The sequence below is a fragment of the Gopherus flavomarginatus genome, chromosome 11, assembly GCF_025201925.1.
Source record: "Gopherus flavomarginatus isolate rGopFla2 chromosome 11, rGopFla2.mat.asm, whole genome shotgun sequence".
Lineage (NCBI taxonomy): Eukaryota > Metazoa > Chordata > Testudines > Testudinidae > Gopherus > Gopherus flavomarginatus.
In genome coordinates this window covers 15,362,285-15,434,373 of record NC_066627.1, presented here as the reverse complement: position 1 = coordinate 15,434,373, position 72,089 = coordinate 15,362,285, and the positions used below count along the sequence as shown (strand labels likewise).

Genomic DNA, 72,089 nt, shown 5'->3' with positions numbered 1-72,089 from the left:
TGGTCACTGTTCAGTATAGCTGACTTCCTCTCCTTTACTCCAGAGGCTTGTGTTGATTTCTCAGCACAACAGCTTGTTACTGTATTTGTGCCCTTTACTCTCTTCAAGTGAAGTCGTTATCTCAATCTAGCTGCGGCCTTCTCAGTCTTGACACTCTTGTGCCACCTGGTGGCAATTATTGGGTATAACTTCCCATTTCTCATTCCTTAACCTCTGCTACTATCACCAGTCATCTATAGCATAGAGGCCCTTTTCTCTTAGCGCCCTTTCCTCACCACTTACACACTATTACACAGATTCTCCTCTCTTTTCACTTTGCTCTCTTGGTCATTTTGCAGCATGACTCCTCCTTTCTTGTCCTTCCATTTCAGCTGCTATCCATCGGTCTTGCACAGCGCCCCCACACCTGTCCCATTTCTCTGCCCTCTTGTGACACTAGACAGCATAATCACATCTTTCCTCATTTCTTACCTACTTCTAGGTGTGCACTGTGCCTAATTAGAGCCACTGGGAACACCACCACACAACAGCATGACTGCAACAGTAGATACTACAATAGGGGTTTCCCCTCAATCCAGTGCATTGCTGTTAATGTGAGGTCCGTTTCCAATGGAAATGCATAGACTGGACCTCCAGTGACAGAAGCCCAGTGACTATCCAAGCTGAGATTCTCAGAGGAGTCAAGGGGAGTTCAGTGCTGAGCTCCTGTTTCAAAGGGATTTGGGTACCTAACTCCATTAGGCCCCTGGGGAAATCCCTTCTGCAGAGTTGAGCCCTACAATTCTCACTGATCGCCAGCTCCCCTAGCTCCGGCCAAGCCCTGATGTGCTCACAGTGACTGACACAGCACTGCTGTGTTTAGCATCACAGGTGTTCTGCCCATTGCTAGGTGATAGCCACTTCCTCTCACCGTATGTTGCCTCATTCCCTGAGGAGAGGGCCACATGTGGAGCAGAGCTATCAGAGGCACCTGGGGCTGGCTGGACATACGCTGAGAGCTAGCCCTCTCGGGCCTTGCACTTCTTGCAGTCAGTTTTGGAGACAATCCCTGCCTTTAAACTGCTCAAGCAGCAGAGCGGTTTCTCCCCTGCAGTACCATGTGCTGAGTCCCTTTCTGGTGACTGTTTGACTGGCCTGGCCCTAGGAACAGCCTCAGTTCTATGTGTGCGCATCCCCTAGTGCCCTGGCAACCCCCAGCTGGGTCAGGCCTGTCCCCATTCACCTGGGCTCTAAATCTGCTTCTTTTGTCGTTGCCCAACCTGCCTGTACCCATGAGTCCAGTGAGCCTGGTGCTGGTGCTTTGCCAGAGCTGGTCGCAGCCAGGTATAGCGCAGGTACGAGCTATGAAGCTGTTCCTGGTGAAGTGTTCAGAGGTCACTGCTGGGGCCCAGCATTTGGCCTGTTGGAGAGCAGTTGCAGTGGTTCGCTTGCAGGGGGTGGTATGGTGGGGTTGGCATGAGGCCAACCCCACCATATCACCCCCCACATAGAACTGAGGCTGTTCCTAGGGCCAGGCCAGTCAAACAGTCACCAGAAAGGGACTCAGAACATGGCACTGCAGGGGAGAAATTGCTCTGCTGCTTGAGCAGTTCAAAGGCAGGGATTGTCTCCAGAACTGACTGCAAGAAGTGCAAGGCCCGAGAGGGCTAGCTCTCAGCATATGTCCAGCCAGCCCCAGGGGTCACAGATTTCCTAGACTGACATTCCCACATGCTGGACCAAGAGTTCATATTTTCATTCCCCATATGTTTATTTTTTTTAAAATACAAACACAGCTTTTTATGGAGATAAACACTTAGTGACAATTTTGTCTCTACTCTGACCAGGGCCTATTTAAAAACTGCATGATGGGAACATGGGTATGGCCACCTTCCTCCCTGCTCCTTCCACTTAGATGGACAACACTGACCTGAGCTCTGGCTGGATTCTCCATTCTGTCCTTGGGGGTATAACTAGCAAACTTTATGAAACTGTCACCCATGAGTCTTTGGCTGGACTAGGCTGTTGGAATTGGATTATCAGATTTTATTGTCTAACATAGAGAAAGAATGAGTGACAGAGGGTGTACACAGGGATTTGCTTTGATATTTAGTGGCATTTTTGCCTTAGGAAACATGACATTTTTGGGCATTTTCAGATGCTAAACACACTCCTCAGCCAGGGTGAATATTTAGACAAACCAGGGAGAAATACCGTCATCCTGTATGTACCAGTGCTGGACATGTGACATTGCTCCAACTGTCCACAACCTCATGTTCCTATTTGTTGTGTTACATGGACACAATGAGGGACCATAAACCCTCTGCCTCAGTAACTCCGTGCAGATTGTCTCCATTTGTTTTTCACATCAGGGTTAAGATATTTAATGGGAGTTTTTAACTTAATTTCAATGAGGGCTATTTGTCTATTGAGGCAGTGGGGTAGCAGGGGTTTATGGTTCTGGGTGTGCTGAGCAGATCCTCAATGATGGAGAAGTTTCTGTTTGTTTCATGTTCATAGACCCAGAGCAAAATAGCCAAGAGGGGAGGGGAGAATAGAGTGTACCACGGGAAGTGCTGGGGTGGGACCCAGTCAAGTTCGCAGATCTCTTCCAGGTTTGTGGGTGAGACCTAGGGCATGTCTCTGCTGGACAAAGGACAACCCCCTGCTCCTTAAAATAATCTGCATCCATGAGAGAGAAGGGCTGATTCCCTTTGTGAATCTCAGCAATTTCCTAGAAAGGAGCCAATGCTCTTGTCTGAGGACCTTCTCCTGGACCTCACAGGGGTCTGATACTCTCACTTCCAAAGCTGGCCTGGAGCTTGGAGTTAGTGCTCAACAGAACCAGGCAGAGCCCTGTCTTAAAGCATCAGTATTTTCCCTGTGTCCCTGAAGGAGGCAGGGCCCCAACACTGCTCTGCCCTGACTGCTCTGACCATGGGTGGCCCAATGGGCTCTCAGGTACCAGGACACAATGGAAACATGGATCACCCAGTCTCTCAGTTCCAAGCCTCCCCAGAGTTAACGTAAAATTCCTGCGGCCCCTCCCCATTATGATCACCTCCAAGATGTGCTGGAGTTTGTGCTGGGAGTCGCTGTTAGCAGGCTCTTCAGCATGGCATCCGTGTTCTCTGCAAAGGCTTTGTTCATAGCCTGCCAGCAGAGGGAGACCATGGGTCATGGCTGTGGAGCCTGGGGCTACACCTGCCAGGATGACACCTAGCTCTGCAGTCCTTTCCCAGAGCAGTTCTCTGCAGAGGACCTGGTGCACAGCAGGTATGGAACAGCCAGGCTGCTAGGGATGGGAGCTGGGCTTCCTGGCAGAGACCAGGGACCAAAGCACAGCATCTGCAAGGGAGGGAATCCCCACAGAGGGGTAACATAATCTCCCACAGAGTGAGAGTCTCCCCCTGACACTTTATTAAACCTATGGCCTGTTCCCATCTCTGCCCACCCTACACCCGCCTCAGCAGCTCCAGCTATGGAAGAGAGCAAGGACTGGAGCCTTTCCTGCTCCTGGGACAGAGGAGTAGGTTGATCTATCTGGATGCAGGTGTTTGCCTTCCCCATGCCCATGGGCAATACTCCATGCAGCACAGCACACAGGAACTGCAATTCCTGTTCCAGATCCAGGGGAAGCTTCAGTTAGTTGGCAGGAGACAGTGCGTGAGACCTTGCAGTTGGTGGCTGACACAGACACTAACATAGGTATGGAAGTTAGAGGAACAGGGCAAGGCCATTATGGGGCAAGGAAGGCAGGGCTTTGGGAAGCAAGAGCAGAGGATCAAACACTTTCTAAGTATGGGTCAGTTTTATCCCCACTTCAAAGACGGAGAAAGTGAGGCACCAGCGAGGAGAGCACATTACCTGTCAATGTCAGGGATGCAATACAACCCATTCCCTGCTCTCATCACTTGACCCTGCTGTATGACCCCTCCTGCTATCCTCTCCTATAGCCATCCTAACTCTGCTGGATTCAACTCAACCCTCCCAGCCAGGAGAGAGGGACCTGCTTTGCCAAAGAAGGGGATCTGGAAAGGGAAGGGACAGTGACTCCTGTCTCTGGGCCTGAGCAGCACTGGGGTTAGGGGTTTCAGGCAGGAGAGTACTGGAACCTGAGGTTGCATATGGCCACCATGAGTTGTGCTGTCTAAGGGCAGCTCCTCAGATATCTCGTGTCATGCCCAAAGAAAACAGAGGAGACTGAGAGATTCAGGCCACATTGACCCAAGGGCACTTCCCATAGAAGAGGCTACACAGAAATCCAGACACAGCCAGCAGGATCTCACCCACCGGGCCCTGTGTGTAATCTCCTCCCAGTCCCACAGCTTCCTCCTCACCCCAGCCTGAAAGGATGTGGATAAATTGGAGACAGTCCAGAGGAGGGCAATGAAAATGATCAGGGGGCTGGAGCACATGACTTACAAGGAGCGTCTGAGGGAATTGGGTTTGTTTAGTCTGCAGAAGAGAAGGGGGGGATTTGATAGCAGCCTTCAACTACCTGTAGGGGGGTTCCAAAGAAGATGGAACTTGGCTTTTCTCAGTGGTGGCAGCTGCCAGAATAAGGAGAAATGGTCTCAAGTTGCAGTGGGGGAGGTCTAGGTTGGATATTAGGAAACACCATTTTACTAGGAAGATGGTAAAGCACTGGAATGGGTTACCCAGGGAGGTGGTGGAATCTCCATCCTTAGAGGTTTTTAAGGTCAGGCTTGAAAAAGCCCTGGCTAGGATGATTTAGTTGGGGTTGGTCCTGCTTTGAGCAGGGGTTTGGACTAGATGACCTCTTGAGGTCTCTTTCAAACCTAATCTTCTATGATTCTATTAAAGAAAATCCAGGCCCCAAATTTGTTTCAGCAGAAAATGCATTCTCTGTTACAAAAGTAAATACTGGGTGAAATTTCTGAGCAATGTGATTAATTTCATTTAATTGATTTCCTTTGTTCTTGGTATACAACCATATGGATTCCCACTCTGTTGCACTCTTTATCTGTATTTGTCTCTCTCTCCAAAAGGAGAGAAAGCCATTTACAAAGTCTTGCAATTTGCTTTCACTTAGCAAAGACGCAACAGGTCAACTGCTGTTGAATTTTGCCCTCTTGTGAAGGATCTTTGACCGCGTACTGGATCTACCATAATCTCAAGAAAGCGATGTTGGAGTTATTGTGCATAGTTCTCTGAAAACATCCACTCAATGTGCAGCAGTGGTCAAAAAAGGGAATAGAATGTCGAGCATCGTTAAGAAAGGGATGGATAATGAGACAGAAAACATATTACTTCTCTATAAATCCATGGTATGCCCACATCTTGAATACTGCATGCAGATCTGGTTGCCCCATCTCAAAAAAAGACACATTGGAATTGTAAAAAGTACTGAAAAGAACAACACAAATGATTAGAGAGATGGAACGGCATCCATATGAGGAGAGATTTAAAAGACTGGGACTTTTCAGCTTGGAAAAGACACGACTAAGAGGGGATATGATAAAGGTCTATAAAATTATTAGCAGTGTGGAGAAGGTAAATAAGGAAGCATTATTTACTCCTTCTCATAACACAAGAACTAGGCATCATCAAATGACATTGATAAGGCAGCAGGTTTAAAACAAACAAAAAGAAGTATTTCTTCACATAATGCACAGCCAATCTGTGCAACTCCTTGCAAAGGGATGCTGTGAAGGCCAAGACAATAAAAGGGCTAAAAAAGGAACTAGATAAATTCATGGAGGATAAGTCCAACAGTGGTTATTAGCCAGGATGGGCAGGGATAGTGTCCTTACCTTCTGTTTGCCAGTAACTGGGAATGGGCAATAGGGTATAGATCACCTGATAATTACCTGTTCTGTTCATTCCCTCTGAAATATCTGGCATTAGTCACTGTTCGAAGACAGGGCACTGGACTAAGACCTTTGGTCTGTCCCACTATGGTCATTCTTATGTTCTTATCTCCTTATGACTGATAGCACTCTCAAAACCCTCAGTGCATCTGCACTTTCTCCCAGGATTAGCTATATGCCAGAGAAAGAGAGACCTCATTCTAGTGTTTGGTGAAAGGTGTAAATTTGTGGTCAGTTTTTCTCAGGACCTCCTTCACCTCTTTGTTCCTCAGGCTGTATATGAAGGGGTTGACTGTGGTAGTCGAGACCAAGTAGAGTGATACCATTATGCAAGTAGCTTCAAACTCACTTATCCAAAATCCAGTTGTTAGCTGGAGGCAAAATCTACCATTCATAAGGGATCCATAATGCAGCAGTTTACATAGTGCTACATACCAGTCATAAGATATCACAGATAGATAACATTTTGCAGATGCTATGGAACCAATGAAATAAAATTGCATGATGCAGCCACTGACTGAAATGGCTCTGTCCCCAGTCAGGAGACTGGCCAGCATCCTAGGAAGGATGGTGAAGGTGTAGCAGGTCTCCACGCAGACCAAGTTTCCCAGGAAGAAGTACATGAGGGTGTGAAGGTGTTGATAAGCCATAACTAACATAATGATGAGGGTGTTCCCAGCCAGGGTCAAGATGTAGCAAGCACAGCAGGATCTGCAGGTCAGAGAAATCGTTGAATTCCAGGAGGATGAATTGAGCATTAGACACTGATTTCTCCAGTCTGTTTTTGCCAAGTTCTGCAATGCAATAATTATAAAGTGAAATTTGGGGACATGAGTCTAAAAATTGCTTCTCCTCTTCCAGATGGAGAAGTTTAATAGTCTGTACTTTGCAGAAGCTCAGACTAGAAGATCATAATGGTCCATTGTGGCCTTAGAATCTATAAATCTATGAATCTTAAGTCCTGAAATGGATTATGGATATTCTATGATCTCATCACAATTTGGAGATGGTAAACTTAAATTTACTGTAGGTATTCCAATTAAATTCCATCACCTAAATCTACTCTTTAGCAAATGTTCCTATAACTAGATCTTGGAATTTCAATAACAGTTAAGTGTCTAAACCCCTTAAGCCCCATTCAAATCTGAGCCTATTTCATTATCTCATCATCCACGGAAAATATTCATTGATACAGACATCCACCTCCTGTAAAAAGAGAATGGTCATGGTCATTGTTTCATTTATTGAGGTATCCCATAACTTGTGGCAGAAGAACAATCATTCTCGGGACTATTCTCTTTACCCGCTTCAATTTATCAACACCCTTCCTGAATTGTGGACACCAGAATTTGGCAAAACTGCCAAATACAGAGATAAAATAACCTCTCTGCTCCCACTCAAAATTCCACTGTGTATGCATCCCAGGATTAGATTAACCCTTTTGGCCACATCACCGCCACACTTGGAGTTCATGTTCATCTAATTATTCACCATGACCCCCAAATGCATTCAGAGTCACTGCTTCCCAAGATAGTCTCCCAACCTGTAAGTATGACCTACCTTTCTAGGTGTGGGGCCATGACATGGGAGGAGGGTCACAGACAGGGGTCAGACCCCATTGTGGGGTTTGCCTATGGTCCCAGTTTGACTTAATTTTCATCTGTAGAATGTTGCCCTCTACTGGTTAGAATTATGCCTTCCCCATTTTTATTGTATCATCTGTGTCCTTAACAGCTGTTATTTATCTTAATTTAGTTGTTTATTTATTTATTTTCATACAGACGTTTGAAAGCAGTGTGACCTAGTGGAGTGAGCACTGGCCTGCTGAGTGACCTTGAGCAACCCACGTCCCTTGGCTGTGCCTCAGTTTCCCCATCTCTAAAAAGAGGCTAACGACACAGTCTGAGATCTGCTGATGGAATGTAATATAAGAGCTCCGGATTATTATTCTTAAATTAAAATTCTTTCTTCAAATCCCACCTGGATACATTTTATTATGATTATTACTACCGTAGCACTAGGATCCTGTCATGGACAGTCACTCCAGACCTCCCTATCTCAAAAGAGAGCAGTAATGCTGAAAGTGAGCCATGTTGTGGCTTTCAAAGGGCTCAGTACATCCCCAGTAAGTGACTGGGAGCAGCGGTGTGTTGTGACGTATGGGGAATAGTGAGAGGGGGGCTCCAAGGCCAGGTTCAATTCTTCTGCACCCACAGGTCTTATCTTGTCAGGCACTTGCTTGCCTTGCTCTAACACCCTGGACTGGGCATCTCCATGGATTTCCTCACAGCTCTAGGGCCTGTTTATAGCAAATCTCCTTTGCACACATAGATTCTTTCCTTGCCTCATCTGCTTTGCTGAGGTTGGAGGATCTCACTATCCTCTGCACTGGCTTCATCTTCTTCCTCAGCTGAGTTTAAAAGAACAACAACTCAGTCCCTAGCTGGGCAAACTGCCAGCACCACCAGTCTCTTTTCCCAGGAGCACAAGAGAGACATGCTCACATTTTCTCCTCTCTAACCCATACCCCCAGCTGATCACTGCTCTTCTGTCCATGATCCAGCCCAGCCCTGCTCAGCCCAGCCCAGCTGCTTCTCCCAAGTGCCCATGGAGATGCCTCTGGCTGGAGTGATGTGACGCTGACCCAGGCCAGTGCTAAGCTAGGTGAAGTGGCTCACGAATGTGGCTACCAACCTCAGGGCAGACAGACTGTGGCAAATCAGGGTACAAACCCCAAACTAATTGTATGTTCTATAATTAGATTTCACCAACCAAGTGTCAAACACTATAACAGCCTTAGCATGGAGTCACAGACAGTCCCTTTGGGCCCTGCAGTTTCTCTTGCCACCCTGGTCACCCTTACACCAAAAATCACAACAGTGTTCAGGCTACTACCAGTCCCAAAGGTTCAGCCACTTACCCCAGTCGTACCTTAGACCTCACAACAAAGACAACACTTCTAGCCAGTGCTGTAATAAACTAAGTAAAGATTTATTAAGTATGAAAAAGAAATCAGAGAGTTGTTTACAAGGTTAAAGCAGATAACCATACACACACATACACTCGAAGAAAAGCTCTGTGTAAGCTTTTCTCTCACTAACAGCAGTTGGTCCAGCACAAGATGTTACCTCACCCACCTTGTCTTTCTAATATCCTGGGACTGACATGGCTGTAACACTGCAGGACCAGCACTTTACATTCATCCACGCTTCTTTTCTGTTTGGTGAGTTACACCGGTTTACAATGCACACGCTCCATATGACTATACCATGAGATACAGATGTTTTAGGTGAGATTAATGCATGCAGAGCTTTACGATCATTTCATGAAGTCTAAACACTACACACATTGTTATAAACCCAATAGCTATTTAAACAATGCTAACCCACAGGTGAGCTGACTGGTTTCCAGCTCTGTATTTGTCAGTGTTCAGTGAGGCCTAGGGGCGTTGGCATGGGCTAGCACCAAGCTCACAGCACCCACTCCTATAGAGATGGCTGGGCTTGCTCAGGGGCTCCTCATTCTATCAATACTCAGTGTGAATCTCCACATGCTTCTGAGACCCTTTGGAACTTTACAGGAATTGGAAAATAAGCAATTCTCCAATTCATGAACGCTACTACACAGGTCTGTGCTAAATATAGCACAAGTATCTCCTGTATCCTCACTCAGGTGAGTAACCCATATTCAGGAAAGGGGTCCAAGGCATTCATTGGAGGTGCTGGTGTGAGTAAGGACTTCCTGAGTGAAGCAGGCTAGCCTGGATTAAAGGGTGCAGTGTTACATTTCAGTCATTCATAGCAATCAACCTATTTTGTGTTTGTACAACACTGAGCACAATGGGGTCCTGGGCCATGACTGGGGCTCCAATGTGCTACCCTAATTAAAAAAAAACATTATAGTATAAGCAGGAAAACTGGTTAGAGTATTTTTTCCCTCAGTTCAGTTTTGATGGAAATGCTGATTGTTTACCAAAAAACTAAAACCCTATTTTTTTCTGCTGAAAATGGAAAAATATTTTGTCCAGAAAACAAAACAAAAGAAAGAAAGAAAGAAAGAAAGAAAGAAAGAAAGAAAGAAAGAAAGAAAGAACTTCATAACAGTAGTGTTTAATATCCCCAAAATATTAGTGCAAAAACCAATTTTTGGATAATGTTTTTAGCTTTTCCATAGGAAGTTTAACATTTGTTGAGGAAAGCACACAATTTGTCTAATTTTTTTTCTGTGGTCAGAAACCCAATTTTCCTTCCAAAAAGGTTTTGGCAGTAAATGTTTGACTAGCCCCAATGGTGAAGAGTGAGCAGAGAGATCTGATGTGGTTTTAGAAAGGTGGCTGTATCGCGGCTGTGTTTGTGCCATTGACACAAAGGGCCCAGCAGTAACTCCCCTGACTCAGTCATTTAAACGTTCCTCACAGATGCAGTCGGGGAGACACAGCCTTGTCCTGAAAAGCTTCAAATATGAGCAAGCATCTCCACTTCAAACGGACCATGTTCTTCCAAATGAGATTGTGGCATTTGCACATCACTCGGTGGATACCTGGGCTCTTTATGGAGATACTCCTAGTTTTGAAGAAAACTCAGAGAAATTAAACTGAGCTGTGGGACCTTACTACTGGTCACCAAACTGAGAAATAAGAGGCCATTACTTCAAGCTGCAAACATCTAGGAGCTTTAGGTCAGTGTTATCCCCCTACTGCTCCTGCTTAGCGTGAATTTCATGCCTTCCATTCAGGACTCTCAATTGTTATTAGGTTTTTTTATTGATTTAGATTTTTAATTTGTCTCAGCCCCACCTTATTTTTCATTAAACAACATATTGTAGTCTATATACTATTCTATATAGGTTCTTATACCTCACTCATCATTGTTGTATCTATTAGAAGTCAAGGCTTGATTCTCCACTGCTTTCCGATATGTGTAGTCATTTTCATATGTGTAAAGTGACTGTCTCATCTCCCTTCTCCCTTTCATCTCTAAGCTCACTGACTGCAATGCCTCTCTTCCAGTACTCTCCTAGACCATCTCCAATCTGGCTTCCACTCCATTGAACCCCCTCTCTCTAAAGTCTCCAATTGCCTCTTCCTATCCAGATCTCACTATCATCCTCATCCTCTTCGACCTGTCAGTCACTTCCGAAAGCATTGACCATGCTCTTCTTGAAATCTCTTGTTCTCCTTTGTTCTCCCTGTGTACTCTTCTGATTCTCCTCCTATCTCTCAAGTCGCTCTTTCAGCATGTCCTTCAATAGATCTCCCTCATCCCCACTCCAGGTTTTTGTGGGGTTACCACAGGGCTGTCTCCTTCATCCCCTTCTCTCCACCCTCTCACTTTATCTCTGGGTGATCTCATCCACAATCATGAATTTATCTACCATCTCTATGCTGGTAACTCACAAACTGATCTCTCTACTCCATAGTTGTCTCTACTCCATACCTGTCTCCTTCTACACAAACTAAAATCTTGGCCTGCCTCTCTGACATCAGCTCAACATGGTTCTTAAATTTCCCACCCCAAGTCCTCCCCAATACAACTTTTCACAATCACACCACCGTCATTCTGCCTGTCACTCAGGCCCATAATCTGTGTAACCTTGAACTCGGACCTCTCTCAATGGCCTTGCACACAGCCTATGCCTAAATTGTGAAGAGTCTTTCTTGAAAACATCTATAAGAGGTAGCCTTTCCTATCCCTCCACATCCCTAAAACTCTTATCCAAGCTCTCATCATCTCACACCTCAATAGCTGCAACGTCCTTCTCTCTGGCCTGGATAAATGCAGTCTTTTCCCACATATATACATTCAGAATACTGCTGCAAGGATCATTCTTCTAGTCTGTCACATTGACCATGTCAGCCTTCATTTTGTTAGGCTAACCAAGCCAAGCCCCTTAATACTCCTTTTGTAAGGTAGGTTCTCCATTCCTTGGATCATCTTAGTACCTGTGACTGGGACGTGAGCACAAATCTGCCTTTGCAAATTGACTTATAGGCTCCTATGTTTATTAGGATGCATTGAAAATTGCAGCCTCAGGTGATAAAATTATATTACAGTTTAATGCTATGACACTCACATTATATAATACTGTTTGTTTAACTAGGTACATCCTATGGCAGATGGAGAGTGGGAAAATCAAACATCAGTCACAGAATTTATCCTCCTGGTATTCGGTAACAACTCTGAGCTGCAGACCCTCCTCTTCCTGCTGTTTCTCATGTTCTATATTGTGACTATGGCTGGAAACATCTTCATGATTGCTCTAGTTGTGGCTGATCAGCACCTTCACACCCCCAGGTACTTCTTCCTTGGGAACTTGTCCTGCTTGGAGACCAGCTACAGCTCCACGATCCTGCCCCAAATGCTGACGAATCTCCTGACTGAGGACAGAACTATTTCACTTAGGCGGTGTTTCACGCAATTTTATTTCTTTGCTTGCCTCGCTGGTACCGAGTGTTATCTCCTCTGTGTGATGTCTTATGATTGGTATTTAGCAATATGCAAGCCACTGCATTATGCTGCCCTTATGAAAAGCAGATTCTGCCTCCAGCTAGCAGTTGGATCATGGATAAGTGGATTTATGGCTAACTCCGTAACAATATTTTTCAGGTCACAATTAACTTTTTGTGGTCCCAATGAAATTGACCACTTCTTTTGAGATTTCACTCCTATCATAAGACTCTCCTGCAGTGATTCTCATTTAATGGAACTTGTGGCTTTCATTCTGGCTTCCATATATACACTGCCTTCTTTTATATTAACTCTGATGTCCTATGTTTGTATCATGATAACCCTCCTGAGAATCCTTTCCAGCATAAAGAGGCAGAAGGTCTTTTCCACCTACTCCTCTCACCTCATTGTGTTGATAAGTTTCCATAGAACCCTGATCATTGTCTACATGCTGCCAGATGTCACCATGCTGAGAGACCTACACAAACTGTTCTCTGTTTTCTGCACAGTCCTGACTCCCCTGGCCAATCCCCTCATCTACAGCCTGTGAAACAGAAAGGTTAAGGAGACCCTGAGAAAAGCCCTCAGGAAATTTTTGGCCTCACAAGAATCCAGAAATTCCAAGCAATTTTTCTAAGGAACATTAAAACAGTGTGAATCCAAGTTGTTTCAGAACAGCACCTGTTTGCTTCCTGAGGCTCTCCTGCTCTGACTTTTTGTCTAATCTTGGAAGGAAAAGAGCACATTTTGGGTTTATGGGTAGATTATAACTCACACTTGGACTTGGGCTTCCTGCTGCTTCTGTTGGGATGTTTTTCTCATCTCCATCAATGAAACACTCATGATGCACCACATCCTCTTTCCAAGAAATGAAACTGATGTATCATGGCAGACATAGTCTCATTATCTACCCAACCTGCAGCGTGCAGTGGAAGCATGAGCCACCAGAACTTCAGCTGCTATGAGACACCATTTCAGCATTTAAGAGTTGAAATATGTCTTTCTGTTTCAGTATGGTTGGAATTGTTGTTATAGATATTACAGTAATATTGTTATAGTAATACAAAGTACCCCCAGTCACTAATTCAAATTCCTTTATTAAATCCAAAGGCCAAATTATGTTTTTATAATTGCTTTAGACATGTCTAGAAACCTAAATACTAAGTAATTACTATATTCACCTGTCATAAACAGATAGTTAAGGGTTAATGCTTCTTTTACCTGCAAAGGGTTAAGAAGTTCACTTAGCCTAGCTAACACCTGACCAGAGGAACCAATGGGGTAACAAGATGTTTCAAAAGGAAGGAGGGAAATTTACTTTGTTTAGAGTCAGTTACAGTTTCAGTCGGAGTGAAAAAGATCAAGGAACCAGCCTCTTATCAGGATAGTAAGTTTTAGAAAGGAAACCATAGGTTTATGTTTATTTTCTGTTGTAGCTTGTCTTTGTGCAATTAGGGGAGTAATCAAATTTGGGTATTCTTGTGTGTAATAAGGTTTTTGCCCAGGGGAACATCCTGTGTTTTAAATCTGTTGTTTGTGAGAGCAGCTTGTATGCTGTCTTCCAGAGGTTTTTTTTCTTTTTGTTAGCAAAATAAGTGTAAAGAGGCCTTCTCTTCTGAACACGGACTGGTGCATCCAGGGGCAATTGCGGCTTCTTGGCTTCTGTAGGCATCTTGTACTGAACATGTCTTTGTGTCTAGTCTCCCTGTTTTAAAATCCCGCTCACAAAACTACGTGTTTTTATACACAAGGCCAAATGCTCATTGGTAAGTTTTTCAAATAACCCACCACACAATAGCTCATTTCTAAAAGGCTCTTGTTTAAAATTTTGGGACTCTAGGATTGGTTTAACAACTGCATTCTGTGACCTAGCTGTAAAACAACCTCTGATTGGTCCACCAGAAGGAGGGACTAGCTCCCCAGACTCGCCACCCAGAACAGCTATCATTTCACTACCGACAGTCGCTAGGGTAGGATGTCTCACTCTGCATGTGTCCAGTAACACAGACTCTTACTGCTTTATTTTTTCTTCTCTTTCTCTTCTTTCATGCTCTGCCTTTACTATCCTCTTTTCTTCAATAACTTACCTCTCTTCTTTCAAATTTTCTTTTTTCTCTAAACCTTACTCAAACTCTCTTATTTCATCTTTACACTCTCTCACACTCTTCTTTCAACCTTTTTTTCCCCATGTACCCAAGCACAAACATACACAACACTTCCCTTAGTCAAACACATACATATAGACATTTTTTCAAAATGGCCGACAGCAACGGGGTTGGAAGGCAGGATATAAACCTAAAAGGGGCATGGAAACCTGTCAAAAAATGCATGGTGATGAATATTATCAAGAGTTATACTACTCACCTGGTAAGGTTGGGCTCTAATTGGGTGAGCATTACCTGTGTCAATGGAGTGGTATGCCCATTTGGTCTGTCCTGGGGTGGCTGAGAACATGGGTGTGAAGATAGTGCACAGTTCCTTGATCTGCTGTCACTGAATACGTCCGAGGGTCATAGAAAGCTTCACCTCTCCCATGTCACTGTCACTTTTTCCTTCATAGTAGACACTTTCAGGCCACTCAATGTTATCTCCTCCCTGGTCTGAAAACTGAAAAACCTTTAATTCTCTGGAATAAAAGGGCTTTAGAGAATTAATATGATACACTTTAGGCTTTAGGTTTGAGGTGGGGTTTGTTTAGGCTATGCTATAGTTAACAGCTCCCAGGTGCTCTTGGACCATAAATTGCCCTTCCCATGATGCTTCTATCTTATGGGCCAGGGGCACCTTTAAGACCATCACCTAGCCCCCTACTTTGAATGAATCTTCTCTAGCATGTTTATCATACCAGACCTTTTGCTCTTTCTGAGCATCTAGTAGCTTCTTTCTAGTAAGGGCTAAAGAGTCTCAGAGGGTGTTTTGTAGGTTGTTTACAAACAGGGGTGGCTCTAGGCACCAGCAAAGCAAACACATGCTTGGGGCAGCCCATTTGCAGGGGCGGCAGGGATCCCGCATGGGAGTTGAGAACCAGCAGGGGGCCCAGGGAGCTGTAGTTCCTTGATTAGCTCCTTGCCTATAGAGCCTGCCCTGGAGCAGGGAAAGAACTACATTTCCCAGCATTTCCTTGGGCACTACCGACAGGAAAGGAAGGGGGAGGAAGTGAGGTATCTGAGTCCTCATGCTGCAGTCTGCTGTGAATGGAGATCTGCACTGTGAAGAGTAGGGATACAAATTTTAACATTCAATAAATAGGACACTCCACGGGGAGGGAGGGTAGCCCCACCCTGATACCATCCACTCCCTCCAACTGCCACCCACAGAAACCCCAACCGATCTAACCCACTCACTCCCTGATCACACCCTGCCCCTAGCAGTCCTCCAGGATCCCACCCCCTATCTAAGCCTCCCTTCTCCTTGTCCCCAACTCCCCGCTCCTGAGACCCCCCCCAACTTCACCCCAGGACCTCATCTCCTACCTGTCCTCTGACAAACCCCTGGGACTCCCATGCCTATCCAACCACTGCCTGTCCCCTGACTGTCCCCCCAAACCCCTAACCCATCCAATCCCCCTGCTCCCTGTCCCTTGACTGCCCCCCCAGATACATAGTAAGTATTTATAACTTCAGATACAAAAATGATACATGCATACAAATAGGACAATCATATTCTACAAATTATAACTTTTCTAATTACACCTCGCATGACTTATCGTGCATCAAATACATCATAATTATACCACAATCTTGTCTTAATAATATCACTATGAAGAATATGTGGTGCAGTGTCACAGGGTCTACCCCAAGCCCCTTCTTGTGTAGCTCTGAGGCTGGGTCATGCAGCTGCTGGAGGGGTGAGAATTGCTGCTGTCTTCCTCTTGGCAGTTTTAAGATCACTCGGGATAAAGCAAAGAAAAGCAACACATTTTACATTTCTGAAAGGGCAGGTATTTCACTCTTTTATTCTCATAAACCAACCAAGAGATTTGCTTGCAAGTTCTTGGAAAATTCATCCACACTCACAGAATAAGTACTGTAAGTGTGGGGGCCAATTCACTGTATTCTTCACTTGTTAAAGTGGGAGCAGTGGAGGTGGGGAGTGCAAGTCTCAGGTATTTCCCTCCAAAATGTGTCACAGAGCCAGAGGTCAGCCACACCCAGACTCTGCCCTTATTTCAAGAAGTCCAGATCCTGCTAGTCTGGAGTTTAACAGGTACGCTAAGATAAGTTACGGTTCCTCACAGGAGTGCTACTTTGCCAGATCATATCCCAGTGATTGCCCCATTACATATATGTCTGTTATCTTGAAATATCTATATTCTTGTCAAAGACAAAAAATCTTAGGACAGCTGTCCTCAAGGCTTTCTTTACCTCCTTGTTTTTCAGGCTGTATATGAGGGGGTTGACCAATGGGGTTAGGGCTCCGTAAACAACAGAAAGCACTTTATTCAGGTCTCTCAATGCCTCAGAGCCTGATAGCAGATACACAATGACTAGCGTTCCATAGAAAATTGTCACCACAATGAGGTGGGAGGAGCAAGTGGAAAAGGCCTTTTGCTTCCCAGTAGTGGAAGGGATTCTCAGGATGGTAGAGATGATACAAACATAGGATGCCACTGTTAATAGAAATGGAGGCAATGTGAATATGCAGGAATGTATGAAAGCAGTAACTTCCAGCATGTGGGCGTCAGTGCAGGACAGTTTTATTATTGGGCTAAAATCACAAAAGAAATGGTCAACTTCATTGGAGCCACAGAATCTTAATTGTGACATCATAAATATTATGATGGCAACAGAACTAAATCCACTGATCCAAGACCAGGCCACTAGGTGGAGGCAGAACCTGTCATTCAAAAGGACTGCATAATGTAGTGGTTTCAATATTGCCAAATATCGATCATATGCCATCACAGATAACAGAGAACACTCAGTGGTTAACAAAGAACCAAAGAAATATAACTGTGTGATGCAGTCACGAACAGAAATGGTTCTGTCACCAGTCAGGAGACTGGTCAGCATCCTGGGCAGGATGGTGGAGCTGTAGCAGGTCTCTAAGCAGGATAAGTTCCCCAGAAAGAAGTACATGGGGGTGTGAAGTTGATGATCAGCCACAACTAGTGCAAAAATGAGGATGTTCCCAGTCATGGTCACAATGTAGATCACCAGAAACAGCAGGAAGAGAAAGATCTGCAGCTGAGGGACATTCCCGAATCCAAGGAGGATGAATTCTGTGATGGACGTTTCATTTCCCTGTTGTTTTTTTCCCATTAGTTTCATCTAAGGAAAATATACAAAAAAATCCAATTTATAGTGTAACTTCCATTTCAATAAACTCAACTTTTTAATTCTGGTTTCTCACTGCTGGTTGCAATGTCAATGGTTGAGTCAAGACTCCAGATGGCAGAGGCATTCTTGGTAAATTTTTTGAAAGTGCCTATATTAAATCACTTTGGAATAGTTCCTATTGTCTGGTATCTACATGACAGAACACATCTCCTCTTCTGCCTCCTGAACATCCCTGTGTATTACTTTAACCACAATGTCTGAGATTACCACTGGAGATTAAGGGAATTAAATGCCACTCACATGGCTTCAAATCAAAATACCAGTCATCTCCAAAAGCTGGGCTCATACCTCTTTTACCCATATTTACATTGCAGAGTCCAGCAGATTCCAATGGAGTGGACATTAGAATTGGATCCCAGAGACATTGGTTTTATTGCTTTCTCATCCACTCCATGTCCTTGGCTTGTCACTTCCCCCCTCCAGGTCCCTGTGCCCTCATCTATAAAACAGATGATGAGGATGGTACCACTTAGGTTTTCTTAATATGATTTGAGATTTGTGAAACTAGAGCTCTACAAATGCTCAGTTGCTCTTGTGTAAAATGGATTTAATGATACTTAAGACAGTTTACAAAATTCTTTAATAGCTATGACAATTACTGCAATATAACAATGCTATGTTATCATACTGCTATCATATGAGACCAGGCATTTCTTTGAATAAACTCTCAGAAGAGAAATTAAATGAAACTCACAGTCACATCAAACTTTTATATTTTCACCTTAGTTTCTGTAGATATGGCATCAACTCTGTGTTTAACAACACATTATTTTTATACATTTTCTTCTCTGTCACCTCATTTTACTGATATACCTCTGAAATCTCTCCTAAAGGGAATCACACAGTATGTTTATTTCTCTGCAAGGATATTCACCATTCTTTCTGACAGCGGTTCAACACCTAAAATTTACTGGCAACATTTTCAAGAAATGCCTAAGAGACAGATTTTGAAATGTATTCATCCACCTTAACTTGTGGATAGGCACTTTGAACATTTTAAACATGATGCAGAGCATAATCTGTATAGCTTGATTTTGGAGGTCTGCCAATGTCTGTTTGGATACGGTTTGGGGAATATGTCTTTGTCCAGTTGCTGATTCCAGTTGGTTTGATGAATGCCATTTCTATTTGCAACCATCTCTCTGGATGGGATCATCTCTTTTGTAGAAGGAAACCTACAACAGGTTGTAGGGTAAGATATGCCTGGAGAGCAGTGACAACACCATCAAAGGCCATCATCACTGAATGGTTCACCCCTGATGAAACAAGGGAATGTTGAGACGCCCACATCTAGGAACAGTTCACAGTCACTACCTGGATCCAGGCAACTCAGTAGAACATGGGATTCAGAGGTCAGATTCAATCACAATGGTCCAATGTTCATTCTGAGTGGGGAATTGGACCAGGAGGTTACACTTGCATCTAAGTTTTCCCCTTGACTGAAACTCAAAACTGCCCCACTAAAAAAAGCCACAGGAATATTTAGTAATCCAAAGAATGGAACAGATTCTTCTGGTTCTAATGTCACAAGGCTTCTGGTGCCATTAGAGTTTTTCAGCTAACAATCTTGTTTTCACTGTTTTTATTATTTGAACCTAACCTTTTTTTTATAACCCCATTGCTGCTGCCGAAAAACACAGTGAGGATGGGAATTTGGAAATATGGTGTAGTGACCTAACCTAGGCGGAGATATGGAAAGATGTTGTTCATTCATTCAGAATAACTGCAGAGATAGTCTGGCACATAATTAATGCACATGCTAAATAAATAAATAAATAAATGCCTAACTCCTATTAATGTCCCCAGCTCCTACAGTATCAAAACACACAGCTGGAACACAACATTTCAATTGGCAAATAAACTCTTGGGAATAGTTTCACGCACAAATGTATTTAGGTATGTTTGTTGTAGTCAGGATAACCCTGCAATTTTCCATTGGGTGCAGGAGCATAACTCATACACAGTGGGAACATAGAATGCAGGGTATGGGCAGGGGCAGCTCTAAGGATTTTGCCACCCCCAGCATGGCAGGCAGGCTGCCTTTGGTGGCACGCCTGTGGGAGGTCCTCCGAAGCTGTGGGACCAGCGGACCCTCTGCAGGCAAGCCACAGAAGGCAGCCTGCCGGCCGCCCTCGCAGTGACCGGCAAAGCGCCCCCCGCAGCTTGCCGCTCCAAGCACGCATTTGGCATGCTGGGGCCTGGAGCCGCCCCTGGGTATGGGCCCACCCAGAAGGAAATTAAGCCAGCCTGAAATTTTGACTTACTCCAGAATGAAGGGGCTCAGGTTTTGAAACAGTTACAGATGTTTTGATGGGATTTATTCCTCTAATTGCCATTGAAGAAGATGTTCAGTGGCAAAATAAGGCTGTTAGGTTGAAATTCCAAACATAGTCCAGGACTGACTCAGTTGAAATTACAATCTATGTAATAAATTCCATGTGTCAGTCTGAAGTTTCTAAGCCTGAAAATCAAAAAGGAATCCTCCAAAAGGTGGAAACATGGACAAATTTCTATGGAGGAGTACGAAAGTATATCACAGGTGTACAGGGACAGAATCAGTAAGGCTAAGGCACAAAATGAGTTGCAATTAGAAAGGGACATCAAAGGCAATAAAAAGAGGAATTAAACTTACATTAGTAGTAAGAGAAAGACAAAGGAAAGTGTACGTCCTCTACTTAGTGGGAAAGGAAAGCTAATATTTGATGACATCAAGAAGGCTGGAAAATTCACACAACCAGCACACACAAGAACTCCAAACATCTATCCAAAGACTAGAATGTCAGTTGAGTCAGTGTGAAGTGATGGAGGTAGATACAAGAACATTAAGAGCTCTTTTTGTTTAGAATATCACCAGGTTCATTTATCACTGTGCTTCTCTGTAGACTAGTGTCCAGTTTTTAACTTTTCAGCCACTTTTGGACTTTCTAACACACATGACTTTGAGATACACTCATGGACCAGTGCAGGCTTCCAGCTACTAGTGAAGAAGTAAGCAGATTGTCTCCAGATTGCTTGGCACGGTGACTTTGCTGACCTGGCAGCTAAATGGTAGGTAACATTTCAGAGAAGAGGGACCTCAGACAAATTTGATTAAATTAACTCTAACTTTTAAAAAAACCTTTGATTAATCCCTACTGGATGGAATATGAAATGTCACTCTCCTTTCCCCTCTCTACCCATTCTTCCCCTTTCTTTTCCCTCCTCTCTCATTTATTTACCTTTCTGTTCTTCTGCTTTATTTTATTTTTTTGGGGAGGCTTTTGTTCTCCACTTCATTTTGGGGAAAAGAAAAATACAAACAAATAAATAAGAAATGTGCACAGTTAAGAGTACATTACTATTACTGAGTTAACATTTAAATAAAGAACAATTAGACATTTAAAGGAGTTTAAAGGAAACAATTTCCTTGTCACTTACCCCAGTGTAAACTGATGTCAATAGAGATGCGCTGCTGTAAAACTGCAATAAATGAGAGGAGAATGACACCAAAAGAGAGGTGACTTCTTCTTTCTCTTCAATTTTGTAATGCCCCTATAGAAATTCTTGCCTTGCACATTTGTCACATTCACAGCACTGTTTCCCATGGCTGAATTGCAACCACCTATATCTGCTCTGGTGACCACATGGGAATTCTCACCAAAAAGTCTCTGCTGTGATGTTGCCAGGCAACTAGAGCTATTGTTTAGTTACAAATGGTGACAGAGGTCAGCTGTGACTGATGCCAAGTTTCTGCTTGTAGTCGGGTGGTTACCTGGTCCAGCCCTGACAAGGTAGAAGCCAGCCCTGGGAAAGTATAGGGTCTAGGAGAAAAGGCCCAAGCTGACTGGGGAAGGAGCTACACCTGGGCCACGCCCCAATCAGGGCAGCTGGACCTTATAAGAAGGCTAGGGCAGCAGAGCAGAGGCTGTGGAGGGAGACTGGCCTGGCCTGGCCTGGCCTGGCCTGGCCTGGCCTGGCCTGGCCTGGCCTGGCCTGGCCTGTAGGGGAGTAAGAAGGTACCTGGGTGTGAAGCAGTGCTGGGGAAGAGCCAGAGGAGCTCCAGGCTGGTGACTCCCCAGGCTGCAGGGCCTGGTTCCACTCCCATAGAGATACTGGGTGGTAGAAAAAGGCAGCAGGTCAAACTTCCTTGCCTGTGATGAGTGGCTTTTATACTGCAGTCTGTCTAGTGAGCAGGGGCTAGGTAAGGACTGGTAGTAGCCCAGAAATGAGGTGAGGTGAGGTTGGGGTAGTGGATGAGGGCTCTCTGGAGAAGGGAGACTTACGAGATTGTTGGGGTATTGCCAGGGGGCAGCACACGAGAGAAAATGGGCACTGGAGTCTGGGAGGGACATGGGGGGCCAAGATGTGGCAGATCACTGGCCTGCAGAGGGTGCTCTGGGCTGGAAATCAAGCTAATTCCCTGAGAGACCAGTTGGAGGTGCTTCAGGGATAAGTCCACACACTGATACATCTGATATGGGGTGAGTTATAGAATGGGCAGCTTCAATCCATAAGGGCTGGAAAAGCTGAAGAGGAGGGGAAGGTCACTTGGTCATCAGAGAAAGCTGCAAAATGATCATAAATGTTGCTTTGTAGAGACTGCCTGGAGGGACAGGTGTCATGTTGCTGTAGTATCCTGGTGAGATACCATAAGGACAGAGATGTTAACAGTAGCCAGCATGCTGAGCATACCTATAGGTGACCCTCTACTATCTTCATTTCAGAGTTGGGAGCAGATCCATTCCTGCCTTGGAGTTAGACCACTATGTTACTACTCTTCTTTAGCATTTCAAGATCTTCCTCAGTCTTCCTGCATCCTGGAGGGAAGGGAGATGGTTCCTTTCTATTCCCTCCACCTCTCAGCCCTTCCTGGGGTCCAAGTCTCCCCCTATAAAGTGTGACTAGTTCAGTGTTGTACACTATGGCAGGTAGGAAGAACAGAGTCCCCTGGATGGGATCTGAGAGGAGCTGTTCTGTTTCCTCAGCAACCCCTGTCCATTCTCACGTACAGCACTCAATAATGGGAATTGCTTCTCTTTATCAGCCAGGCATTAACCAGCCTCAATTCTGCCATGCCTCTTCAATATGTGCTCCCCATGGCAACCATGCATAGCAATCCCCAAATCCCTGTAAAAGTCAATGCCTAATGCTGGGGGACATAGTGAATTCTTATTCAGGCAAAATTCCACGGGTTAGTGGGCTACTGATGTGAGTCACAATACAGATTTAGGATTCAAAGACAATTGAATTTTGATTCCCTATCCTGAGCCATATCCCCACACGTAATGAAAATAGTTTTTAGCAAAGATTGGTCACCACTCAGCTCTACAAACTTTCCCCATAGCTGAGTACAATTGGAAATGCCATGCATACTGCAACCATGCTGGCTCCCGTCTTTCCTTCTTGGCGTATCCGTAAGATGAATGTTTGGTAAAAGTGATACCCTAATGTAAATACACACCATTTATGTGAACAAGATTCTGTTTCTCTCTAGTATCAGCAGCAAGCAAATATAGCTGCCTGCTTCTAATTCACATGGAAAGATGATATTTCTTTAGATCAAGTGGTAAAGGCCTACTGTGATTCAGGGTTCAATATTTTTGGCAGGGCTAGCTAGTATCTATGTACTCTATATGTACATCTGTCTTATATGTGTAAGGTTATAAAATTTTCAGATGACACTCAATTGGAGGGGGTTGCCAGCACTTGGGAGGACAGGATTAGAATTCCAAACAAATGTGACAAAATTGGAGAATTGATGTGCATTGTACCAGATGAAATTCAGTGATAAGTGCAAAGTATTTCACTTTGGAAGGAAAAATCAAATGAACAGCAATAACAAAATGGGGAGTAACTGACCAGCCAGAGTCCTGCAGTAACTGGGAGTCATAGTGGATCAAAAATCAAATATGAACCAACATTGTGATGTAGTTGAGGAAAAGGATCATATACTTTGGGGGTGTATCAGCAGGAGCGTTGTATGGCTGCTGTACTCAGCACTGGTGAGGATTCAGCTGCAGTACTGTGTCCGGTTCCGAGTGCCACATGTAGGCCTTGCTGGAGCCCTTGGTATAACTAGCAGTGTGAACCAAAGTCTGTGAACCAGAGAAGGCCTGGCCTTGGCAAATAGCAATGCACCAACTATTAGCGAACACCAAGTAAGCACATTGCTGACCTGAGAAGATGGTACAGGAACACCCAGAGTTCAAGTAAATGTGTAAGCACGTTCCTAGGAGATGGTACAGAGACACACTGACCCCTCGTATGATAAAGAAAGAATGACAGGATAGTGGAGGAGGATGTTTCATTGGAGCTAGCAGTTACAAGGTACAGATAGTAACATAGTGTCTGGTGTGTAATACATAACCTATTTGTGTAAAGGGAGAAGTCACAGGAGGGGTCTCTTTGTGCCAGCCTAAGGGACAAGATTCTGGCATCTTTACTGAGCCAGTGCCCATGTCTTGAGCATGCGTGCAGTAATGTACATGTAACCATTGAGCTGGGGATCTAGGACTGTGCCTCATCAAAAATAAACCTGGCTGAGTAACTTCACCAATGAACCCAGCCTGTGGTCTTTGTTTGTGAACAATATCAAGGTCTGATAAGCTGCATTCCCTGTTAGTGTAGCTGATGTCAGAGCTCCAGACACAGCAACACTCAGCAGCTTTAGCACTGCAGCAGCAATACGACATTTTAAGAAGGATGCGGATGAATTTGGCAGGCTGTAGGCTGGAAGGATCATGGAATGGTAAAATGTTAGTTTCCATTCCCAGTGACCTGGTCAGCAGCAAATTACTGCTGCCAGGGAGAAATGGGGAGCATTCTTCCTGAGTCATAAACCCTTCCTTTGGCTGCTCCTGGGGCTGTGTGACCCACCTCTCGCATGCAGCACAGGAGTATGTAACATGTAGCCATGGAACCTTTAATAACACTGATGAAGGCCAAGTAATCAGTGAGAACTCTTGGCACATCCATACGTTTACCTTCTCTCGTGGAATCATTTTAGGATATAGAGCTGCAGCATGCGAATTGGCAGGAAAGGAAGAGTGAGGATTGGTCGACTTATCCGTGATGTCATCATGACTGCACTTAAGAGTGATCTGAGCTGCTGACATAGCCATGTGCATAATTTATTCCTAATCTAATGATTAGACAATTTTTCTTAACAATTTAGCATCATTAAAATCAAATGGTTACAAACGTAGCCTACATAAATATTTTAAATCAGTTTTAACATTATGGAAAGTGTGAACAGTATGGTTTATTTCAGTTGTAAGGTCATTCGGGGGAAAAGGTAGGAGAAGGGACAAATGCTAAATTAATGCTAAAATGCAAAAAACACTTTTTAAAATATTTTATTCTCATGAAGTAATTAAGATATTTCCTTGCAAACTCATCTATGCTCAAATTATAAGTAATCAAAGTTCAGAGATGATACACAGTATTCTTCAGACATTTGAGTGTGAGTGCTGGTGCAGTGTATGTCTCAGAATTTATCTTGATGCGCTAATACCCCCCCTCCCCCAATTTTATCACATGACCACAGGTGCTCAACACACAGACTGCGCCATTAAAATCTGTCCTTGAATTCAAAATATCCTTATCCTGATATTCACTAGTTCAAGAGGCACACTAAGATAATTTAGGGCTACTCACATGAGTCAGACTTTGCAAGTTCATGTCCCAATGATTACCCCATTACACATATGTCTGTTATCTTGAAATATCTATATTCTTGTCAAAGACAAAAAATCTAAGGAGAGCTTTCCTCAAGGCTTCCTTTACCTAAGTTTCTCAGATTGTATATGAGGGGGATGACCAGTGGGGTCAGGACTCCATAGAAGACGGAGAACACTTTGTTTAGGTCCTTTAGTGCATCAAAGCTTGATAGCAAATACACAATGACTAGAGTCCCATAGAAAATTGTCACCACAATAAGGTGGGAGGAGCAAGTGGAAAAGGCTTTTTGCCTCCCAATAGTGGAAGGGATTCTCAGGATGGCAAAGATGATACAAACATAGGATGTCAGTGTTAATAGAAATGGAGGCAATGTGAATATAGAGGACTGTATAAAGCAGTAACTTCCAGCATGTGGGTATTGCTGCATGACAGGTTTATTATTGGGGTTAAATCACAAAAGAAATGGTCAATTTCATTGGGGCTACAGAATGTTAACTGGGACATCATAAATATTAACATGGCAATAGATGTAAATCCACCTGTCCAAGACCCAACCACTAGCTTGATGCAGAATTTGCTGTTCATAAGTGCTGCATAATGCAGGGGTTTGCATATCGCTAAATACCGATCATAAGACATCATAGATAAGAGAGAACATTCAATGGTTGCCAGAGAACCAAAGAAATAAAATTGTATGATGCAGCCTCTAACAGAGATGGTTCTGTCTCCAGTCAGGAGACTGGCCAGCATCCTGGGCAGGAATCTCCATTCTTTTAAGGCCCTGGCTGGTGTTGGTCCTGCTTTGAGCAAGGGGTTGGACTAGATGACCTCCTGAGGACTTTTCCAACCACAATCTTCAATGATTCTAAAAGGAATAACATAGCATGTTCATTTCTCTGCGCCATTCTTTCTGACAGCTGTGTAACACCTAATATTCATTTAATATTTTCAAAAGGGCCTAAAGGTGACATTTTGAAAACTACCTGTGATAAATGAAGCTGGAGGGAGGAGCTCCTTTTATGGACACCCAGCGAGCTAGTTAGCTTTAAAGTCCCTCTTGGTGGCTTCTTGTTTTACTTTAAAGGGTTAAAAAGTCCCCCAGATAAAGAAAAGGAAGTGGGCACCCGACCAAAAGAGCCAATGGGAAGGCTAGAACTTTTTAAAATGAGGAAAAATGCTTTCCCTTTGTCTCTCTGTTTCTGTCTCTGGCCTGAAGAGAAGGGGGCAGCTGGAATGCTGTGTAAAGTTTGGACCAGGTATGAAAATTCATCCTAGAAGGATTAGTTGGGACAAGGAATGTTTAGATAGATGTGATTAGGGTTATTCCTTTTATTTTCTGTAAGCTTGTGGACTCTTCTCTGCTAACCCCAGATGCATTTGTTTCCTTGTAACCTTTAAGCTAAACCCCTAAGAAAGCTATCAGAAGCAGGAAGCCTGCTAAACAACCAGTAGGGCCAATGGATGATTGAGATGATACAGGAGCACTCAAGGATAATAAGGCCATTGCAGAGAAACTAAATGAATTATTTGCATCAGTTTTCATGGTTGAGGATGTGAGGAAGATTCACAAATCTGAGCCATTCTTTTTAGGTGACAAATCTGAGGAACTGTCCCAGATTGAGATATCATTAGAAGAGCTGTCAGGTTCCCCCCCTCCCTCTGAACTCTGGAGTACAGATGTGGGGACCCACTCAAAAGACTCCCTAAACTTATATTCTACCAGTTTAGGTTAAAACTTCCTCAAGGCACAAATTCCTTTCCTTGTCCTTGGACAGTTTTGCTGCCACCACCAAATGGTTTACACAGAAATTCAGGGAAGGGTCATTTGGAATCCCTATTTTCCCAAAATATCCCCCCAAGCCCCTTTACCCCTTTTCCTGAGGAGGCTTGAGAACGAACTACCAACCAGTTGCCTTAGCAATGTGAGCACAGACCAGACCCTTTGTCTTCAGGACACTGAACTCAATCAGGTTCTTAAAAGAAGAGCTTCATAAAGAAAAAAATAACAGAATCACATCTGAATAATCAGGATGGAAGGTAACTTTACAGGGTAATAAAAATATTTAAAACACAGAGGTTTCCATCTGAGCTGAACTTCACAGTTACAAAAATGGGAATAAAACTACCTCTGTAGCATAGGAAAAGTCACAAGCTAAACCAAAAGATAAGCTAACACTTTTCCTTGCCCTTATTTACAATTTCTGTGGATTTAGATGGATTATATTGGGTATATTTTCAGGAAATGTTGTACCTGCTTGGCTTCTCCCTCCATCCGGAGAGGAAACAACGAAAAGAGAACAACAAATAAATCTTCCTCCCCTCATCCCAATTTGAAAGTCTCTTCTTTTCAGATCAGTCCTCAATTTTTAAAAATGGCTGCAGAGGTGACTTCAGTCAGGTAAGCCTGACTTCAGTACTAGGCAATCTGGTTGAAACTATAATAAGGAACAATATTATCAGACACACAGATGAACGTAATTTCTTGGGAAATAGTCAACATGTTTTTTGTAAAGGGAAATCATGCCTCACCAATGTACCAGAATTCTATGACGAGGTCAACAAGTACATAGATGGGAGGATCCAGTGGGTACAGTGTATTTAGATGTTCAGAAAGCCTTTGACAAGGTCACTCTCTGATGGGTTCGGTCACGGAGATCCCCTCGGGACTGTCACCTGGTGTGCTGAAATTATCTCTGAGCCTAATATCCCTGCCAGCTTGGGACTCTAGAACCCTACCTTGTTGAGCCAGACACACTAGCCTGCTGAAACTTAGACCCAGGGTCTGGGCCATGCCCCCAAAGCTGCAGACTTTAACCAAAACAGCTCGGCAGGTTACCTGTCTCCAGCACCCAGACACCCAGCTCCCAATGGGATCCAAACCCCAAATACATCTATTTTACTCCATATAAAGCTCATGCAGAGTAAATATAAATTGTTCCCCCTCTATAACACTGATAGAGAGATATGCACAGCTGTTTGCTCCCTCAGGTATTAGTCACTTACATTGGGTTTATCAATAAACAAAAAGTGATTTTTATTAAGTATAAAACAGGATTTAAGTGGTTTCAAATAATAACAGCCAGAACAAAGTAAGTCACAAAGCAAAATAAAATAAAACACGCAAGTCTAAGCCTAATACATTAAGAAACTGATTACAGGTAATATCTCACCCTCAAAGATGTTCCAATAAGCTTCTTTCACACACTGGACTCCTTCCTAGCTTTGGCACAAGGTGGGAATCTTTTGTCTCCCTGGGTCTCCATCCCTCGTTCTAAATAGAAAAGTACCAGGTTTAAGTTGAATTTTATTATCGGGTGACATGGTCTCCACTCCCCATGGGCTGGCCCACATGTACACAGGCTTTCAAGTAACTAAGGCCATTTACAATTGAGTGTTTCTGGAGCACCCTTAATGGCCTCCCCCTAATACGTTTACATCAGTGATACAAATTTATATCTTATTCTCCAAAGTCCAGATATAGAAATAATACATGCAAACAAATAGGATGAACACGCTTAGTAGATTACAAGCTTTCTAATGACACCATACAAGGGGTATTAGTGTAAAGCATATTCCAGTTACGTTATATTCATAAGCATATTTTCATAAAACATATGGAGTGCAACGTCACACCCTCACCAAAGGTTCTTAAGCAAAGTAAGCAGTCATGGGATAAGAGGGAAGGTCCTCTCATGGATCAGTAACTTGTTAAAAGATAGGAAACAAAGGGTAGGAATAAATGATCAGTTTTCAGAATGGAGAGGGGTAAATAGTGGTGTTCCCCAGCAGTCTGTACTGAACCCAGTCCTATTTAACATATTCATAAATAATCTGGGAAAAGGGGTAAACAGTGAGGTGGCAAAATTTGCAGATGACACAAAACTATTCATAATAGTTAGGTCCCAAACAGACGGTGAAGAGCTACAAAAGGATTTCTCAAAACTAGGTGACTGGGTAACAAAATGGCAGGTGAAGAAAAATGCAAAGTAATGGAAAACGTAATTCCAGCCACACATATAAAGTGATGGATTCTAAATTAGTTGTTACTACATAAGAAAGAGATCTGGGAGGCATGGTGGATAGTTCTCTGAAAACATCCACTCAATGTGCAGCGGCAGTCAAAAAAGTGAACAGAATTTTGGGATTACTTGACCCAGCTGCCACTCGCACAAATGGACACAAATTTCCTAGCTCAAACCCCCTTAGACACAAATCAACAAAATCATCCCCACAGCACAACCAACAAAACCAGTAGCCCCAAACAGACAAAGCTCCTCACAGTAGTACACACTCACACAAATCAACCCCCACACAACGCAACCTGCACAAACACACAAATCAGCACAATCACCCACACAACAACACAACCTCCGCACAAATAACCCCAGGCAACTCTCTGCAGCACTGAATGTTGACTCAGTGTGAAGTGACTCAGAATGGTTGATTTTAATTTAGAATAACACCAGGTTCATTTGTCGCTGGGATTCAGTCTGCTACTGTCTAATTTTTAATTTATCAACCATTTCAAGGCTTTTTAGCACACATGACTTTATGAATTACGTCTGTGCAAAAACTACTAGTGAAGAAGCAAGAGGAATGTCTCCAGGAATAGAAGCTTGACACAGAGACTTGGCTGAAAGAGCAGATAATGTTTCAGCATAGAGGCACCTCAGACAAATCTGAAAATATTAGCACTAATTTTTTTTAAAAAACCTTTGATTACTCCTCAGTGGATGGAAATTGAATTTTTGCTCTCCTTTGCACTCCCTTCCCCACTTTATCCCTTCTTTTTCCTCTCCTCCCCTCTAATTCCTTTCCCTTTATGTTCCTCTGCTTTTTCTTGTTCTCCCCTTAGGGTGTTTTGGGGGGAAAATCAATAAATTACAAGTAAATAAATAAGAGATGTATACACTTAAATTCACATTATAGTAACTGACTTATCATTGAAATGAATGAAGATAAAAAAGAAGTAAATTAGGAAACAATTCTCCTGTCACTTACTGCAGTATAAATCTGGAATAACTGCACTGAAGTCCACAGAGATGCACTGCAAGAAAACTGGGGTGAGAGGAGAATGACATCAAAAGAGAGGTGTCCCTATATAAATCCCTGCCTCATGCTCTTGCACAGACGCAAACAGTCACCTATGCAGCATGATTCCCCAAGTGCTGCATTGCAATCACCTATATCTGCTTTGGTGACCACATGGGAATTCTCTCCACAGAGACTTCGCTGTGATGTTGCCAGGAAATCTGAGCCACTGTTAGTTACAAATGATGACAGAGGTCAGCCTTCCAGAATGATGCAAGGTTTTTTGCTACATCTGATACGAGGGTGAGTTTTAGAATGGACAGGGGGCTGGAACTGCTGAGGAGGGGTTGCTTGGTCATCAGACAAAGCGACCGAGAGGCACCATATGCTCCTGGTTCCCTAGCCATGGCTTTGTAGTGGTTGTGCTGTAGAAAGGTGCCATGTTGCTGGGACTTTGGAAAGAAGCACCACATAGACACAGACATTGATAAAAACAGTAACCAGCATATTGTACCATGGCTATAGGTGACACTTTATTACCTTAATTTCACATTAGGAACCAGATTCATTCCTACTGGGTCTCCAACATCTTTGATGAAGTTGGATCTTCATTACTTATCACTTCTTATTCTTCAACATTTCAGGATCTCCCACAGTCTTCCTGCATGCTGGAGAGAAGGGAGATGTTTCCTCACTCTCTTCCTCCTCCTGAATGCTGAGCATTTTCTCCCCTCCCCCATTCTCTGATCCCTTCTTGGGGTGTGATCCTTCCCCCACAATGCATGAATAGCTCAAAGCGCTTTGTAGTCTGTAGCAGGCATGAAGAACTGGGCCCCTGGGCAGGATCTGGGTGAAGTTATTCTGTGCTTTCTCATATATCACCCTCAATAACAGGTGTCGCTTCTCTTGACAGATAGCTGTTAGTCTCCCTGAATTCCACCATAGCCTGGAAAGAGTCACTCCAATATGTGGTCTCCACAACAGGCACATATGGCCACCCTAAATCCTAGCTTATATCAATACAAAACACTGAGGGACTCATGGAATTTTGATTCAGGCAAACTTCCATAATGGTTTATGGGGCTACTCATACAAGACAGGATGCAGCCCAAAGAATCACAGACAATTGAATTTTGACCTCATGTCCCAACTCATCCACTTCCACCCCCTAGTAGATTTACATCCAGATTTGACTTTGCTCAGCTCCAGAAACTTGTCCCATACCTGAATGCAGATGGAAATGTCATATATGCTGCCACCATGATGGCTTCCATTTCTCTGCTATGGTGGATCGATAAGACCTCTGACTGTTTGGTGGTGAATGTGGCACCATAGCATAAATAAGCACCATTTATTTGCCTAAGATCCTGTTTCCTGGTATCTGGACACAACAACTACAGCAACCCAGTCCTTCAAATAGTATAGCAATTCGCCACTGATTCCCATGCAAAGACGTTATTCCTTTAGATCAAGTGGTAGAGGCTGGGTTTTATTGCCGGTGACATTTGATTCAGTCCCCTTTGTTGATAAGAGAGAAAATGATGTTTGTATCCACACGCAGCCATGTTCCATTACAAAATGTGAGAGCTGTACTCCAGAAGACCTTATAGAGTCAACTAAATTAATTTCTTCTGTCCCTCCATGTCTGAGTGGGTGACCAGTGGACATTGGGCCTTCTTCACTCACCTGAATGAAAAGAGTCTTGAATATTGTCAATTCCCAGTAGTCTTCTACTTTATACTTCACATGCTCTGCCTTCCCTCATTTATACATTTGCATTCTCCAGATGGTGGGCCCTGGAAGCATGTGAGCCCCTATTAAATTCTATCTTGAGTAAATGGAGATGGCCCTCACCATTTTTCATGATTCATGTCAGTCTACTCCAGGGCTGAGTGTACCATTTTTAACACTTGGGTTGGGCCATGTCCTGCTCAAAATACATTGTCAGCCACTGAGTTATTGCTTCCTCACTGTGATGCCTCCTTCCACTCTGATCTCCTTTCTGGACTCCTAGAGGTTGAGCACTGTGAGTGCAGTATGGGGTGCTGTGACTGGTGGGACATGGAACAAAATTAAGTTGCACAGGTGTGACGGGTGGCAGAATCTCTTCTTTGACCTGCTATGGAATCAACTATGGTGCATAAGATGCTCATCACAGACAATCAGGTAGGAAGAATGTTCATTTGGATTAGGACCAGCACATGGGTATCTGAAGACACAGATTACACTCTTTCTTTTGCCACAGACTATGACCATCACCTCAGCACTCAGTGACTCAGTTTCTCTATCAGTCATAAAGGGTAATATATGCAGTATTGTTGTGGCCATGTCAGTCTCAGGATATTAGAGAGACAAGGTGGGTGAGATAATATCTTTTATTAGACCAACTTCTATTGGTGAGAAAGACAACCTTTCAAGCTACACAGAACTCTTCTTCATGTCTGGGAAACTTACTCAGACTTCACTGAGGGACACACAGAATCTCCTATCCATTGAAGGAATATAACTATCTATCCATCAGTCCCATGCATCTTTATCTAATCTATCCATCTATCTATCTAAACATGTGCAGCAGATACACATCCTGGTAATTTTGTATATTGCCTTTCCTAATATCTGATTTGTGTCCATTTATCCTGTTACGTAGCGACTATCCAGTTTGGACGATGTACATAGCAGAGGGGCATTGCTGGCATATGATGATGTATATTACATTGGTGGATGTGCAGGTGAATGAACTGATGATGGTGTGGCTGATCTGGTTAGGTCCTGTGATGGTGTCGCTGGTGTAGATATGTGGGCAGAGTAGGCATCAAGGTTTGTTGAATGGATTGGTTCCTGCATTAGAGTTACTACGGTGTGGTATATAATTGCTGGTGAGAATATGCTTCAGGTTGGCAGGTTGTCGGTGAGCGAGGACTGACCTGCCACCCAAGGCCTGTGAAAGTAGGGGATCATTGTCCAGGATGGATGCCTACCAAAACTTAGATTGATGTATAGATACCGACTGAGATAAGCAGCTAATTACAATTGACTTTCCATAGGAGCTGGATGCCTAACCAGGTTAGATTATTATTATTATTTTTGTCAGTTACTAATGGGGAAGTCTGTATGCCACTATACAGTGCTCTTAGGGCTAGCATTTACTGACTGGGGTTTTGAAATTCTAAGCACAGTCCATAGACTGAAGGCAGCATGAAGGTTGAATTGTCCTCACAGTCCCAGAGGGCTTTTCAGTCATAGAGTCAATGAAAGTTCTGTTGGACCTGAGTTATGGAGAGAGGTCTCCAGGGCTCCCAAGGTTTTACTTGGTGATGTCCTTATGGGGAAGTGCTGTCTTCTTTCTTTTGGCCATGAGATCCCCAGTGCCTAGAAGCAATTTTAAAAGCTCCTCTTCAGTACTTAATTACTCAGAGGCAGAAGCAGACGTAGAGGAAGAGAGACATTCTTTCTTGATGAGGTAGGAGTGGATGGAATTGGTTCCATCTTCTACATAATAAGGGACTGATGGGACAAAGCAAACTGTGTGGTTATCTGAAGTTTTCTGGTCTCTATTACGGAGTGGGTCAGACTAAAACATCTCAATAGCTCCTCATGGATTGAAGGTGAACTCCTGGATCAATTCAAGTCAATGGCAAAACTCACAAGGTTATATGAACAGCTGTACTTTCAAGTGTTTGCTCATCCAACAGATCAACAGAACTGAAAGAAGTAAGAAGACCATAATTTTCCAAAATCATCACTGGCCTACCTCTTCTCCCATTGAATAGTAAAACTCCTGTGGTCTTCAATGGGAACACGGTTAAGCCAATGGCTGGTGTTTTCGAAACTCAGACAATACAACTCTGCAAGGGGAGTGACAGGTAATGGAGGTGCTACATTGATTTCTTTTTACTGATTTTTTCTTGAAAATTCAGCCCAGGTGAGGAAGAATTAAAGGCAGTGGAGATACCCACATGTGTGGTTTGGTGACCTGTGAAATGTGTTAGGAGGGTCAGAGTCTGCAAATCCAACCAAGCAAAATCAACATTGTTATCCCCTGCTTGACAGGCAGCCTGAGGGTGGCATGGACTGAGCAGTACGGACAGCCTCTCTGATCAATAGAATTGTTCCAGCCAGATCCCGAAAGATTTTGATTTGTCTGAGAAGAGAGTACTCCCTGTCTTTGACCCACATGAAGTCAATCTAACAAAGGCTGCCAGTGCAGCTGTTGTAAAATGAACAAAAGAAGGAGAAGAATCCTGGGGTCCTCTCTCATTTATAGTCTGGGCTGACTCCAGTTCAAATCAGGAATATATAAAACCTGATGAGCTACCTCAAGGATCACAGTAAGGCAAACTGGGGTATCTGTTCAGATTTCATCCACTCAGGAAAAAATCCCCTACACTTTGAAAAGAGTAAGGATTGAGTAAAACCTCAGTAAAATCCTCTGGATTATGCTCATGGAAAAGGGAGGTGAGCTCCCAGTTAAAGCAGCATTGGTCATTAAGACATGCCATTAGTCTGGATGTGGCCCTCACAAAGAGATCTGTATCGATGCTCTATTGCAGCTCTATTTAAGAGAAAGCAAAGGAGAAAAACTCAGGTTTAATCATGTTTTATTACACAGTTCTTCTAAATATATATTCACTTGGCTCTCTGTCTCACTCTCTCTCTCACACACACACACACGCTCGCATGCATATAGACGTACATATGAGGAGTATCTATACAGCAAGCATATTTTAAAAGGAATGACTGTTCAGCTTGCTAAATCTCATGGTCCCCTTTTTCTAAAACCCTAGAAATTTCCATTAAGAAGCCCCTGTTTGTGCTATCCAATTTTCAGAATTATCTGATTACTCCTGAGGGTTGCCAAGAAGGGGCAAATTGTTTTTAAATAGAAACATTTTAAGGTCTCCCATAATTACTGTGTCCATTCTGAATCCTGGGACGGAACTCAGTCAGAGAAGCTTCTTCTGAATCATTTACTTTCTGAGGTATACAGACAACCTGTTCTGCTGCATAAATTTGCACGTTGTAGCCCCAGTTTAAACCAGATTTCAAACCCCCAAAATGGGTTCTTCAGATCTTAGGTTCCACTGAAGGTCCATCTCTGGTTATTAAGATTAATTTTTACATGATAAGAATATTGAACTAAAGATGATTGGAAAATGGCATTTCTATCTTCTGGGAAATATGGACATTTTAAAATTTCTTTCCTTCCTGAACGTCAATATTTTGAAATTTTCATGAAATGGATATTGTGAAAAAAAAAAAAAAAGAAACCAGATACACTGAAGTGACATTATTGGAAGGTTTCATTTTGATAATGTTGAAGTATTTCATTTCAATAGTTCTAAACAATTACTGTTATAATGTAATATGAAACATAAAACAAAACATCAAATATAATATTGTATATAATATATAAATTTAATATTGTATTTAATATTCTAAGGTAATATTTTATAAATTAATGTGACAAAAAGTCAAAATAAAACAAATTAAGAAAGATGGAACAAACTGAAATGGGAACATATATAAACAAAATAATGCATTTTGATTCAATTCTTCAATTTTTTTCTGTTGAATGTGTTGTTAAAATTGGCCAATTCCTGCAACATATTTTGATTTCAGCAAAATGGCATTTTACAAAGGAGAACAGTGTGATCATTCCCCTCCCCTCAACTACATATGTATCTAATATCAGTAATTGCATCCCTTTGTTTTCAGGCTCCAAGGTATCTGCTGAAGAGTATTGAGGACATGGGGAAGGACAACCAGACATGTGTGACTGAGATACAGTTACTGGGATTCTCCGATTTCCAATCACTGCAAGTCCTACCCTTTGTGCTGGTGTTCACCTTCTATGTGATGGCCCTGACAGGGAACACTCTGATTGTTATCGTCACGATCACAGACTTTGCCCTTCAGACCACCATGTATTTTTTCCTCAGGAATTTATCCTTCTTAGAGATCTGCTACACCTCGGTCACCCTGCTCAAGATGCTGGTCAACCTGATCTCAGAGACCCAGTCCTTCTCCTTTGTAGGCTGTGGTGCTCAGATGTTTTTCTTTGCTCTCTTTGGTATCACGGGGTGCTGCCTCCTCTCTGTCATGGCGTATGACTGGTACATGGCCATATGCAACCCCCTGCAATACACACTCAGCATGAACCAGATGGTTTGTGCTCAGATGGCAGCCGGTTCCTGGATCATTGGTATCCTGGTAGGTTTTGGACACACCATTTCAATATTTACACTGCCTTTCTGTGGGTCTAATAGAATCAGCCATTTCTTCTGTGATGCTTTCCCTGTGCTGAGACTGGCCTCAACAGACACAAACAAGAATGAAGTTGCTATTACTACCACCACAGTTCTCTTTAGCCTGGTCTCATTCTCTTCTCATACAGCCTCATCATCTTCACCATCCTGAAGATTTCCTCAGCTGAAGGCAGACACAAAGCCTTCTCCACCTGCTCCTCACACCTCATTGTGGTTTCTCTCTTCTGTGGGACTGGAACTTCTATTTATATGCAGCCCAGTTCAGAACAGTCCCAGGGCAGTAATAGGTTCCTTTCCCTGGTATACAAGGTGCTGACTCCAACATTTAACCCCATTATTTACAGCCTGAGGAACAAGGAGATAAGATGTGCTCTCAGGAAGACAATAGGCAGGCAAACGTTCCCTCAGGTAACATCTATGGGATGATGCTGTTGTGTGTTGTGCTTGAGAGACTCTGAGGTGGGGAAATTGTACATCTCCATTCTTGCTAGAAATGCAATATATGCTTGTCTGAAAAGTCTTAAATGTTCTCCTCTCAGCCATGCACAAATCATGAGTAACTCCAGTGAAGGATTAATTCCCCTTACACTCACAGAAGTGTAAATGTATAAAACACTGGGGAGACCAAAGAAAGGGTAGAAGACTGATTAATCGGAGAGAAAACTGCCTCCTGGCAGAGACTGAAGGATATATATTGTTAATGAAAGGATGGTTAAACAATGACTTAATCAAAATGAGTAAGTAACTGGGAGTAAATGATTCTTACATTTAACAGTCAAAGTTATAGCAAGATCCAACGGCTAAAAGTTGATCTAGACAATCGTCAGACTACAAATATGATCCAATATTTTACCAGTAAGACAGTAAAATCAAGAGTGATGAAGACTCCAGAAAAAATGGAAGAGGGCTCAATAATGAGGCGGACAGGTCACATGGATTCAGAGGCTTCTGGATTGCTTGGTAAACTGTGTACAAGCAAGGGGTTTGTATTTTAATGCAGCTAAATATAAATGTATACATCTAGGAAAAAAGAACACGGGCCATAAGTACAAGATGAGACATTCTATCCTGGAAAGCAGTGACTCTGAAAAAATATTTGGGGGCTGTGGTGGATAACCAGCTGAATGTGAGCTCCTAGTGAAACGTTGTAGCCGAAAGGGCTAGTGCAATCCTGGGTTGCATAAACAGGGGAATTTTGAGTAGAAGTAGAAAGGTTATTTCACCTCTGTATTTGACACTACTGGAATACTGTATCCTGTTCTGGAGTCCACAGTTGAAGAAGGGTGTTGATATATTGGAGAGGGTTCAGAGAAGAACCATGAGAATAATTAAAGGCCTCGAAAACATGACTTAAGTGATGAATTTAAGGAGCTTAGTCTATTCATTTTATGAAAGACAATATTAAGAGGTGGACTTGATGACCGTCTATAAGTGCCTACACAAGGAATGAATATTTGATAAAGGGGCTGTTCAATGTAGCAGATACAGCTAAATCAAGATTCAATGGCTGGCAGTTGAAGCTTGACAAATTCAGGCTCCAAATAAAGCATCTTATTTTTTTTTTAACAGTGAGGGTAATGAACCATTGGAACAATCTTTGATGCTGATGCCAGATCTGATCAAAACTGCATGCTCAGCTGAAAACTTGACAAACTCACAGCTGGAAGTTAGGTTGATTCTAATGTGTATTAGCAGAAGATCAAAAGATGCTGTTAAGTGTATGCGAATGTGTTTAGTGTTTCACCTTCATAAATTAATTTGATTTTGCATGCATTGTTTTCACTGATTTGTATCTTGTTAATATTTTGCTTTGTATATACTCCCCAATATCTAAATAATACTCCAAATATGAAAGAAGCCTTGTGTTATGCAAATGAAGGACTCTTATGAGAAAGTTAATGCAGCTCAGGGACTTCAAAGTGATTGTGTAGGGCATTCAGAGTTCAGAAACTCTAAAAGCATCCCTCTCTCACAGCCGTCAAAGAATAAACCATGTGATAGCTGTCCTGTCAGATTATTCTAAGAGAACAAATATAAATATGGATACAAAGGAAAATGATTCATCTCAGGATGGGTTGGATTCTAACAGAGTAGAATAATTGAACCAGAAAAGGACATACCCAAAGCTATTCAGGGTTACCCTGAGAGACTTTTGGGCAACTGGCAGATTACTCTATGTCTGGAATGATAGACTCCATGTTTGGAGTTATAGACTCTATGTTTGGAATTATAGACTCATCTGTGCATACACTTTACCTGCTTTAATCTCTCCATAACTCTCATTTCTTTTTCTTAGCTAATAAACCTTAAGTTAGAATTGGCTAGAAGTGATGTCTTTGGTGTGAGATCTAGTGTACATTTCAACCCAGGTGGCTGAGAGGTCTCTTGGAAAGAGGAGTAATTTAATGTTTTCATGTGAAAGACCATTTATCAAATAGTCCAGCTTGCTTGTGGGTTAAGACTGGAGCGTTTAAGGGGACTGTTCGCTACTCCATAATAAGACTATGTAGTACTTTGGGAGTTCACATTTGATATTGGGTTGGTGAAATCTAATTATAGAACAAAGCATCAGTTTGGGGTGTGTGCCCTTCTTTTGAGAGTCTGCCCTGAAATAGGCACTCACCATCATAAACCACTCCAGACAGCGTAACTCAGTCTGCCAAGGGTTGTGGTAGTTTCTCTATCACTGGAAATTTTTAAATCAAAAACATTTTTTTAAAGTTCTGCTCTAGTTCAAAAGAGATTATTTTGGACAAGCTCTATGGACTGTGTTATACAGACTAAATGCTCACAATCATCCCTTCTGAGATGGACATCTATGAATTATCTCTAGGAACAATTTCCAGAGAGATGTGATGGATTGTCCATCTTTTGGAGACTTTAAATAAAGACTGGCTATCTTTCTGAAAGGTACCGTTGTGTTCAGCTGAGAATTGTGGGATACATTCAGGAATCACCAGCTGAGGTTCTACAGGTGGCTTTGTAGGAACTGGTTACCCTGATGACCTCTTCTGGTGTTAAAATGTTGGAATCTATGAACAGTTCACTAAAGCCAATAGTCCAGATTTTCCTCTAACTTAAACCAGTGTAAAACAGAGTTCATGTAGTTGAGGTAATTAGATTCAAGCCATGTAAACCTCCATCTAGGTAGGAAATGGTGGGCTTTTTATCACATATATATCATATGACTGATGACGTTTTGCTTAATCTTAAAGTGTCATGAATTCGGATTGTAATCTCATTTGTTATGAAATAGTAATTTTGTGTGAAGCTTTTATCATACTTGTGTATGCTATAAAATAATAATGATACCCTGAACAAAATGTTTATGGAAGCTCTTTCAAGTCATTGTGCTTGCTATCTATCTGTATATACTGTCGATAAACATAGCAGAATGTTTAAGAATCAACTTGTCTTGGATTTTAAAGGGACCTATGGGAATAAGAAGCCCAATTCCAGGCGATTATCAATGGCAGTTGGGCACTGTGATGGGGCAAGGCCAGGTGGCTACAGTAAAGTACTGAGGAACAGGTATGTTAGCCCCAGGCTAAACAAATCCCTAGGACCGTGGTAACCAAATGGCAGTTGCTCCAGGTTAATCAAGGCACCTGGGGCCAATTAAGATCTTTCTAGAAGGCAGTGGAGATAGCGACTTTGATTAGAACACCTGCAGCCAATCAAGGCAGGCTAATCAGGGCACCAGGGTTTAAAAAGGAGCTCACTCCAGTCAGGCAGAGAGGAGCCAGAGGAGAAGGAGTGCGTGTGAGGAGCTGGGAGCAAGAGGCACAAGGAGCTGAGACTGAGAGGGTGTGCTGCTGGAGGATTGCTTACATTTCCATATCTGTTTTGCATATAGTCACACTTACCCAGACTAAAGGTATAAAGTAACAAACAAAGTAATGATGGACTTGTCAAACTCCACCCAAAGTCATCAATGTCCCACTTATTGGCTTTACACATAACTCCCAGGTTGTAGGACTGAACTCTCATTGAGTCAGTCAGCTTCTGGTGGGGAGTATAGCAAGGGTGCCCCCTTTTGGGCTAGCTGTACCCTCTGGCACTCAAGCCCTTCCTCTATCTCCTCTGCAGGAGGTTGATGGGTTTGTTGCTTAGAGAGCTGAAGCTGCAACTGGTCCTGTCGGCATATGCCAATGACATCCTCCTCGTGGTCCAGGACCCGGACGCCTTGGCATGGGTGGAGTCTTGCCAGACCGTGTACTCGGTGGCCTCCTCCAACTGGGTCAACTAGATTAAGACCTCTGGCCTGGTGTTCGGATATGGGTGGTAGGTGAGCTCCCTCTCATCCGAGCTTCAGGCCATCTGGTGGAGCACGGGACCGCTGCTCTATCTTGGCGTTTATCTCTCTGCCACGCATCCATCTCCATCGGAGAACTGGCACGGTTTACAGGGCAGGGTGATGGAGCGGCTCCAGAAATGGACAGGACTACTCTGGTGTCTCTCCCTTTGAGGGAGGGCACTGGTACTCAACCAACTAGTCCTGTACATGCTCTGGTACTGGCTCAACAGCCTGGTCCCGAGCCCCGGGCTTCCTGGCTGACCTCCAGAGGGCGATTCTTGAGTTCTTTTGGCCAGGACTGCACTGGGTCTCTGCAGGGGTCCTCCACTTGCCCCTGGAGGAGGGAGGGCAGGGCCTGAAGTGCCTACTCACTCAGGTCCATGTCTTCCACTTCCAGGCCCTGCAGAGGCTCTTTTATGGTGTAGATAGTCCTGCGTGGAGAGTATTGGTGCATGCCTTCCACCGCCGCTTCCGAGGGCTCCAATACAACCTGCAGCTCCTTTGTCTCAATCCAAGAGGTCTTCTGTGAGACCTCTCTGGGCTGCCGTTCTTCTACTAGGACCTCCTCTGGACCTGGAAACTGTTCTCAGTGACCAGATCCGTGGTGGCCACTGAGGGGCAGATCTACTTGCGGAGCCCCTGCTACACAATCCCCAGCTCCATGTACTAGGGGTTACCTCGACCAGGTCCTGCAGGAGGGCACACCTCACCCACCCTCCACTTCAGACCCTCCAGACCTTTTCATTGGGCCCCTGCCCTGTGGACCCAGCCATCTTCCCCGCCCCTTCTCCGTGAACTGGCTGCATGACTTGCAGCCAGTTTGCTTCCAGACCATGCCACAGAAGCTTCTATACATGCTCGTGCTCCACACCATTCACTTCCTCACCCTCATGTCTTACCCTAACACAAAGTGGCAGGACCTCCTGCCACATTTGGAGAGTGAGGAGCCCCAGCGGACCAGCCTATACTCCATCCTGGTCCTGAGGCCTGTCAGGGAGATCAGCTGGCGGGTCCTTCATGGGGCCATGAGCACGGCCATGTATCTGATGTGGTTTACCCATGTCCCGGACACCTGCCCTTTCTGCTGCTTGAGGGAGACCCTGGCACACGTTTATTTGGAGTGTGCCAGGTTGCAGCCCCTATTCCGGCTCCTCACAGATATTCTGTTACGTTTCTGTCTGCATTTTTCCCCTCACCTCCTTCTTTATGCACTCTCTATCCGTGGCCCCACAAAGTCACAGGACCACCTGGTCAACCTCCTCCTGGCCCTGGCTAAAATGACCATCTATAAAACCAGGTAGAGGAGGTTGGCTGACGGAGACTCCTGTGACTCTGGGGCCTATTTCCAATCCTCTGTTCCTCCGGGTAGAGTTCCTCTGGGTGACATCCACTGGCTCCCTTGACACCTTTGAGGAGCAGTGGGCGCTGTCTGGCGTTCTCTGCCCAGTGTCCCCGTCAGGCTCCCTTCTTTTGACCCTCTGATCGCACTCCTGTCCCTGTTATTTCATTAGTTGTCCCTCAAAATCAGTTGGTTTCCAGATCTTGTAGATACTCCCCTTAAGCTGGGGTGGGAGTCCTTCAGTAGTGGATCCGCCCACTTCCCGGAACCCAATAGGTACAGTTGCCTATCCCATGTACTCCCCATTCAAAGCCCTCGATTTCACGGTTTATTTACAAAGGGCTAAGCTGCTCCTACGCCCATGGATATCAATGGAAGTCAGTCACCAGACCTGCTTAGGTGCTTTTGAAAATTTCAGGAGGTGTCTATGTGCATTTTTAGGTGCCTAAATACCTCTAACAATCTGGTTTTAGGCACTTTTGAAAGTTTTTCCTTTAATCTCTTGGTGTCTCAGTTTCCCATCTGTGAAATGGGGTTAATAGCACTTCCCTAGCTCACAGAATGAGGATGAATTTGTGCAAGGACTTGTCTTCACTGCAACAGCTGGCTAGAGTTAGTGCACTCAGGTTACTCCACTCAAGCAAAACTAGCTGGCCTTGGAGTGCATGTACACATATCCTCACTGAAGCTAGTCTCATGTGAGTGAGGGTATGTCTCCACTGCAGTGTGAGGTGTGACTGAGCACGGGTTGACACACCTGCAATAGCACAGCCAAAAACAGCAACGTAGACATGGAAGCATGGGCTTCAGTGCAGGCTTGGGACCCTGGGAAGTATGTGTGCTGATAGCCTGAGCTGCTGCAGCCACATTGCTATTTATTTATGTTTGAAACTTTTATTAAGGCAAAGTTACAATGAAATGGTAACATACTATATTGCACATTACATGTTATTCATTCAGGATCAAGCTAATCTCCAGAGAACTTGGCTAAAGATACTGGCTATCTGGTGGAGGCATCCTCCTCCTCTGCGTATGCGAAAAAGGGTGACCAAAAATCTTAATACCTATCCTCTTACTGCTACGTCTCTTGTGTATGTACTTGGTATGAAAGTTTTTCCATTAAAAGGCCCGTCCATCTTTTTTTTTGGTTGGGGGGAAGGGGACACGAGGGTAAGTGATAACATTTCTTCATGTCCTGACTGAGGCCAATATAGAGTGCTAAAAAGGGGTTTCCTCTCCCTTGGACTTCAGATGAGGCCAAGTCCCAACCTACACCTGAGCTTTGCATCAATTCAAAGAGAATTATTAACTTTCACTTGAACAAAACTGCAACCATCACTGGAGCTGGGTGGATATTTTCCATTTAAGACCTGGTCTACACTTAAAATTTAGGTCAACCTAGGTACGGTGCTCAGGCATGTGAACAAGCCACACACTTGAGTGCTGTAGCTATGCCAATCGAACCCTTGGTGTAGGTGCAGCTAAATCAGTGGAAAAAATGCTGCCATCAGACTAGCTAATATCACTTGGGGAAGTGGTGTTGCTACTGGTACCGGCCATTTTTAGGAACCAGCCATGTGCTAAAGCCACTGCCAACTTTTAGGATGGACTATCAATTATTTTGCTTATTGCCAAGGGTAGCACCTGTAAGGCTTTTGTACCAGCCTTAGCATCACTAGACAAAGCTGAGAGGGAGGGGCAATGATGAGGAGTGGGTCTGACTGTGTCCTCTCTGATATGCTGGGGTAATCATCTGTGAAAAATGGGAAGTCTAGCTATATTTGACTTCTGGTGTGTGTTTATATTGCTGTCCATAAGAATGCAGACTCTGCAAAAACACATCTGTGTAACTAATCACTTAAAAATGCTTGTTTCATGCTTTTTCTTTGATTGACATGTTGGTGTAATTGTAGCAGTTACTAACATAAAAGGGGAAGACAGGTCTGAGGAATTTGGATTTGACCTTCTGGACATCTCCTGTAACCCCTGGAGACCAGAAGATAGTTGGCCCTTTGAACCTTGTCCTTTGACCACTGAAGATCCGCCCCCATACTCTGGATAACTATTGTTTAGAGGTGCTTTAATCTATTGTGTTTGCAAATGCTTGAGACTAAATAAACCACAGACTTTGAATAAAAGCATTCTGGTAAGAGTGCTGGAGGGTAATACAATGCTGGCTTTCAGTGAAAGCACTTCATTTTGATTTGTTTGTGTTAACCATATAGCAGACAGAGTCGCTGTGTCTCCCTTTATTTGTCCTGATATTCCCTCACAGAGAATAATGTTACTGAGAGCTTTGGGTTTGAGTAACACTGCAACGATGGAAAACACCTTCTATCTCTGTAGGATGCACTTACACTACACCACAGGATTATAACAGCATGGCTACAGAGCAATAGGCCTTATCTACACTGAGGAGGGGATGATGTAAGATACTCTATTCCCGTAGCTGAAATCGACCTATCTTATTTCGACTTACCTCCTGTCCTAATGGTGCGAGATCAACGGCCGCGGCTCCCCCATTGACTTTGCTTCTGCTACTTGCCCTGGTGGAGTTCCGGAGTCAATGGGAGTGTGTTTGGAAATCGTTATATTGCCTCTCTACGAGACATGATATATCGATCCCCGATAGATAGATCACTACCCGCCTACTCAGCGGGTAGTCTGGCCATACCTATAGCTATGCTGTTGTGATCCCCACAGTCTAGGCATGATCTAAGTGTTATTTTGATGGGCCATTGCATTCAAATTAACAATTTTTCACAAAATAAATTCATCTTCCATTTTCATAGATCTTTTCTTTGAGAGGGAGAGGAGATGTATAAAGAACCAAAATGACTAAAATTAAAAACATAGTTTCGTTACTCCTAGATTTTATTTTATTTTATTTTATTTTATTTGGTAGGGGAAGCACTACAAACAAGAAAGAAAGAAAGAAAGAAAGAAAATCTAACTTTTTGGCAGGCTTTCCCTGACACCAAACCATCACTGTTGTGTCATAGTGAGATGAGACAATCTTGAATATCAAGCTCTTTGGATCATTGTGATTTTTTTTCTGATTGAGAAATTAACATTTTGGAAAACTTTTCATGTTTAACATTTTTCTCCTTCCATCCATCCATTCCAGGTTTGAATGGTTTCTTTTAAAAAAAAATGTTTTACAAATAAAATATTCTAAGCCTGAATCTAATCTTAGTTTCATGGGAGCAGGTGATCAGATGCCACTGAGAGAATAAGAGAAATAAAAATGATGAAATCAGCAGTATTTCCACTAAAACTAATCAAATTAGTCTGGAGTAAATACAGCATAGTCACACTCTGGCTCAAATCCCCAGCTGGGGTAAATTAGAGAAGCTCCATTGAAATAAATAGGCCAAATCTGCAGGTGGTGTGAAATGACATTGCTCCACTGAAGATTCACACCCACTGAGAATCAGCCTCAGTTTGCCATTAGTAAGGTCTCTTTGGCATGACTTGTTATTTCATTCTGACTCTGAAAGTCAGCCCAAACACCTCACCCAGGCTTAAGAACAAAACGCATCTGGTTCCCTTTGTGAGTAACTCTCTGAGACCCAGAATCATCCAGCCTCCTCTGCATCAACCACATCAACTAATTAGACATGAGAATTAGAAGTTTATACTGCCACAATTGGGCTCCTAAGGGACTTAATTGCAAAGTGCCCACTTGTGTACTCCTAAATCAAGCAAAACTCCTCTTTACATGAATGGAGAAGCAAACTTTATCCTAGTGTTTTTCATCTGTAGACCTCAATGCAATTTAAGTAGAGAGATAGGTAACGTGATCTCCATTTTACAGAGAATGAAACTGGGCCAAAACTAGTTGAAATAACTAACTCAATATCATCCAGTGAGCTGGTGAATGACATGGGAACAGATCCTATCACCAGAGAAAAGTCTCCAGTCTCTATTTTTGTATTTCTGATCTCTACTCTGAATAAGCAAAAATCACTTCACTCTGAGATGGATGCTGAGGACCCTGAGCATGCTCAGTGAGAACTTAGCATATCTTGAAAATAAATAAATAAAGCCATGTCAGAAAGCCCAGAATTTCCAAGATTGGACCTTAGCAAAAAGTCAAGTGTGTGTAGGGGGCAGCAGAGTCCTAACTTTAAGTAAACAACAACAGTGAGCACATGCAGCAAAGGGAGTGGTGACAAAGAGGTCAGTCAGTTAAGGCCTTAGCCCATCAGAACCCATTCAGACCCAGGACAATTTGCCTTAAAGGTCAGAGCTGTCAATCAGAATCCTGAGGTAATGGTGAACACTGAGCATGTGCAAGTGAGATAACTGTCGCCAAGAACTGGAAGCTATATAAGACAGAGCTACAACGTAGCATAAAAAGCCTGTGCCAGCAACATTTTCGAGACTCTGAAGGCTGTACCTGAGAAGAGGAGACCCATGCCAGAGGAGCCAAAGACCCAGCAAGAAAAGACACAGACAAACTGCTGCAGAAAGGAGAAAGCTGGAGTGGAACAGAACAGTGCTTTGATTTTTAAAGGAAAGCAGCAATGGTTTTACAGAGTAAGCTTGATATTCTTTAATTACTGTTTAGTATAAGTATAGTTTAATATAGTTTTTATAACATTTATTATGTATTGCTTGAGATGTGTGTGCGTGTTTTACTTGTATTTTATCTATGTAAACTTTAAAAGCAACTTGAGATCTGCTCTTGGCAATTTGTTGCAAACTGGCCACTTGAAACAAATTGCTTTGCTTAGTATCATTTGAAGTATATGCTATTGTAGTTCAAGTGCTCTTTTAACTTGCAGTAAGGGGTTTGTGTCGTCAGGGATTTATTGTACTTTGTTCAAGATTTTTTTGATAAACTATAATAGGGATTATTAGCTATTTTAGTAAAAAAATACTTTGTTTTGGAAGGATTACTGCCTGTGTCAATTACATTATTGGAATCCGTGTCCTTTGAGTGATTCCTTAGCAACCATGGGAAATTTTACCTCAGAAAAAGCAGTTTAAGTGAGCAATAGGAAGGTTAGTATAGCAGCACCTCAAAACTCATTTTTCAGGATAACAATCCCAAGGAGCTTCACTCTCATTGCCAGGTCTTGTCCATTGCAGTGTGCTACTTTCCCCTTCCAAAGACTTACTCACAGTATCTGTGGGAGTTTCTGGGGACAGAACCACCTGCAAAATACTCAGTGTTGGACTTAGGCACCTAAAGTAGTAGTTAGGTGCCTGGATTTGTTTGTGGATCTCGCCACCAGTAGGATTTTAAAAATCCCATCAGGGCATCTTGGAGTCTGGTCCACAGACTCGGACTAGGAGGCCTCATGTTATCATGCTAAGAATAGCTGTGTAGACATGGTGTCATAGGCTGGCGTTTGGGCACTGAAACCTAATGTCACAGCACTATCTATGTAAATGGGCGGACTCACCCCCACGGCTCCTCCTGCTGGTTGCTTCGGGGAATTAGCTCAATTCCAGCTACGGAACGCCCTCTGCAGGCCGGTGATCCACCTGTCCTCTGCTGGCCCTGGGCCCCTCCCTGGACCTTGGTGCCTCTTTAACTGGGTCTCCCCCCTCCCAGGGGAATCCCCACCCCACTATCCCCACTTTGCCTCAGTATTGGCTACTGCCTAGTCATTGTCTAGCCCGCACACCCTGGGGCAGACTGCAGTATCAGCCACTCATCATAGGCAAAGGGGTTCTGGCCTGGCTACCTTTACCCACCCTCCGGCTGCCCCTCTGTAAGCCCAGTACCTTGCAGGCCTCGAATTAGGCCCCGCAGCCTGGGGAGTTGCTGGCCTAGGGCTTCTCAGCTCCTAAGGCTTTTCCCCAGCCCTGCCTTCCTCTAGGCACCCTGGGTGAGTTCCCAAGCAGCCAGGCCTGTCTCTCTCTCCAGTCAGAGAGAGACTCTTTTTGCTTCTGGCTCCCCTGGCCTTCTTATACAGCCCTGTGGCTCAGTTTAGGGCATGGCCCCCAGCTGCAGCCACTCCTGCCATCAGCCCAGGCTTCTGGCTCCAGCTACGGCCCCTTGCCAGGGCTGTTTTAACCCCTTCTCTCCTGGAGCAGGAGTCCACCCTGCTACAATCTACAAAGCTATTTTTAGTGTGCTAGCATGCACCCCACTGCCATAAGTCAGTGGACCTATGTGGATGCCTACCAAAACCGAGATTGATGTATAGATACACGCAAAGAGAGATAGGCTGCTAATTACCATTGATTTTCCATGGCAGATGGATGCCAAGCCTTTTTAGATGATTGTTTTCTCAGTTACTAATGGGGAAGTGTGCATGACACTATACAATGCTCTTACAGCTAGCATTTTCTGACTCTGGTTTTGAAATTCTAAGCACAGTCCATCGACCGAAGGGAGCATGAAGACAAATTCCAGTCTCAGTCCCAGAGCACTTTCCAGTCATAATCAATGGAAGCTCTGCTGGACCTGGGTTATGGAGAGGGGTACCAGGGCTCCCAAGACAATGTTTGTTCTCCAACTCTAACTTAGAGATAACAAACAGGTTTTGCTTGGTGATGTCGTTACGGGGAAGTGCTGTCTTCTCTCCTTTGGTCACGAGATCCCCAGCATCTAGAAGCAATTTTAAAAGCTCCTCCTCAGTGCTTAATTACTCAGATGCAGAAGCAGACATAGAGGAAGAGAGACATTCTTTCTTGAAGATGTAGGAGTGGATAGAATTGGTTCCATTTTATATTTACTAAGGGACTGATGGGGCAAAGGAGGCTGTGTGATTAGTTCTCTGGTCTGTGTTACACAGTGGATCAGACTAAATGACCTCAATGGTGCCTTCTGGGCTGAAATTCTGTGAGTGAAATCATGTATCAATTGAAATCTGTGGCAAACTCACAGGGTTTTATGAACAATTCTGCTTTCAAGTGTTCGCTCATCCAATGGCTCAACAGTCCTGAAAGAATTAAGAAGACCCTCATTTTCCAAAATCAGCACTGGCCTACCTCTTCTTCCACTGAAGAGAATAGTAAAACTCCTGTGGTCTTCAGTGGGAGCAGAGATAAGCCAGTGGCTGGTTCTTTCAAAACTCAGACCATACAAGTCTGCTAGAGAGTGACAGGTGATGGAGGTGCTACAGGCACTTCTGTTTATTGATTTTTCCTCAGAATTCAGTCCACGTGAGAGAGAATGAATGGTTCAGTGAAGGCAGTGGAGAGCCCCAAAAGTGTTTGGTTTGGTCACCTATGAAATGTGTTGTGAGGGTCAAAGTCTGAAAATCCAACCAAGCAAAATCAACATTGTTATCCCCTGCTTGACAGGTAGCTTGAGTATGGAATGCACTGAGGAGTAGAGATGGCCTTTCTGGCCATTAGAATTGTTCCAGTCAGATCTGGAAAGAAGGGTTTTGATTTGTCTGAGCAGGGATTGCTTGCCATCTTATGCCCACTTGAGTATAAAGACATAAGCTCACTTTAACAAAGGCTACCAATGCAACTGTTAGAAAATGATCAGAGGAAGAACAAGAAGGATTAAATGGGCCAAAAGAAACCTGATGAGGTTCAACAAGGACAAGTGCAGAGTTCTGCACTTAGGGCAGAAGAATCCCATTCACTTTTACAGACTAGGGACTGAATGGCTAGGAAGAAGTTCTGCAGAAAAGGACCTAGGGGTTACAGTGAACAAGTAGCTGGAAATGAATCAATGGATGCCCTTCTTGCCAAGAAGGCTAACAGCATTTTGGGCTGTATAAGTAGGGACATTGCCAGCAGATCGAGGGATGTGATCATTCCCCTCTATGTGACATTGGTGAGGCCTCATCTGGAGTACTGTGTCCAGTTTTGTGCCCCACACTTCAAGAAGGATGTGTAAAAATTGGAAAGAGTCCAGTGAAGGGCAACAAAAAAGATTAGGGGGCTGGAGCACATGAGTTATGAGGCGAGGCTGAGGGAACTGGGATTGTATAGTCTGCAGAAGAGAAGAATGAGGGGGGAATTGATAGCTGCTTTCAACTCCTGAAAGAGGGTGCCGAAGAGAATGGATCTAGACTGTTCTCAGTGGTAGCAGATTACAGAAAAAGAAGTAATGGTCTCAAGTTGCAGTGGGTAGGTTTAGGTTGGATATTAGGAAAAACTTTTTCACTAGGAGGGTGGTGAAGCACTGGAATGGTTACCTAGGGAGGTGATGGAATCCCCTTCCTTAGAGGTGTTTAAGGTCAAGCTTGATAAAGCTCTGGCTGGGAAGATTTAATTGGGGATTGGTCCTGCTTTGAGCAGGGTGTTGGAATAGAAGATCCCCTGAGGTCCCTTCCAACCCTGACATTCTATGATTCTATGATATACTCAGGGCTTACTCCAATTTAAATCAGGAATATGTAAAAACTGATGAGCTGCCTCAAGGATCACGGCAAGGCAAACCTGGGGTCTCTGTTCGGATTTCACACATTCAAGAAAAAAAATCCCATACACATTAAAAAGAGAAAGGATTGAATAAAAACTGAGTAAGGGCCTCTGGATTTTGCTAATGGAAAATGGAAGTGTGAGCTATCACTTAATGCAGCACTATTCATTCAGATATGCCATCAATTTGGATGTGGCCCTGGCAAAGACGTCTGTATTGGTGCTCTACTGGAGTTGTATTTGCAAGAAAGCAAAGGAGAGAAACTCAGGTTTAAACATGTTTTATTCCACAGCCCTTCTGATAGATGCTCACTTAGCTCTCTCTCGTGCATATACGCACACACTTGCATACATATATATATGTACATACATACGTATACGAAGTATCTATGCAGCAAGAACATTTTAAAAGGAATAAATGTTCAGCTTGCTAAATCTCATGACCCCTTTTTTCTAAAATCCTGGAAATTTCCACAAAGAATCCCCTGCTTGTGCTATCCATTTTTCAGAATAATCTGACTGTTCCTGATGATTGCAGAGAGGGGGCAAAATTGTTTTTAAATAGAAAAAATTAACGTCTTGCATAATTACTCTTTCCATTCTGAAGCCTGGGATGGATCTCAGTGGGTGAAGCTTTTCTGACTGATCTCCTTTTTTTCTGAGGTACACAGCCAGCCAGATATTAATTTGCAGATTGGAGCTCCAGTTTAAACCAGATTTCAACTTCCCACAATGGGTTCTTCAGTTCTTAGGTTCCACTGAAGGTCCATCTCTGGTCATTTTAATTAATTTATTACATGATGAGAATATTGAATTTGAGTTGGTTAGAAAATGACATTTCTATCTTCTTGGAAATATGGACATTTCAAAATATGTTTCCATTCTGAATTGGAATATTTTGAAATTTTTCATGAAATGGATATTGTGAAAAAAAAATCCAGATACATCAAAGTGACATTATTGAAATGTTTCATTTCAATAATTCCAAACCATTGCAATTATAATATGATATAAAATAGAGTACAGAATACCAAATATTGTTTTGTGTATAATATATAAATCTAATATTGTTTTATATGTTATTATAGTATTTAAAAGTTAATACTTTGAACCCAATATCCCATAAAAGTGAAAATAAAATGAAATAAGAGTGTCGGAACAAAATGATATGGGAAAGTCTATAAAACAAAATAATTCATTTTGATTTAACTCATTGCAAATTATTTCTGTTGAATGCTTGGTCAAAATTGGACCATTTCTGAAACATATTTTGATTTCAGCTAAATGGCATGTTGCAAAAAAGAATAGTTCCATCATTCCTCCTCCCCCCTCCTTGCAACTTCATCTGTATCTAATATCAGCAATTGCTTCCCTTCGTTTGCAGGTTCCAAGGTCTCTGCTGAAGAGTATTGAGGACATGTGGTAGGACAACCAGACATGTGTGACTGAAATAGAGTTGGTGGGATTCTCCGATTTCCAATCATTGCAAGTCCTACCCTTTGTGCTGGTGTTCACCTTCTATGTGATGTCCCTGGTAGGAAACACTCTGATTCTTATCATCATGATCACAGACTCTGTCCTTCAGACCCCTATGTATTTCTTCCTCAGGAATTTGTCCTTCCTGGAGATCTGCTACACCTCGGTCACCCTACCCAAGATTTTGGTCAACCTGATCTCGGAGACCCAGTCCATCTCCTTTGTAGGCTGTGGTGCTCAGATGTTTCTCTTCGCTCTCTTTGGTATCACCTGAGTGCTGCTTCCTCTCTGTCATGGCGTATGACCGGTACGTGGCCATATGCCACCCCCTGCAATACACCCTCAGCATGAACCAGATGGTTTGTGCTTGGATGGCAGCCGGTTCCTGGATTGTTGTTATCCTGGTAGGTTTTGGACACACCATTTCGATATTTACACTGCCTTTCTGTGAGTCTAATAGAATCAAACATTTCTTCTGTGACGTTTTCCCTGTGCTGAGACTGGTCTCCACAGACACCCACAAGAATGAAGCTGCAGTTACTACCATGACAGTTCTCTTTATACTGGCACCATTTTTGCTTATCCTCTTGTCATACGGCCTCATCATCTCCACCATCCTGAAGATGCCCTCAGCTGAAGGCAGACACAAAGACTTCTCCACTTGCTCCTCACACCTCATTGTGGTTTCTCTCTTCTATGGGACTGGAACTTTTATTTATATGCAGCCCAGTTCAGAACAGTCCCAGGGCAGTAATAGGTTCCTTTCCCTGGTATACACGGTGCTGACTCCAACATTAAACCCCATTATTTACAGCCTGAGGAACAAGGAGATAAGATGTGCTCTCAGGAAGACAATAAGCAGGCAAATGTTCCCTCGGGTAACATCTATAGGATGATGCTGTTGTGTGTTGTGCTTGAGAGACTCTGGGATGTGGAAATTGTACATCTCCATTCTTGCTAGAAATGCAATATATTCTTGTCTGAAATACCTTAAATGTTCTCCTCTCAGCTAGGGACAAATCATGAGTAACTACAGCGAAGGATTAATTCTCTTTACACTGACAGTGGTGTAAATGTATTAAATACTGGTGAGACCACTACTGGAATTCTGTTCCCGGTCCTGGTGTCACTACATTAAATTTATATTGGGTAACTGAAAAGCTTTCAGAGAAAGGGTAGAAGATTGATTAATGGGACAGAGTACGGCCTCCTGGAAGAGACTGAAGAAGATAGATATATATATATATATATATATATTGTTTATTGAAAGGGTGGTTAAGAAATGACTTAATCAAAATAAGTAAGTAACTGGGAGTAAATAACTCTTACATTTAACAGATAAAGTTATATCAATATCCAATGGCTAAAAGTTGAACTATGCAAACGTCAAACTACAAATATGATCCAATATTTTACCAGTAACAGAGTAAAATCAAGAGTGATGAAGACTCCAGAAAAAATGGGGGAGGGCTCAATAATGAGGGGGACAGGCTACATGGATTCAAAGGCATCTGGATTGCTTGGTAAGCTGTGTACAAGCAAGTACTTTGTATTTTAATGCAGCTAAATATAAATGTATACATCTAGGAATATAGAACACAGGCCATAAATACAAGATGAGACATTCTATCCTGGAAAGCAGTGACTCTGAAAAAATATTTGGGGGCTGTGGTGGATAATCAGCTGAATGTGAGCTCCTTGTGAAATGTTGTAGCCGAAAGGGCTAATGAAATCCTGGGTTGCATAAACAGGGGAATTTTTAGTAGAAGTACAAAGGTTATTTTACTTCTATATTTGACACTGCTGGAATACTGTATCCTGTTCTGGACTCTACAGTTGAAGAAGGGTGTTGATATATTGGAGAGGGTTCAGAGAAGAACCATGAGAATAATTAAAGGCCTAGAAAATGTGACTTAAGTGATGAATTTAAGGAGCTTAATCTATTCATTTTATGAAAGACAATATTAAGAGGTGACTTGATGATCGTCTATAAGTACCTACCCAAGGAATGAATATTTGATAAAGGGGCTGTTCAGTGTAGCATAGACAACCACAGCAAGATTCAACGGCTGGCAGTTGAAGCTTGACAAATTCAGGCTCCAAATAAAGCATCTTATTTTTTCTTTAACAGTGAGGGTAATGAACCATTGGAACAATCTGTGATGCTGATGCCAGATCTGGTCAAATCTGCATGCTCAGTTGAAAACTTGACAAACTCACAGCTGGAAGTCAGATTGATTCTAATGTGTATTAGCAGAAGATCAAAAGATGCTGTTAAGTGTATGCGAATGTGTTTAGTGTTTCACCTTCATAAATTAATTTGATTTTGCATGCATTGTTTTCACTGATTTGTATCTTGTTAATATTTTGCTTTGTATATGCTCCCCAATATCTAAATAATACTCCAAATATGAAAGAAGCCTTGTGTTATGCAAATGAAGGACTCTTATGAGAAAGGTAATGCAGCTCAGGGACTTCAAAGTGATTGTGTAGGGCATTCAGAGTTCAGAAACTCTAAAAGCATCTCTCTATCACAGCCGTCAAAGAAGAAACCATGTGATAGCTGTCCTGTCAGATTGTTCTAAGAGAACAAGTATAGATATGGATACAAAGGAAAATCATTCATTTCAGGATGGGTTGGATTCTAACAGGTTAGAATAATTGAACCAGAAAAGGACATACTCAAAGCTATTCAGGGTTGCCCTGAGATACTTTTGGGAAACTGGCAGATTACTCCATCTCTGCTACCATTTGGAATTATAGACTCATCTGAACACTTCAGAGGCCGTAGCAGCACAGAGTTCAAAAAGGCAGGAGGAGAAAAGTGTGTGTGAGAGTGCTGTTTTCAAGGCAAGAGGAAGGAAGCCAGTCGTAGTGGACGTTACTTGGGGAAGAACAAACAGCACTGGAGGTGCCTGGTAAGTGACTTTTATTTGGGAAGGTAGTTGTTCGATATGGACTTTTGGGATGAGGAGAGCTGCAGAAAGAAGGGTTTAGGGCTGCGTGTATGCCTAGATGCAAGATAGGGTGTTGATGTGCTCTCTCACATTGTGGTAATTGTCCTCAATGATTTCTTCAAAGGTCTCATGCAGAAGCTGGGCAATGCACTTGCGCAGGTTCCTTGGCAGAGCTACTGTGCTCCTAGTCCCAGTAAAGCTAACATGTCTGCACCACTGTGCCATGAGGGGTGGGGGGACCATTTCTGCACACAGGCAAGAGGCATAAGGTCCAGGGCAGAAGCCACAATGTAGTAGAAGACCCTCCCTTGATTCCCAGGTTACCTCAGCAGCGAGATATCTTCCAGGACAAACTCATCTGCTGGAAAATGTGGGGACAGTGTTCAGTATAGAGGTCCCCTGCAGCAGTAGCCTCTCCCCAAGGCACAGAACCAAGCCCAGAGGACACTATGGCCCTGAAATAATCAGTCCCCCTTGCCCCTGTGCTTAATCACCATTTGGGGGCTCCTGTGGGTTACGTGTGCTCATTTTGGGACTGGCACTTTCTGCTATTGTGTACACTGTACTTATCTTTAAGTATGACCGAATCATTGCTCTGTCTAGTGTGAACAATGCTGCCTCTGTTAACTATTGCATTTTGGCTTTACAGATGCAACCTTGAGATCCCAGCCATCCTTGTTATCAACAGCCGAAAGCCTTTCAAAGAATCAGGAAGCATGCACAAAGAACCAAAGAGGACCTGCTGCATGAATTCATGCAGCGGTCCCTTACTGAAAATCAGAAAGTACAGGAGTGGCAGGAGACTGAAAGAAGGCTCTGCCAGCAAAATGCAGATTGCCAGCACCAAAGCATGAAGCGGCTCATAAGCATTATGGAGCGCCAAGCAGACTCGATATAGATGCTCATAGCACTGCAGATGGAGCAGCTCCTCGCCTGCCCCCCCTTCAGCCCTTGTCCCAAAACTCTTTCCCTTGTGCCCCCATGTCACTGCCAACCCATTTCCCCCAACATCTGGTTTCTTACCACCACTAGCTGCCTCCAACACCTGTAGCTTCACCACCCAGCCCTGCAAACTACAACCCTTACCCTCTACACTCAACCCCCATCACCATCCATTTTAGCCAGCCTGAAGTGCAGTACTCATTGCACGGCACTCCAGACAGGAAGGCTAAATATGATAACAGGACATATGCAAATCTGTGATTGTCTTGTTCCACATCCCACCCCTTCCTTCGTCCCAGCCAGCACAGATGTGTCATGCCCTTTCTGTTTCCCTAGCAGTTGTGTTTCTTATCAATAAATGCATTTTTTTTGGCTTTGAAAACATTCTTTATTGCATGAAGTAAAAGATATCGTAGCCCAGGAAAGCAACAGGCACTGCAAGTCAGTGCATCATATGCACCAAACACAGATGCATACTAGCACTGGAACCACTGCACTTCACTCCTGTACAGGGCACCAAACATTACTGGTGACTTTCAGCATCAAATTGTCCCTCAAGGCATCCCTAATCCTTACAGCCGCACACTGGGCCCCTCTAATAATCCTGGACTCTGGCTGTTCAAATTCAGACTCCAGGTGTTGAACCTCTGTGGTCCATGCCTGAGTGAATCTTTCACCCTTCCCTTCACAAATGTTATGGAGGGTACAGCATGCAGCTATAACTGTGGGGATGTTATCGTCTGCCAGCTTCCCATACAGAGATCACCAGCAGCCCTGTAATGGCCAAAAGCACACTGAACTGTCATTCTGCACTGACTCAGCTTGTTGTTGAACTGCTCCTTGCTGCTGTCAAGGCTTCCTGTGTGGAGTTTCATGAGCCACATATTAAAGGGTAAGTGGGGTCTCCAAGAATCACAATTGGCCTTTCGACTTCCCCTACGGTGATCTTCTGGTGTGGGAAGAAAATCCCAGCTTGCAGCTTCCTGAGCAGGCCTGTATTCTGAAAGATGCGTGTCATGCACCTTTCCAGGTCTGCCTGCATTAATGTCCATGAAATGCCCACAGTGATCCACAAGTGCCTGGAGAACCATAGAGAAATACCCTTTCCTATTTATGTATTCAGAGGCTAGGTGGTCTGATGCCAGAATTGGAATATGCGTCCCATCCACAGTTAGGGAAACCCATTTGTGCAAAGCCAGCCACAATGTAATGCTCATTGCCCAGAGTCATGGTTCTTCTGAGCAGGATGCGATTAATGGCCCTGCACATTTGCATCAAAATGAGTCCAGTGATTGACTTTCCCACTCTGAACTGGTTAGTGACTGATCAGTAGCTGTCAGCTTCCAGACTGTAATAGCCATCTGCTTCTCTATCAGCAGGGCAGTTCTCAATCTCATGTCCTTGCACCACAGGGTGGAGGCAAGCTTAGTACACAGTCCCATGAAAGTGGTTTTCTTTACCCAAAGGATCTGCAGCTGCTGCTTGTCATCCCACCACTTACTGCTTATTTCCTGAGCCCACAGTCATAGAATATCAGGCTTAGAAGAAACCTCAGGAGGTCATCTAGTCCAATTACCTACTCAAAGCAGGACCAATCCTCCACTATTTGTTTTTGACTACAGATCCCTAAATGGCCCCCTCAAGGATTGAACTCGCAACCCAAGGCCTAGAAGGCCAATGCTCAAACCACTGAACTATCCCTCCCCCTCACAAGCCACTGTGGTGAGCATGTCCATGAATGCCACAAGCAACTTCATGTCGTCTGTGTTATGCAATGACATCATTGTTGGACTTCTCACTGTCACTCTGCAGCTTAAGGAGTAACTCGACTGCAATTTGTGACGTTCTGGCAAGACCCATCAGCATATTCCTCACAAGTTCAGGATCTGTTCCCGCAGACCAAAAGGGAAGACAGAGCATGCAGTACAAAAAAAGTTGAAAAATGGTGCCAAATGTGGATGGAAGCACAGGGGTTGCTGGGATGTGAAGCGATGCATCACAGGGCATTGGGACAGACCCAGAATGCCCCTCACTCCCCCCTCTGCTTCTTTCCTACAAACCACAACGCCAGAATGGGAAGAGGTGCTCTGTGGGATAGCTGCCCATAGTGCACTGCTGCAAGTGCCGCAAATGTGGCCACACCACTGCTTTTGCAGCTGACAGTGTGAACACATGGCAGTGCTTTCCCTGCTGCAGTCTCCGAGGGCTGGTTTAACTCACAGAGCTCTACATCAGCGAGTGCAGTCACACCCTTAATACATTTCCCAGACCTGAAGAAGAGCTCTGCATAAGCTCTCACCAACAGAAGTTGGTCCAATATAAATTATTACCTCACCTACCTTGCCTATCTGATATCCTGGGACCAACATGGCTACAACAATATTGTATTTAAAAATCTTGGCCATAGATATCAAAGCCCAGAAGAAGAAAGAATCATTGTCTTTATTTCACAGATGTGGAAACCATGGTGAAGAGAAATTACTTGATCCATGTCAGTGTCAGAGCTGGGAAGATAACCCCAAAGTCATGACTGACCACCCCTGCCCCACAGACCTTTCAATTTACATGGACAAGCCAGACAAAGGGATGGAAGGGGAACCACAGCCACAGGGAGATGGGAAGTAACTTGTCCATGCTCACACTACACAGAGGGTGAATTTCAGCCACTGGGGAATAAACCAGATGTGGATATAACCAATATACACAAGAATCAATACTGAGGCTGCTGGACTTATTTGAAGCATCTGGTGCTTGCTGCTGTTGGAGACAGACAGAGCTTGACAACCCCTGTTATAACTATAAAAGGAAGCGAATAGCCCTCCTGTGTACAATACTATAAAATCCCTCCTCGCCAGAGACACCACAATCCTTTTACCTGTAAAGGGTTAAGAAGCTCAGGTAACCTGGCTGACACCTGACCCAAAGGAAAAATAAGGGGACAAGATACTTTTAAATCTTGATGCGGGGAAGGCTTTTGTTCTGTGCTCTTTGTTTTGGGGTTGTTCACTCTTGGGACTAAGCGGGACCAAACATCAATCCAGGCTCTCTAAATCTTGCTGAATAAGTCTCTCATATTTCAAACTTGTAAGTAACAGCCAGGCAAGGCTTGTTAGCTTTATCTTTGTTTTCTTAACTTGTAAATGTTCCTTTTTGCTAAGAGGATTTACTGCTCTTTGGTGTAACTTTGAACCTAATGCTAGAGGGGGTTCCTCTGGGCTCTATGAATCTGATTACCCTGTAAAGTTATTTTCCGTCCTGATTTTACAGAGATGATTTTTCCTTTCTTTCTTTAATTAAAAGCCTTCTTTTTAAGAACCTAATTGATTTTTCCTTGTTTTAAGATCCAAGGGGATTGGATCTGCACTCACCAGGAATGGTTAATCTCTCCTTGTTTTAAGATCCAGGGGCTTGGATCTGTGTTCACCAGGAACTTGGTGGAAATGTCTCTAAAGGCTACTGGGAGGGAGATAGTCTGGGGGGAAGGTAGACAGAGTTTCCCAAATAACTCTTAAAGGATTGGGTGGTGGCTGTAAAACCAGATCTAAGCTGGCAATTAAGCTTAGAGGTTCTTATGCAGGTCCCTACATCTGTACCCTAGAGTTCAGAATGGGAAAGGAACTTTGACAATTCCAGTGCTCACAGCTCATGCAGAGCTGTTCAGGGCAGGTGGGACACCCAAGGTCCTACAAACAAGTAGAGGACCGATGCAGCATAGCAGTGTAGCAAGATTGCAAGCCCCTTAAGGAAGACACCATCTTTTTATCCAGTGCCTGGGGTCCTGATCGATGGCCAAGTGTTCTGGTGATACAAATAAATACATAGCAATACAGGTCCCCACTGTGGAGTTGGTACAAATCCTACTGACTGCACTACCAGAACTGCCATCCCACGGCCATACTGCAGGCCGGAATAAGAATCTCGCACCAGTTTCTCAGGCCTTTAATTGCTCAGATAAAATTGACCCTGGATCCAAAAATTCCCTGGAATGGTGTTTTCCTTTAGCCAAACTTAAATCTGCTGGCTGAGGTTTGATGAACTGTAAAATTAATGTGCATCCTCTAAGGAGTAGCCCTGAATGTTCTATCACTAACACCAGTTTAACATTCTTGTAACCTCAATTGAGGCAGTGTAGCCTAGTAGAGAGTGCATAGGCTCGGGGCTAAAGAGACCTGGGCTTTGTTCCTGGCTTTGACCTGTTGGGTGAGTTTGAGCAAGTCACTTCCTTGTTCTGTGCCTTAGTTTCCACAATGGGTACAAGGAGCAGAAGTACTTGTGGCACCTTAGAGACTAACAAATTTATTTGAGCGTAAGCTTTCGTAGCCCAGTTAGTCTCTAAGGTGCCACAAGTACTCCTGTTCTTTTTGCGGATACAGACTAACACGGCTGCTACTCTGAAATGGGTACAAGGGGGATAATTATACTGGCCTCCTTTGTAAAGCACTTTGAGATCTATTGGAGAAAAGTGCTACATAAGAGCTGGAAGTTTTTATTATTACCTCTGATTTACAATTTTGTAAGCATGAAGAGAATCCATTCTACAGACTTGAGTAGAGTTAATCCTGATTTACACTTAGAAGTGGGAGAAGAATCAGGCCCATAATATTTTAACTTTACAGAGCTGACCATCCATGTACCTGAAGGAAATACCACACACATAAAACAGTCACTGATATTTTTTTAATAATAGACAAATTCTTTTTAAAAATGTCTCTTTGGCTGGGACATGCAAAGGGGCAAGACGGAGTTAGGTACCCAAATCCCATTGACTTTGAATAGGATTTGGGCACTAAACACCTTCAATTTTTTTTGAAAATCTTACCTGTGTATCAAATATCCCTGTGAACAAAGCAAATATTATTTTCCTCATCTGCAAAATGTGGCTACTGATTTATAAGCTGGTTCAATGACAGAGCTGAGAATAAACCCTACTTGGACAAACCACCAGCCATTCATCCGATATATAGTTGGACTAAGTATCTTCAAATGCACATGATAATCACATCACAATTAGTTGACTACACTTGGTGTTTGGTCTTCAAAATGTTTGAGAGACCTGTCCGTTACAGCTATTCCCCTATTCCATTTTGTTTCCCCAGACTCCATTTTGTTTTCTGTTCTCCTGTGGCCGCCCTTCCCTGGCTGTTAAGTTGTTTACCAGGGCCACTGCCCTTCTCAAAGGGAGGGCCCCTTAACTTGTTTAACAAGAGCCATTGCCCTTCTCAAAGGGATGGCCACTTGTGCTGCATGCTAAGTGGGACCACTGCCCTTTTCAAAGGGTTAGTCCTGTTATCACCTCGTTGAACCTGGGCTTGGTGTAGGGTAGGCAATGTCCAGAGCTGCAAGGCCTATTGTGGTTTCAAGATCCTGGGCATGAGTCATAGTCTCATGTGCTCTTGAGTCACCTATTGCACAGGACTATGTCCAGGCATGTCTCTGGGCTTACCTTCAGTTTTTCCCCTGTGCCCCCTCCCCTGTGACAGAGGGAGCCTATCAGGATTACTGGTGGGAAACTGCCCAAGTTTGCCTTTAAAACCAGACATTTTTGAAACACACCTCAGAAAGGTTCCTGCATTGCTGCCTGGTCTGATCAGCCAGGGGTTCTGGGGAGTCCTTTCTCCTCTCTCGTTTTATTTTTGAGCGTACCCCCGTTTTTGAAACCCCCCCCCACGAAGAACGAATTGCTACCTGAGAGATCTCCTGATTATTGAGACTGTACCGAACCCTCCTTGCCTCTTCTGATGTTGCTGCTGCTTCTGCCTTTGCTGCTGCCTTGGGGACTGGTAAGAATCCCTCTGTAAAACTTTCTATACTTTTATTTTATTATTTTAGCTGCTGGCTCTGTTTCCCCAGCACACAGACTCAAGCTAAACCTTGGTCTGTGTCTTAAAACCTCTCTTAAACTACAGGGCTCTTTGCCACTGCTATGCTCTGCTCCTGTGGGCTTTGCCTTGGGGCTCTCTGCTTTCAGCTGTATCCACCGCTGTAGCCACCATCCCTTGGCTTCCTTGGGAGCTGGGTCCTGGATACATACCACTCTGCCCTCTGTAACCTCCCCATAGCATAAGGTGCACCATAGGTCTTGTTTTTTTTTTAATTTAATAAGTCATAGTTTGTTAAGATTGTAGAGCTTGTAAGTTTCTGTGATATTTGTTGTGTTGCCTAATTGTTGGTTAAGATAAGTTTAGAAAATCATTGCCTGGTTGTATTCTGTAGCTGCTTGTCATTTTATATAAGTTTGATTAAGTTAGGGGATAGATAAGGTTTTTACTATTTGAATTTGTCTTCCCACTGCCCCAATCCCCCCCCCGAGCTCCCCAGTCACTCATTGCAGTCTCTCTGCTGTTTAAACTTGCAGCCTGTCTGCTCTCTGTGTCTCCCTGAGTTTAAATCTCCCTCTGTAGCACCTCTATCTTTGGTTTCTGCTCCACCACGTGCTCCTCTTCCCCCATCCCCTAACCTCATTCCTCTACCACTGCCTTTCTCTCTCTCTCTCTCTCTTTTAATCCCTTCCCCCACGTGTTCACCCCGCTCCTACTGCTGCCAAACCTCAATTGTATTACTGAAGTCTAGCATAAAACCCCATTGGTTACCCTTTTTCTCTCTCACACACCTCACATTTTATATTTACACCACTGTGACACATTTTTACCTAGAGTTGTTGGTTATTTAACACATTTTACCCATAACTGTTAGTTGGTTATATGCTGCTGTGACACACCCTTTACCTAGAAATTGTTAGCTACCTGTTACATTTATACTTCAGTGTTAGTTGGTTACCAACTGTATTGTACCCCACTGTATTGTACCCCACTATTGAAACCCCCTATACTATACTAAAAGAACTCCCTCCCCAATTGCCTACCTTAACAAACCCCATACCCCTCACTATTAAATTTTCCCTGTTTTTGCATTTTCTTAATAAAGTTTATTTTGCACCCCACCTGTGTGGTAATTGCTCCCCAAGATCCCATGTACCTGCAGGCAGGGACAAGACCAAATAATCAAACCAAGCCAAATGTATTGTCTAAACGCAAAGCAGTACGATAGGAAAAGGAGATATACTCTCCTTCCACAAAGCAAATTCTCTCAATGTTAACATTACACAGAAGGGGTATTCAAAGACATGCATTTCAGATAGCAGTATTTATGGTATTACTTTACATATTTACATATTACAAAGCCCTTTACTCACCACGAAAATCCAGCCTGCCAGTTTGTACCAGTTCCTAAACTTGCTCTTCCGGCCTGTACTTTTCTTATCTGTTTTGGAAGCTACATGCCAAACTGGTTGGGCATTGAGGTTCATCCCAAATTGTGCTAGGACACGCCCTTCATGTATCTTGGCTTTGACAGGGTTCCTATATTCTAATGCCAAAGCTGGCTTCAGCTTTGCAAAATGTTGTGTGATATTCAACAAGGGTGAATAGAATTGTGGAGAGAGCATAATGCATTCAGTTGACATAACTTCCCATATATATATTTAAAAGTTCTCCTGAGTCAATGGCTTGGAGATATAATCTACATTGTATTAATACTGTGTGCATAATACCCATTGATATGGTGTATACTACACCCAACATATATGTATTATGTAACACCTTGACTGGGGCCTAATCCCACTGAAATCGGTGGAAAGACGCCTGTTCACTTCAGTGTTCACTGGATGAAGTCTATGGCCTGGTATTTTCAAAGGAAAAAAAGGGAGTTAGGGCCAGATTTGCAAAGGTATTTAGGCACCTAAAATGCAGATAAGTGCCTGTTGGGTTTCCATAACACATAGGGAGGTTAGATGTTTAACTCTGCATGTGCCTATGTGTACTGTTGGTCTCTGTGCATCCTCGTGGGTCTATACATGGTATTAAACACTCAGTTCATATTTGTGGCAGCAACTGCACATTGAGATTATTTTACTGCGCTGACCTAGCCTCTCTGTGAATCACGTGATGCTATCCATCAAATCCCCTGCCATGCAGGGCAAGTCAAAGCCCCCCTGTCACTTGCCCATGCATGGGGCTGGCCCCCCCACTGCCAACCACCTGCATCGGGCTGGCCCGGCCTGAGCTGCTCTCCCTAGCCCTCCCTCCCACACAGGGTTGGTATTACTGCTCACCCCCCAGCCCCCCACATGTTCCTCCATGCCCTGCTAGGGGTCGCACCCCACTTTTTTGGCAAAACTGATGCTAATTTGGGATGAGCAAATTGGACAAATTCTGTGACAGGACTTAAAAAAAGGGACTGTCTCAGGGCTTGTCTACATCACAAAGTTGCAGCGCTGGTGAGGGGGTTACAGCGCTGCAACTTAGGAGGTGTACACATCTGCAGGGCATCACCAGCGCTGCAACTCCCTGTTTGCAGCGCTGGCCGTACTCCCGTTTTGTCTCGGGTGTAGAGGATCCAGCGCTGGTGATCCAGCGCTGGTAATCAAGTGTAGACACTTACCAGCGCTTTTCTTGACCTCCGTGGAATAAGCAGGTATCCCAGCATACCTGAGGAAGCCTCTCTGGTAATCAAGCAGGTCTCCTTCCCCGCGGTTTGCTCCGGTGTTCTCCGAACCCCCGAGCAAGCAGGTCTCCTTCCCCGCGGTTTGCAGGGGGGTTCGGGGAACGCGAGAGCAAACCGCGGGGAAGGAGACCTGCTTGCTCGGGGGTTCGGGGAACACTGGAGCAAACCGGGGAAGGAGACCTGCTTCCCCGCGGTTTGCTCTCGCGTTCCCCGAACCCCCCTTGAAGCCGCCCAACAGCGCTGCAGTGTGGCCACATCTAACACCACTTGCAGCGCTGGTTGCTGTAAGTGTGGCCACTCTGCAGCGCTGGCCCTATACAGCTGTACTAATACAGCTGTAACAACCAGCGCTGCAAAATTGTAGATGTAGACATATCAGGCAAAACAGACGTATGGTTACCCTTCCCAATTATCTTTGTGAAACTCAGAATCCAGAACTGAATTTCACAGCCCAGGTCAGTTGTTGGTTATTAGTGAATCAGTAGCCATATGAAAGTCACAGCACTGGGTATAACTCCAATTGGCCTCTTTAGTGGCAGGTTCAGAAGACAGGCGAAGGGAAAACAGTCCCAGTGTGAGCACCAACTTCTTAGTTCTGACCTAGAGCAATAACCTCCTTTAGTTAGTTTTGAATCACATTACCTGACAGAATTCTGGAATGTGTGTATGTGTGTGTGTGTTTGTGTGAGCTTGTATTCCCACATCCCTCTCTATCTAATATTTTGACTATCTAATTGTCCATCTGTCCACTACCTTGTTGTCCATCTGTATAATCATCTGTCCATCCACCTAATTGTCCATTCTGCTGTCTGACCACCAAGATCTATCTGTCCATTTTCCTCCTTGTACTGTTTACCCACCTAACTATCCCTCTGTCTGTATTTCCAATTGTCTATCTACAGTCCTATCAATCTGCCATGTCATCTGTTCATCTGTCTAATCATCTCTCTGTCCACTTGTCTAATGGTTTTAACATTCACCTGCCTTTATCTATCTATCTATCTATCTATCTATCTATCTATCTATCTAATCTACTGCTAATTGGCCCATCCCGGTGGGAAGTGGAATTCAGTGGGCAGGGCCTGCTATGTGGGTGCATTTCACAGTCATGGTCACTAAAGTCAAATTAAAAATACATCATGATTATTGGTAGCTAAAGGATATTCCTTCTGACTCCGTGTGCGGCTAATTTCACAGGCAAAGCAGATGGGAATTGGAGCTGACAAGGGGCTTGCAGTGGGACTGTGACACTCTGCTAAGGGCAGCAGTGGCAAGGGGATAGACTGTAACTGGAGCTGTCTCTGGCCCTAGTGACTGACCAGAGAAGTGGCAACGAACAGTCTGTCCATAGGATGTAAAGTGCTTGACCTTAAGGATGGAGCTGTTTCTATAGGTCTGATAGCAGATCTGCACTGACAGATCCCCAGCATGAAGGAACCCTGAACAGTATCATCTGAAACATGTTAATTTCATTGACTCTTGCTTAGGATAAAAATAACAATCAGTTAAAACCCCTGCTTCACTATGTGCTCGTTAAAATCATCCTCCTTAGCAACACAGCTACTAAAATGAAATCTCCCCAACTAGCCATGCAGCACCTGTCGTTCTATGGGGATTTGTAGGAAGACACGGAGGTTATTATAACTCCTCATGTCTTTATCAGCAGTCTGAGAAATGTTATGCCCAGCTGAGACCTGGGCACTGCCTGGTGATCTGACAAACCTCTCAAAGAATTAAGGGCCAGTGGCAGAAAAAAAGCTACTCTTCATTTTAATGGGTCTCAGGGAGGCCATTAGAATGGAAACACTGTTGGAAAATGCAGGTTGCAGCAGCAGTCCCACAGGGGCTGATTAGAAAGGAAAGTCAGAGCCACTGATTAATGTTAGACAAAGGAAGGGGAGGGTTTGTTCCTATGGCAAGGAGCCCCCTGATGTGTAAAGTGAAAGGGGTCAGGCCAGTTTGACCAGCTCCTGTGAAGGGTGATCCCTTCATTCATAAATTCCACCAGAGTCTCACCTAGCTAGGGGATGTAGTGGGTGGGTGTGTGTGTTGGGGGGGAGGAGGAATGGATTGCAGTGAAACTGACATGTAAACAAACCAGACTTTCCCTCTGGGTTAGCTGAGGCAGCAGGGCCCAGGTCCAGTGAGTGAAAGGCAATTCCAGGTGTCTAGGCCTCAATGACAGAGATCAGCCAAAGTACCTGGATTGTGACAGGCTTTTCTGTCCTGCCCATGACACCCAGTGCTGCCAGTGCCCCTCAGTCCTAGCCCACAGCCCCTACCCACGATGCTATTCCATCTCTGGGCCCACATGGACAGAGCTCTGCCAGTGCCCCTCAGTCCTGACCCACAGCCCCTACCCACAATGCTATTTCATCTCTGGGCCCACACAGACACAGGGCTCGGCCAGTGCCCCTCAGTCCTGACCCACAGCCCTTACCTGCAATGGTATTCCATCTCTGGGCTCACTCGCTCACACTCTCTCTCTCCACTCCCCAGCTTTGACAGTGCCCTTCAGTCTTGACTCACAGCCCCCTGCAATCCTGGTTCTGGACTCCCCGATCTCCACACACTCCAAGCACTGCCAATGTTCACTAGTCCTGGCCCGCAGCCCCTTCCTGTTCTGTTTCTGGCATTGTTCCCCCTCTCATACACACAGCTCTGCTGATTCACCTTAAAGCCAACCCATAGACCCCTGATCCCTAACTCTAGCCCTAACCGTATCCCAGTCCTGGGCATCTCCTAGCCCTCACCTCTGTCAATGCCCATTAATCCTAACCTGCAGCCACCTGTTATTTCATCTCTGGGCTCTCACATACACAGCTCCGCTGATGCACTGCTATCCTGACACACAGCATTTGCTGTCCCAGCCCTGCCCCCACATCCCACAGCTCTGATTTTACCCCTCAGTCCTGACCCACAGCCCCATGCTATCAAAGCCCTGGTTTCCCTTCACAGCTCTGCGGATGTACCTCAGGCTTGCACTATAGTACCCCTACTATTCCTGTCTGAAAACTACTTCCCAGCTCCACCAGTACACCATAATCATGAGTTACAACCCCCTTGGTTCTGGCTGTCCTGCCTCAAACACACAACACTGACAATTCACCTGACTGGCGCTTAATTTGTAATTTGAAAGCAATTAGCAATTAGGTGGTGGGGCTCAATCAATTTTTATACATTCATCAATGATGCAGCACATGCAGAGGTTCCAGAGCTATGAACAGCCAAGCCTAGAGGTCCCGGGGCACAGCCCTGGCAAGCCCTGGTACAAATTAAGCACAGGAGCTCAATCTTTGTAGCTTCACAAAAAGAAGGATAAGAGATGACATGATCACCCATCTATAAGTACCTACATGGGGAAAATATTTAATAATGGGCTCTTCAGCCTGGCAGAGACTGGTCTGACATGATCCAGTGGCTGGAAGTTGAAGCTGGACAAATTCTGACTACAAATAAGGTTAAAATTTTTAGCAATTGGAGTATTTAACCACTCGAAGAATTTACCAAGGGTCGTGTTGTATTCTCCATCACTGAGCTTTCTTAACTCAAGATTTGATATATATATTTTCCCTAAAAGATCTGCTCTAGGAATAATTTTTGGGACATTTTCTGGCCTATGCTATATAATAACTCAGACTAGAAGATCACAGTGGCCCACTCAAGACATGGAATATATTAATCCATTTATGAATCAGTGATTAGAACCATAATTGCAGTCCTGTGCCTCTGACTCTATAGCAATGTATAAGCAATGTATAAGCGAAGCCCTCCTGGGGCCCCGGCAGCAGCGAGTACTGGGGAGACTTCCGCTGCTGCCACGTCCCTCGCCCCTTCCGACTTGGGGGGATCCCCCCCAGCCGGTGGGAAAGGTCGGGGTGGGAAGAAGGGTAAGGGCCCTGCTAAAAAACCCAGGCCCTCCATGGCGCGGCTACCCCCGCTGTCGCAGCCCCGCTACTGGCCACGGCATCTCTCCCTGCTGCTCCCTCCACCAGCTCTGAAGGTGTCCCTCTCCTGGCCCCCAAGGCATATGTCCAGGTGGTGGCGGCCTCCCCGCCTGCCGCTGCTCCTCCGACTGCAGCTTCTGCTACCATCTATAGTAGCCGGGGCCCCTTCCCCACCTTGACCAGGAAGCACGGCATCCGTTGCCTCCTGGTGCCCACCTCACCCCATGTGGAGACCTATGTGTGGGCATTGTCGAGGGTGGTGGGGCCCACGGCCATCGTGGCGGCATCCAAATGGTACGGGAGGGTGGTGTTCTTCCTGGCATCAGAGGCCGCCGCCCAGGAGGTGGTAGAGACAGGCCTGGCGGTGGGGGGCGTGTTCATTCCCCTCGAGCCATTGGAAGACCTGGGGGCCCTCTTGATCCTGACCTCCGTCTCTCCCTTCCTGCCCAATGCCGCCCTGCTGCCCATCCTCTCTGCCTTGGGGCAGCCTATCTCCGTCATCAGCCCTCTCCCGTTAGGCTGCAAGGACCCTGCCCTCCGTCACATCCTCTCATTCCACCGGCAAGTGCAGCTTCAACTGCCACTGGCAGTGCGTGATGGAGAGGAGCTCGAGGGGTCCTTTCTGGTACCCTACCAGGGAGCCCGCTACCGGGTGCATTATTCGATGGGGGAGGCCCGGTGTTACCTCTGCCGGGCGATGGGGCACGTCCGGAGGGACTGCCCCTTGGCCCGGCATGGAGGAGCGTCCGGGACCCCCGAGTCCTAGCAAGGTGCTGGCCCTTTCATCGCTGATGCACCTGGCTGCCCGGCACCTGAAGCTGCCTCTCCTCCTTCTCAGTCCACCACTCTGGAGAAGGGTGTGGCGGGGATACCACCGGGCATGGGAGAGGGCTCTCCCCAGGGAGAATCCTCCCTCATTCATGCTACCCCACCATTGCCTCCCCGAGTCCCTGAGCCATCGCGCATGCCCCTCGACCCGACCCCAGTTAGCCAGCCCCTGGATGATGCCATGGAGGCTGGCTAACTGGGGTCCTTAGTGCAGGGGAAGCGGGGCAAGCAGAAGGTTCTGGTTCCATTACATCCTTCAGATTCAGAGATCCCCTGGAAGAGCAGGAAGGGGAGCACCGATGACAAGCCTTCCGCTTTGCCCCCTGACGACTCCTATTCTGTGGTGCTGGCTGGGAACACCGTGGCAGCACCAGAAGGTAACATCGCCCCTCCTCCAGGGTCACTTCCTGTGGAAGCTCCTGAGGGAGCCCCTCTAGCCCCCTTACCAACTGAGGCCCCTGCAAATGCCTAGGTGGGCATCGCTTAAGGTGCTAGCAGGGAGGGCCCTGGGGTGGCAGATGGTGATCTCCCTTCCATTTACGAGGAGATCGAGGCCCTGGGTCTGACCCCAGTCAAGTAGGGGGAGGAAGACCCTCTGCCAGCAGGCCTCGGTCTGAGCGACCTCACCCCGGTCCTCCTGTCCTCGTGTTCCCTTCCCCTGACTGCTGCTTCTGCTCCCGCCTCTGAGGGTCCCTTGGTGTCTTACATCAGCCCAGCTGCAGGTGGCACCCCTCTGACGGCCGCTGAGCCCATTGAGGTGACGGCCGGTGCCCCACTGCCGGGACTCGATTCTCATGGGGTGTCCCTCTTGAGTGTGGAGCACCCGACCTCCTTCCTGGGCAGAGTCCCCATTGACAGCCTTCCGTCTCCGGATGCCGTGGCTGCCGCACCAGCCATAGTGGCTGAGCCCGGCTTCATTGAGGGTCCCCTTCCCGCTCCCCAGACCCCTGAGCCTGATCGGGAGGGGCCACTTTCATGTGGCCCAACTATTGAGGCTCAAGATCCTGCTTATGCCCCCCTCCCTGACTCTCTTCCTGATCCCTGCCCTGCACCTACTCATTTCCCCTGCCCTATCCCTGATGCCAGTCCCGTCCTTGTCCCCTCCACCTCCCGTGATGCCGGTGCTGCCCCTGGGAGTACCCCCCAGGGAGCGGCCTTAGTAGTTTTTCCCTGTCCTGACCCAACAGGGGCTGCTGCTTTACTTCCGTCACCCCCTGTTGAACCGGGGAGCAGGGCAAGTCACGTGGTGTCAGCCCATCGGACGCCACATCGGGGGTCTGCCCTCTGCCTGCTCGCCTCGGTGTGCCACGGGCCTGTGACAGGAGCCCCACTGGGGGAAAGTCATAGATCAGTGACCCCACCCCCCGTGCGCTGAAGGAGGAGCTGTGGTAGTTCCTTGAGGACATCCATGGCTCCCATAAAAAGGTCCACCTTGCGCTCCAGCAGTGGGGGGATTTCCATCAAATCCTCTGGGCCGTGAGGGCCCTCATGGAGGAGGGTAAGAAGACTGGGAAGCAGACCGCCGCCGCCTACCAGTAGGTCCACCTCTTCCGTGACTCTTTACTCACCTACAGGGTAGGTCATGGATTGCTGCACGGCTCGACAGAGGCCGTGGGCCTGTCTGCCGGTGAGGATTCCCTCCAGCCCTCCTCATGGCATCGATCATCTTTGCCACATTAAACACCCGGGGCTGTAGGATGAGTCTCTGCAGGAGCCAGGTGCTCTCCTTCCTTCGGGGGGGGGGACTCTGTGGTTTTCCTGCAGGAGACCCATATGGATCCGGCCACTGAAGCTAGCTGGCAGCTGGAGTGGGGGACGGGCTCTACTTTAGCCACCTCTCGGTTCACACGGCTGGAGTGGCAACCCTGTTCTCCCCCGACCTAAGGCCCGAGGTGCTGGGGGTCGCCGAGGCTGTGCCGAGACGCCTGCTGCACCTCTGGGTCTGCATGGAGAGGCTTGTGGTTACTCTTGTCAACGTTTACTCTCCGGCATCGGGCCCGGAGAGATTGAGTTTTTATCAGCAGGCGTCCACCTTCCTCGGCTCCCTGGATCCTCGTGAGTGCCTGGTCCTTGGTGGGGACTTTAACACCACCCACGAGGAACGAGACAGCTCGGGGACCGAGCAGTGCCCGACCGCCGCTGACGTCCTCGGGGAGCTCGTCGAACGCCGCTCCCTGGTGGACATCTGGCGTGATCACCACCCGGACAACGTCTCAACGTTCACCTTCTTCCGGGTGGAGGCCCATCTGTCATGCCACTCCCAGCTGGACCACATTTACCTGTCATGTCTCCATCTTTCACGAGCCCGCTCCTCCAGCGTTCGGCTGGCACATTTTTCAGATCATTACCTTGCCACTGTGACAGCCTATCTCTGCGCGGAGAGACCGGGGCCGGCCTATTGGCACTTTAATAATAGTTTGCTGGAGGATGCGGGCTTTGTGGCATCCTTCCAGGAGTTCTGGCTGGCCTGGGGAGGGCAGAGGCACGCCTTTCCCTCGGCGCGGCGGTGGTGGGACCCGGGGAAGGTGCGCGCCCGTCTCTTCTGCCACGACTACACCTGGGGCGCCAGCCGACAGAGGGATGAGGAGATAGAGCAGTTGGAACGGGAGGTCTTGGAGCTGGAGAGGCGTCTGGCCGCCAGCCCCGAGGATCCATCCGTCTGTGGAGCGTGCCGGGAGAAGCGAGAGGAGCTCCAGGCCCTCGAAGACCATCGGGTCCGGAGTGCCTTTGTTCGATCCCGCATTCGCCTCCTTCGGCAGATGGATCACAGCTCCCGCTTCTTCTATGCCCTGGAGAAAAGGAGGGGGGTCAAGAAGCACGTCACCTGCCTCCTGGCAGAGGACGGCACCCCCCTCACGGATCCAGCAGAGACGTGAGGGAGGGCCAGGGCCTTCCACGCGACTC

At 44.8% G+C, this 72,089-nt stretch overlaps 1 protein-coding gene and 3 pseudogenes across 1 annotated transcript; 2 read left to right on the top strand and 2 right to left on the bottom strand.

The window, feature by feature from the left end:
• Positions 1 to 16,551: 16,551 nt before the first annotated feature.
• Positions 16,552 to 17,529, bottom strand: LOC127031144 (olfactory receptor 1020-like). The gene has a single exon (XM_050917916.1). It carries the CDS (start codon positions 17,527 to 17,529, stop codon positions 16,552 to 16,554), a length of 978 nt encoding a protein of 325 aa, XP_050773873.1.
• Positions 17,530 to 25,330: 7,801 nt separating this feature from the next.
• Positions 25,331 to 28,578, bottom strand: LOC127030866 (olfactory receptor 11L1-like; annotated as a pseudogene).
• Positions 28,579 to 36,036: 7,458 nt separating this feature from the next.
• On the top strand, positions 36,037 to 36,980 carry LOC127030865 (olfactory receptor 10A7-like; annotated as a pseudogene).
• Positions 36,981 to 46,609: 9,629 nt separating this feature from the next.
• LOC127031281 (olfactory receptor 10A7-like) lies at positions 46,610 to 56,915 on the top strand (annotated as a pseudogene).
• Positions 56,916 to 72,089: the final 15,174 nt, after the last annotated feature.

Bases quoted from the DNA above. Each gene is read 5' to 3' on its own strand.
- LOC127031144 (XM_050917916.1), bottom strand. From the start codon at position 17,529: ATGAAACTAATGGGAAAAAAACAACAGGGAAATGAAACGTCCATCACA.